Source organism: Zingiber officinale, chromosome 5B (assembly GCF_018446385.1).
Source record: "Zingiber officinale cultivar Zhangliang chromosome 5B, Zo_v1.1, whole genome shotgun sequence".
Lineage (NCBI taxonomy): Eukaryota > Viridiplantae > Streptophyta > Magnoliopsida > Zingiberales > Zingiberaceae > Zingiber > Zingiber officinale.
In genome coordinates this window covers 124,168,588-124,219,427 of record NC_055995.1, presented here as the reverse complement: position 1 = coordinate 124,219,427, position 50,840 = coordinate 124,168,588, and the positions used below count along the sequence as shown (strand labels likewise).

General features: G+C 36.6%; 2 protein-coding genes, 1 long non-coding RNA gene and 2 pseudogenes across 4 annotated transcripts; 2 read left to right on the top strand and 3 right to left on the bottom strand.

The window, feature by feature from the left end:
- Positions 1-3,929: 3,929 nt before the first annotated feature.
- LOC121985771 lies at positions 3,930-13,212 on the top strand. Its single transcript, XR_006113266.1, has 5 exons — positions 3,930-4,347; positions 4,440-4,599; positions 10,935-11,066; positions 11,148-11,207; positions 12,951-13,212. It is a non-coding gene; the product is annotated as an uncharacterized LOC121985771 (long non-coding RNA).
- Positions 13,213-13,974: 762 nt separating this feature from the next.
- On the bottom strand, positions 13,975-15,754 carry LOC121987013 (annotated as a pseudogene).
- Positions 15,755-24,002: 8,248 nt separating this feature from the next.
- On the bottom strand, positions 24,003-25,571 carry LOC121987011 (annotated as a pseudogene).
- An 11,509-nt stretch (positions 25,572-37,080) lies between these two features.
- On the top strand, positions 37,081-40,885 carry LOC121985766. The gene is made up of 6 exons (XM_042539394.1): positions 37,081-37,243; positions 37,806-38,013; positions 38,083-38,214; positions 38,295-38,354; positions 40,341-40,433; positions 40,523-40,885. The coding sequence occupies exons 2-6, from the start codon at positions 37,864-37,866 to the stop codon at positions 40,640-40,642; spliced, it is 555 nt and encodes a 184-aa protein (XP_042395328.1). The 5' UTR covers positions 37,081-37,243; positions 37,806-37,863; the 3' UTR covers positions 40,643-40,885.
- Positions 40,886-43,152: 2,267 nt separating this feature from the next.
- Positions 43,153-43,794, bottom strand: LOC121985770 (protein trichome birefringence-like 1). 2 transcript variants are annotated; one of them, XM_042539401.1, is made up of 2 exons: positions 43,485-43,794; positions 43,153-43,397 (listed from the first exon to the last, which is right to left on the bottom strand). In XM_042539401.1, the coding sequence occupies exons 1-2, from the start codon at positions 43,601-43,603 to the stop codon at positions 43,184-43,186; spliced, it is 333 nt and encodes a 110-aa protein (XP_042395335.1). In that variant the 5' UTR covers positions 43,604-43,794; the 3' UTR covers positions 43,153-43,183. The 2 variants fall into 2 exon arrangements, with proteins under 2 accessions (XP_042395335.1, XP_042395334.1); XM_042539400.1 differs by having other exon boundaries at positions 43,155-43,400.
- Positions 43,795-50,840: the final 7,046 nt, after the last annotated feature.

The following is a 50,840-nucleotide window of genomic DNA, read 5'->3' as shown; positions in this document are numbered from 1 at the left end:
CCTTGCTTGGGCACCAAGAAAGGATGTGGTCGGTCCCTCACTTGGGTAGAAAGGAAAATCAAAACGGGCGAATGCGAGACTTTATAGAGGCTACAACAGGGACTGAGAGGAGAAATTGATTTTGGCTTCCTGATGAGCTTGAGCTTCCTGTGTTCGACCCGAACACCCAACTCAAGTTCATCAATAATAACTCATACCACTAAAGAGTTATTATTGAACTACCACACCAATCCCATATTACATTATGAGCTGTTTCTTATAATCAACAACACACCATATAAATAATATTATTTCCTAACTTATCGGGTCTATTGATTTAACGAATAAATCTTATCATTTGATAAATTAAAGAAATAAATACTAAGTACACATGCTTGTTATTATATCGGGATTAAGAGTACACACATCCATAATAACAGAGGTTTTGTTTTTTTATACAGTCAGTATAAAAGGAACAACTTCAAATGGTCATGCTCAATACACACATAATGTACTAGTATAATTTTATAGTCAAGATAAACTAATATCAAATTATACTACAACCATTCCAATGGTTTGCCCCAATCTATCTTAATTGTGAGCTATTATTTATAATTTATAAGTAACTGATAATTTGATATTCTATGTGACACCACACACCATGTTATCTACAATATAAATTAAATGGACAACTGCATTTAACTAAATGCAGACATTTGACCAATTGATTCTCATTTCAAAATAAATGTTTATACAAAAAAATTAGACTTTTAGTATACATTCTAACAACCAATCCCTTGACTGACTTAGCTTTTTCAAAAATACTACTAGTTGTTGCTTCCACATCACCTTCTAGTCCTAATTAGTTGCTCACCCTGCAAATAAAGGATCGTCTTCTTTCATTTTACAAGAAACAAAGTCAGGCAGGATAGAGAGAGAGCACCTATCACCTACTTGGGCACGAGGAAGTATGGAACATGCTTGTTTGCGAAGGTGGGATGAGGTATCCCGGCAAGTTGCAACTAATGCGATTGATTCTGTTTGAAATCAAAGAAGATGGATCGCGAGTTAGATGACTTTGATGTTGACTAGGAGAAGACTTTGAGCTATAAGAAGATAACGTCAAATGATCCTGCATGTCAAAAAATAAAGTAGAGTGAGAAAAACATCCGAAATCAAGGGTCTCCGGCACAGACACTCCAATACACAGGGAGGGGGTCAAATAGATGATCGAGAGGGAAAAAAGATGAACAGTATAAAATGAACAATGACTCTGAGAGTGTAAATGTTGTATAGCGTAATGTAACATATCTGTGCCTTTCGGAGAAGACCCCTTATATATTATTATTTTTTCTTTGTGCACGAATATCAATTATTTTCAAAAAAGGACCAACCATTCTGACACCTTCCCAAAAATAGACTCATCATTTATATGCTTTGCAGGGTGGAAGCTTCTGTCATATAAACTGCACAGAGAATATTTCCTTGATTTTCTGACAACGGTTACGTAAAACGTCAAAAAAGAATATTAGGTCGTTGTATCGAGGAGCCCTTAACATGCTTTGATGGTAGGCCGACCGAGTCACCTCTATCGTTTGATCGAACCTCGTTCACAGACGGGGTCGGATTGACTAAGGATGACCCTCTTGAGAACTCGGCCGCCGCTCGGTCTAAGAGTCCTGTCGGGCTATACACCTAGCATATTCGATTAGGCCAAGAGAATGCGACTCTAAATGAAACCAATGTTGCTCAGGGTCCCATCGACCCTGAGGGACTCAAGATCTAATCGAACCAATGATCCGATCGGCTAGACCACTCGATCGAGACATGTGGCCATGCTAGCCCCAACTGTTGACTCCTCCTTAACTTTGACTAACACATCAGTCGATTCTCTTGATTTTGACCATAACTTCAGGGGCCACACCTTATTCGCCAAGTAGATCAAAGGTTGACCAAATATTTGGTGATGAAGCTCTGACATGTCAAGGTTGATCGAATACTAGGTAACGAGAAATCTCAGTAGGTCATGATTGAATGTTGGACAAAAGAAGTCATGGTAGTTGAGGTCAAGTGAATATCAAACAAGATACAAATTCATCTTGGAACGATTGAAATTAGGATTAGAAATCGATTATCAAGAAGTATAATCGTTTGACAAATTCTAAACTTGAAATTCTAAGTTTGCATGCTCGGATCGATTCATCTGATCGATTGAGCAGCTACTCAATTGAGGCAATGAATTAATATTTGTTTAACGAGAAAACAAATAGCTACTGAATTGATTGACATAATTGACTTAGCCTTGTTACTCAATTAGGCTAATAGGTTAACAATTGACAAAGCTTTATTGAGAAAATAAAAGTATGTCGAATCAATTGGTCTAATTAATTAAATTTTGCACATCAATCAGGCTAATGGGTTGAAGGTACCTTTGTGAGAGAACATAAGTCGCGGAATCAAACAGCTAATTTAAACATTTACACGGACATTGAGAACATTTTTCCACAATGCGTTCACTGCTGCGGCGGCAACAAACAGACTCACATCCTTATCCGACAACTGAGGAGGAACAAGCGGACCGAATGGTGGGTCACCGGGGCCGACCCGAAAGTAGCTAGGATCCCCATCTGGACGAACTTCAGAAGCAGAGTGAGCACCACTCCCCTCTTCTTGCTCTTGTTGAAGAGCTCTACCGACCAAGAGAGCATGGTTCATCGGAACGGTTGCGGTAATCATCGCGGACTCTGCCGTTCCAGTTCCAATATTATTTCATGGAATGATCGCGGCGCGGCGTGGCACGACGCGTATATGTATATATATAGAAAAATACAATTAAAACTTTGACTTAATTAAAAATTTTAATTTATGTTTAGATTATTAGTAATTTAAGAATTAAAAATAACACGTTTAATATTTAAGGAAATGATAAAACACTGGGAAAAAAATATAATAACAATAAATAATAAATCTGTTATATATATATATCTATTAATTTTTATTATATTTTAATAAAATAATCGGACGGGCTTAAAAAGTATAAAATATATTTATTAATTAAAATAAATTTTTTATTAAAAACTCGATCTTGCCCTAATTCCAGTATCGCCTGTCATTCGACGTTCGTCTTCTCGCGCCGCTTGTGTTTCCCACCACCATTGTGCCCACACCGATGAGCTACTTGATCCGGCCACGCCGAAGAGCACCTCCGTCGCCGCCCTTCACCCTCCATTTTGAATAGTAGTAACACCGTCAAGACTATAGACGTTGAGAAGCCGGAACGTTATTCACTGAAATTTTGGCATGACATAAGATGTTCCCGTGTCGGAACGTCCGTTCCATGTCCGTTCCGACGAACCATGCGTTTCACTCAACCAATGGCGGAGCTAGGCTTTAGGCTACCCGGGCTATAGCCCGGGGGACCTAGCTAAAGTTGTGTTAATTTTACCCTTTGATTGCATTGTTTTTTCCATTCCCAAATAGAGCAAGGGGGTCTCTAGCCCGGGTACCCATTTGGAGGACATTTGTAGCTCGGGTGGGCTACAAATCCTGACTCCGCCATTGCACAAAATGATTGGGGTCCGTATATATATATCACTTAATAAATTTTTAAATTTATGTTTAATTTATTAGTAATTCCTCGTACTAAATATTCAATGATATACTAATCATTTAAAGTTTTACCTAAAATACTCAACAATAATAATAAAAATAAATAATAAATATTATATATATATATATAATAGGATAATAATTAAAATTAATTAAAATTATTTAGAAAGTAATAATAATATAAATAATAGTTAATAAGAAAATAAGTTTATATGATTATATAGTTTTTTTTAGATTTTTTAAAAATTTAAAATGATTTTTTATTATATTATATATTAAAATGATTATATTTTTAGAAAATAAATTTTATTTATTAAATTCTCCGTCTCCTCCCTCTTGTGTCACTTCTCACGCGTAGCAACCCTAAATTGCCGCCGCCGCCTTCTTCGACAGCGCGCAAGCTTCCCGATCAGGCCACGCCGGAGCGCCTACGACGTCGTTATCCGATTCATCAGGAGATAATCATTTCCGATCCGTTCCGTTCCGACGTTCCGATCCGTTCTTTTACTATTATAACGTCCGAGAACGGCGTGAGGCGTTCCCGTGCCCGTTCCGGCCGTTCCACGCCCGTTCCGACGTGCGTCAACCCGTCAACCCGCAATCTGCTAGGGATCCGATTGTGGATTCCCTATATAACCCTCTCTATTTCACTGCGCCGCCACCACCATCCAAACCAAACCCTTTTGAGATTTGCGTCTATAGCAGGCCTGGGCAGATCGATTTAATTCTGAGCGACGATCCAAAAGAAACCGTCTGTTGGTATTCGTTCTGTCTCTTTCTCCTTTTTTGTGTGTGTTGCGATCCGGCTGTTGGAAATTGGAAGTTAAACACAGAGAGGTTATTTTTGACAGGTAGCAGATTTTCTTGCGGAGTGAAATGTTCCAGTTTGGCCGAAGAAATGAGGATAAGTTGAGAATAATTTGGCTTACCCATGGAACTGCAGGAAGAAGAAAAAAAAAACATTCTGATGTTTTTAGGTTTGGCATGGGAGGTATTGGAAAGATTTGTTTGGTAAGTAAAATATGTCTTCTATATCTCAATTATAATTTATTGGTGGTATTTTTAATATTAAAATTTTTAATTACATGAAACTTTATTTTTAGATCAGCCACCCTAAATTGAGCATATTAAAATCAGGCTTAATCATTTTTTTTCCATAATATTCCCATGCTGAAACAAACATATTGCACCATTATTTCTCAACGATTTTCTTAATAATGTTCTCTTGCTGCTTCACTGTTTTTGGCTATTACGGAGAAGGATTAATTAGAGCACAATGGATGAATATATGAGTCATGCGGTCAGCAGGCCCAATATTATCGAGTTAGTGCATTCCTTTAGTTTATGATCGCCTTGCTAATGGACTAAGTTAAAAGTGAATATATTTGATTCTGTATCCATCTATGCACGCTCTGTGTTTCATTGATGTCCATGTGATACTTCAACCTTACACAGCAATTAACAGCAACAAATGTTTTAATGACATATTCCAGGATCATATGGATGCCATATCATCTACAAGATATATGTTTGTGTTGTGTGATCTGAACACTTGATCTCATGCGATGTAGTTGTTTCTGCACACAAAATTCCCTAATACTTGTACTCAGCAATTGCCTTCTCATGGTGTCAATATAATTTGCAATAGGTTGCTGTGAATTGTCCTCTCATGACTTCCATTTGCTAAAAAAATAGGAGAAATTTCAATTTCCCTCTTAAGGTTTGCTACTTTTGGCAAAATATTCTATAATTCACACTTTGTTCATAATAAATACAATTTAATAAGAAATATATTAGGAGGGTGAAATTAGAGAATACTCTATGCTCCATCTTTTAGAATTCTTAGCTAATTAATAACTTTTACATATACAATTATCGTTTATAAAACATTTTTAAAACCATTGCATGATTGAGATACTCTAAGATATTTTTATTTCTTTACAATGTTTGTCAATAAGGAGCTCCTTATATAGATTCCCGATTCATAATGGTATTAAATGGCATGGTAAAGGTCATTCATAGTCTCTGGCTGCCCAAGTCATAATGCCAACAGCTGATGTTGTTACCACTTGGCCGGTTATGGATTCACTATTAACACCTTACCATTTTCAGGTTGATTATTAGTGCGTCTGTTACAAAAGTGAGTAGGCATGAAAAAATTGATCCAGTGGCAAAAACATTGGCTGATCTACTCAGGCAAACTTTGCCTCGATTGGTCTGCCATTTGATATGCGCAATTTGTGCGCACACACGAGTCACTAGATTTAGTATAGTCTGAATCCTGACACTCCCCATGTGAGTAAATGTTCACAACATCCAAATTTGTAATTCAATTTAAATCAGTCTTTATGTTATATAGCTTCTGGCGTGAGTGAGACTAAGCTCCCATACACATTAGAGTTTATTTTTTGTAATCTATTTTTAATTCATATTTTCAACAAAACCTTGCTTGTATGTGCGTAATGCACTGTCCTGGATGAGAAACCTTTCCCGAACTGATCGTGTTGCTGTAAACTTGGAATTGAATTTTCGTGCAAGTTTTGGGCAAGGTTTAGGCACTGGACTTGGATGTGGCCCCAAACTATATGAAGCATTTGGAAAATATTTGAAATGTTATCTGGTGTGGGCGAACTTGCAGAGGTTTGATCAGATGAGCTACAATATTAACCAATGACAGTGGCTCAGGTTAGAGAATTAGGAAAGGAGAAACAAAAGTGTTTTTGAATCTGTACACAGAAGATGGAGCTGACGACTGATGTAAAAAACATGGTAAGTTAAATTCTGAAACTTTTGTGACTGGTGAGTCACTTCGCCATGTTCCAAATTTCTAGGATGATTGAGATAAGACCGGATAAAATGTATAAGAAAGTTACCGTGTTGAACCAGTTAACACCAAACTTGGGGCGATCGGCCTTGTCCAATGGAAATTACCCACCAGCTGTCAGGGTAAATCAGAAAACGCTCGCAGTGTCTAGCATTTTGTGGTTGCGTGTCCCATTTGAAAGAAAAATATCTACAAATGAGCTGTAGTTAGGGATTGAACAACGGATATATGGGTAGCAATTTGACACCTCTCTGTTGCACTATAACCTCGGGGGTGTTTGATTTTATTATAAATAGATACGGTGGATAGTTATCATAATTTAATATACTAAAATTTAATTGTACTATTTGTATATTTTATTAAATTTCTTAAAAATTTATTTTTAATTAAATCAGGTGAATGGATGATCATGAAACATCCCTAAACATCTAACGGATGAAATAAAATAACATGCCGATCTAGGTTTCTCAGTCATGTCCGACCCCACGCCCCACGCTGTTGTTGCTCGCTCTCTTCCTTCCCCCTTGCCACTCGCTTTCTTCCCCTTGCCCTCACTTTCTTCTGTTTCCGATGTCACCCTTATTGCTCGCTTCTAAGAGAATGTCACTAATCCGACCCTCGTAGCGTCTCTACTATATTCTTCTTCGCCTTCTTCGAAAGTCACAGAGATCTATGGAAATAAGAGTTACCTTGTTGATACATCGACTCTGGTAGGTTCTATACACTAATATTGAATTTGTCTACTTATCAAATTGGTTTCTATTTCGACTCTGGTAGGTTCTATACATCAACTCCCGTGGGGGCTTCTTAATCAAAGATCGGAAAAACTCACTATCTGCAAGTCCTTGAGAGAAGACACTCACTAGAATCTTAGGAGTGACCGAAGGAACATCCATGGTCATCTAGTTGAAGTTTTTGATGTAGATCCTGAGAGTCTCCTTGGACCCCCATTTGAGGGAGATTATGCTCAGGTGGTTTTGTGTATCGACGACTGCTGGTGAAATGATGAAGGAAAGCCTGACATAAATCCTTGAAGCAGTAGATGGATTCGGTCGACAGTCGGTTTAACCACCTCTGTGCCGAGATAGAGAGTGTGGTGAGGAATACTCGGCACTTCACGCCATCTGTGTATTGATTAAGAATGATGGCATTTTCGAACTTGAGGAGGTGATCTTTTGGGTCGGTTGCCCCTTCATATTCTCCTATTGTCAGGGGTCGGAAGTGGCTTGGCAGTTTGCCCTCCAATATTTCATAGGAGAATGACATACTTAATTGCTTGGGAGAGCTGCTAGCCATTGGAGTCTTTCCTTTGTACAAATCTCATGCGGGCACGTTTCCTGAGGACGATACTTAGAGCCTCTCCGCTCGGCATGCGTCGTCGAATGGGGTATGAAACAGTTCCCGGTGGTATGCAACATGGCGGCACAGGTGGAAGGCTTACTAGTAGAGCAGGTGCTGGCATGAAACTAATAGTTGGTGGAGGGATTGGTTGGAACCCAGTTAGGCCTTCCACTCGGGTCCCTCGTTCAACGTTAGGGCTTTTCATAGATCGTTCGGCAACAGAATGCCAGCTGTTGCTTGTTGCTGCATCAATCTTTACGCTCGAGCTACTATTAACAACTTTAAATCTTCTGGAGATAGGGTGACGACAATGAGTCATCCAGCTTCTTCCATCTCTACGTTTCAGATTCAGGCGAAGATTCTCACCGATGGCGTCAAATTTGATCTTGTCTAAAATCAGGAAGATCACACACTAGGTATATGGTGCTGTTGTTGACCAGAAGAAGACTTCAAATTGGAGATTAAAAAAAAAGACTTCTGGTACCTCCTTCCTTTCTCCTTCCTCTCTGCACACACCAAAGAGAGAGCCAAGGCAACGTTAGAGTGAGAACCAGAGAGGAGGTCCCTAGCGCAGGCTCTCCAACGCTCAAGTCAATACGATAGCCGAGTCAAAAGTGGAGAAGATGAACAGTAGATGCGTATGTGCACGCAGCAAATCATACCTGGCCAATGGAGAGAACCCCCTCTTTTATACCGGCTCTTATAATCTCCGTAATAATGAGGTGGTAAAGAATGTTTGACGTAGAAGTTATCCCACAATGGAAGATATATAGCCAGGGAGATGTACAGTCACCCTCCTAGGAATCTTTCGTTACCTATATATGACTCGCTTTATATAAACTCCAGCATTAATGAGGTGGTTAAGAGAATATACTGTCAGAATATGTCGGACGATAGAAAGTGTATAGTCATCCTCCAAGGAAGGTTCCTTAGCATGTATACGTTATAATAGCAGAATATTCTTTGACAAATTGCTGTTATTTTTGGCGAGTTGTTGTGATTCCTGGAGGTATTCTGACCAGCCTTATATCCGAGCAACAGTATTATAGCAGATCAGTACACAAGAAGTAGGGTTCTAAGTCTCGTAAAATCGTCTGTCTTCTAGGCCGCTCGGCTATATGTGGTGTGACTTGCTACTGACAATCTGATAGTAAATCAACAGGGAACCGAGTCCCATGGGTCAGGCCGGTTCTATGACCGACCATCCATATGCTGGGGGACTTGCTTTTGAAGAATGAGGAACTGAGTCTCGAGAAATTCGATCGATATTTTGAGCCGATCATCCATATATTATGAGGCTTGCCCCTGAAATGATAACCTAAGATCTGGAAGTCTGGCTAGCTTGATGTTCGACCAAGTTTATATTGAGAACTACCTTATCCATTTACCTTGCATATTTAAGAGGTTAAGCTGATGGGCCCAGTAAACCCAACTGAAGTTGTGACCGACCAGCTGTCTACTGAGAATTGTATTGTGGGATTGACCGGTTGTATACTGAGTTTCTTGGCTCTATAAGCCTAATCGGATATTAGTCTGTTCGGCTATAGATTGGGAGATTGCTTCTGAAGGGTGGGGAGTTATCCCGTATACTCGCTTGGATACTTAAGACCGACTAGGTTTACTCTATGTATTTTTGTTGAGTGGAGCAATAAGTCCTATAAGTCTGATCGACTTTAAGTTTGATCGACGGTATGCTAAAAGACTTGTGCTTAAAGAATGAAAAATATGGTCTCCTAAATCCGACTGGCTATATGGTCAACCGACTCCATATTAGGTACCTTGATACTGAGAAATGAAGCACTAAACCTCTTAAGGCCGATCGACCCTTGAGTCGTCCAGCTGCATATTGGAGGCCTTAATGTGAGAAGGGCTAAACTTGGGTGAGAGTGACTCGTTTAGCTGCATATGTTCTGACTCTGATTGTCATGCCACCCTGACTTAACTATCACCTCATTTTAACTTTGACTATCACAACACTTCTATGCCCGATTTATAACATACCGTATCAATTGAGGTAAGACCGGATAAAATGTATAAAAAGGTTACATTATTATCATCAAGTATTTGGTGAATATCCGACCAAAACCAAACAAAATTTGGTGACTACAAATTTATTAGAAGGGTACCATCTTCTAATTTGGAAGATGCTATAGTTGAACTCTCATTATTTTGTATTAATACATGGAGTTAGTATTCAATTATAACAGGTGTTACAATTTTATTATCTAAGCATTATGATTTAGCTATTATCTTTCAAAATTTTATTAAAATATCATGATTTAATTTTATTATAATGTTGAATCAGTTAATGGTAAATTTGGGGCGACCATTTTAGTCACATATAAATTTTTCATCAACCATCAGGATAAATTAGTAAGGCCGAAAAACTTAACATCCCGTGGTTGCATGTCCTATTTAGAAAAAAAGTTCTTGTAAATGTGTTGTAATTGATGATCGAACTATGGATATCTAAGTGACAATTTGACGCTCTCCTAGACCATAACTCGGAGCGTTTGATTTTATAAAAAAATAGACCCGCTACCTTAGCGACCTCCTAGTGTCAGCCCCACGGATATGGAGGGAGATAAATGCAGGTGCATGTCATAAGCGCATGGTGGTGTAAATCTCAGGTCATCAGTTTCTAATAATCGATCCCTGTCTATTACGTTAGAGATGTCATACACCCACTGTTTGCGCTACGCCTTGGGACAATTTGATTTTATTGTAAATTGATACGGTGAGTAGTTATCATAGTTTAATTTACTTAAATTTAATTGTATTAGCAGTATATGTTATTATATCTATTTAAAAAATATATATTTTTAATTAAATCAGGTAAACGGACTGTCATGAAACATCCTTAACGATCTAATGGATGAAATAAAATAACCTGCCAATCTAGGTTTCGCCAGCTCGCTCTCTTCTTCCCCTTTCCCCTCGTCGCTTGCTCTCTTCGGTTTCGATGTCGCCCTTATCGTTTGTTTCCAAGAGAGTGTCACTGATCCGACCCTCTTTAGCGTCTCTGTGGTGTTATTCTTCGCCTTCTTTGTCTTCTTCGAAAGTCACATAGATATATGGAAATAATGCTTATCTTGTTGACACATCGGCTCTCGTATGTTCTGTACAATGACATTGAATTTGTCTACTAATGAAATTGAATTATGCTATAATCTTTTTGCAGGTTAGAAGATTAGAGGCTCAAGGCTTGCCTCCTAATTAAGCATACATAATCATATCAACATTGACGACATTTTTGAATCCTAATTTAGATCATTTGGCACAATCTGTTGTGTCAAAGTCGGCAATCAATGAGGTTTTGACATCTATTTAAGTATTCTTGAAATTTATTATGCTTTTTTTACAGAAGTTGATAATTTTTTTGGTGTTTTTATAGTTTAAGGCGGAACAAAATTCTGATCTATCCCAATTCAAGTTAGAAATGAAACACATGCAGGTAATATGAAGTGTAAATATATCTCATGTTTAGCTAATTGACAAATAATTTTGTCCATTTTTAAAATGACTATGCTATACTTAATTATCAATTTTTTATTTGTTTGATTCTTAATGCTCATATTTAGTTGATTCGAAAATATTTTTATTCATTAGTGTTGTGTATTAAAATATTGTAACTTATACAATTTTAGTAAATATTGAAATGCGTTGGAGTGTCAATAATTTTTTGACACCTTATCGTCAACATTCTTTGAAGGTACTTAATATGCTTATAAATGATTTCATTTTCTAAGTCAATTGATATGGTGGCTTGAATCAACTACCCAATAGTCTTACTATGTTCCGTTCAAAAGATATTCTAAATTTACTTTTCTCAATGTGAATTTGCATGCATGCATTTTGTCCTCCTTTTAAATTTTTTTGTATATTTTTATTTCATTTAGCATTTTATTGCATCCCCACTAACGTGGCCATCAAATACCATAACCACCAAAAGTGATATGTATCATCCATTTTTCCGAGTGAATGCCTCACATTTATTACCTACTATCATCGCCATTAACGTGGCTGCAGTTGCTTATTTCAATGGTCCTAGTTTTATGTACTACTGTCATTGACACTACATCAAAATTTGCTTTGTCAACAATCTATGGGATGAATGCAATACGACTTCATTTATTTATTTTCATTCTATTATCTTTTTACTCAATTTTTGAATACTCTTTGTAAGTTGACCCTCCTTTTAAATAGGAAATTTTAAGTTATTTTATATTGTAACTAATAAAGATGAATGTGCTAATCTAGTTTGATTGTTTAGTATGACAACTCCTATAAGGATATAGATAGGATCTTAAATAATGCATCATTTCTTGTCTCATCTTAAATTAAAGAGTACCTTATGTTGGAGAATATGTTTGGAATTTGGATGTTGTGTTGAAGATATCTACATGCAAAGTGTATCTATTTTGAGTTATAGTTACTTTATGATATAATCTTTATATCTGCAATTTATTTCTTCATCATAATTATTAAATTTTACAATGGACAATTTCTTTACCAAATAAACCCTTCATGTTATACACTTAGCAATTAATTTTTTTTAGCGAATGCAAGCCAATATAGTTGAATGTATGTACCTATTTATCCTTAGTCCAATGTGGACATTAGAATTTAATTTTGGAAAGGAGATGTAATCAAAAAATGCAAGTGTGATTTGGAGTTTGAACCTTGAAACCAAGCTTGAATTTGGGATTTGAATTTTTAGATATGTCTAACCTTGATATGATAGTTGTTACTTGATGCAAGTGTGATTTGGAGTTTGAACCTTGAAACCAAGCTTGAATTTTTAGATATGTCTAACCTTGATATGATAGTTACTTGCATAGTTTGTTGATTTCGCTCTATTATTTTAGAAAATAGAATAAAATTTAAACAAACAATAAAAAATTTCTTGAACAATGCAAATTAGGTTCTACGTATGTGTTAAGTATTTGATTTGGAAAATGAATCATACATCCCTCTATTATAAGTAATATTGAGATATTTAGACTATATTTTATTGTGCTAGTTTTTTTGATATCTATTACTTGAAAATTAAATTTAACTTTTTAACCTTGTCTCCAAAGAAGATTTAATTGGATTTACCGGGTAAAGTATTTTAGGTCATAGTGTTTTGTTAGTTTTGTATAAACTCTTATTTGCATTGGTAATTTGATTTTTTTTTTTTTGTTCTTGTTTATAGGAAATTATTGAAGTGGAAGCAGGACTGGAAGCTGGAAAATTTGAGCTTATGAAGTACTGACTTTGTTTGATGATAATAGTTGCTTTTGCAATTATGTGCTTTTAAATGTAGAAATTATTGAAGTGGAAGCAGGACTGGAAGTTGGAAAATTTGAACTTATGAAGTACTGTGTTGGTACTTTTGTTTCAGTAGGATCAATTTGTCTTGCATTTGTGCTATTTTGGAAGTAGAAATTAAAAGTAGACTTTGTTTGATGATAATAGTTGCTTTTGCAATTATGTGCTTTTAAATGTAGAAATTAAGACTACTTTATTTAGGGTTAACAATTATTAAATACATAGTTGGTACTTTTATCTTATTGACAACAGATGCTCAACTTGCTATTGGGCATTTTTTTGGAGTAGAAATTATGGGTCGATGCTGATTGGATTATAACTGAATATGATAATTATCTTTAGAAACATCCCATTTACTTGCTGCCTCAAGTTTTCTTTTGCTTGCAAAATTTATTTTCTATGGTTTGGTTAATTCTCTGTCTTAACTTGGTTTAAAGTGATATGTGTGTGTGTGTCTGTACATAGAAAGACTAAGGTAAAAGTGAATAAATTTGATTTTGTATCGATCCATCTATATGCATTGATGTCCATATGGTACTCCAACCTCATGCAGCAATTGACAGCAACAAATGTTTCAAGGACGTAGATATCTGTGTTGTGTGATCTGTGCACTTGATCTCATGCCATATAGGTGTTTCTGCTTACAAAATTACCTAATACTTGTACTCTCAAAATTTATAAAGGCATTGCATGATTGAGATAACTATGGCTTTTGGAACGAGGCAAGTTACGCCACCACATGTGTAATACATCTAAAGAGAACATTCTCTTGTTTGATCTTGTAATTCGACAAGAAAAGGCAGGTGATACTGGCCTCTACTTCGTTTCCAATAAGATGATTTATCTTTCTTTTTTTTCTTTTCTTTTTTGTTTTTTGAAAGAAAAAACTGTTGAATTCTGTGGTTGAGTGAGCACGTAACAAGGATATGATGCAGCATTCTGCTACGCCACAAATACACAGGTCACAGCTGCCTCTTCTTGCATGAAATCTACAAGAAGTCAATTTGCATACTTATGTCGACTGATATTCAACTATTGCTGCTAATTAGATTCAAAAATAATATATAAGCGCCATTTGAATCTTGAGTCACACCGTCGTGGATTGTGATCCACCAGCCTCTGTTCATGAAGCAGGGAAGCTGGTTTCCAGGAGGGAGGCAAAGAGGAGTTCATTCCAAGTGTCGGGCAATCCGGCCAAGCACCAGTGGCTGCAGTCAGCAAACCTCTTCGGTTCCTTCCTCTGCCCTGGCGTCAGGGACTTCCCCTGCTGTTTAGTGTACACGCCCGTGTGGGCCTCCCGCCTGAACTCTGACAGCTTCGTCACGTTGAGATAACGCGCTGGCGTCCTCATCCTAAGGAGGGTCCTCTCTACCAGCTTCACCATCGACTTGGGAAACAGCTGCAGATATCCCTCGTTGTCAGAGAAGGGTCGAGTTTGGTTGTAGCACCATTGTAAATTGTCCCTGCAGTTTAATCCGTCATTCACAATTTCACATTAACTGAAATCAAGTTTCGGTTCTGCATTTTGTGTTTCAAACTTTCCAAATTACCTCTTGTGCTCTGGCGAGATGCTGCGGAGGAAGAAGACGGCGGTCCGGCAAGGGTCGACGTTGCTGTCGACCCAGTGAGCTCAAGTTCTGAGGGCTCTGTTGAAAGCCTCGGCGGGTTCCATCTCCTCCGTGAATTCTTCCCTGAGCTGGAAGTAGTCCCAGGCCCTCATTTTGCCGTTGTGCGTCCACCAGTGGCCGGTGTTGAAGACCATGACGTCAGCGCCTCGCCAGAAGCGAGCGCTGGCGGAGAGATCGTCGAGATGCAGGATCTTGGCACGGTCTCCCCCCCTCTCCTTCAGCTCCACCAGGAACGGACTCCAAAAGAACTCCACCGTGCAATCGTGATCCTATCAATTCAACATAAAACAAGTTAAAAGAAAAGTAGACGGACAAACTTTAAATATGTACCAAGGCTCGGAAGAGCTTGTGCTCGGCGCTGCGGTTCTTGACGTAGACGCGCTTCCGGCGAGCTGCCGAGTAGAGCATGCAGATCATCAGACTCCCACATATTCCGGTTGAGTGAATCTCCCACCACCCGCTTCCCCCTCCACCTCTCCAGCATCTCTGACCCATTAAACCTTTAATTCATTTAAATTAGTCCGTAATTGTCTCTTAATTAGCCAACATTAATTCCTAATTAAATTTGGCGTTGCTACTTTACTAGTTAAGACCTCGGCAAGTCACAGCCGTTGGGCTGCCACCGCCACCGCTCGTAGTCAGAGTCCGGCCGGCTGCTTCTCTGGCAGCTCACTTGGTCGCTGAGGAAAGGACACCTTTGGGAGCGGTAGAGCGGGTACCGTCTCGGGTCATGGACCCACCTCCCCTCGAACAAGTTGCATTTCTCCTCCGCGCTCTCCTTGCCGGAGCCGTTGCCAGGAAAGTTGGCCGTCGGTGCCAAATGACTAACTTGAGGGGCCGGCGGTAACGGCGTCGAGTCGAGTTCTCCCTGGGGGCGAGGAAAGGACAAAGAAGCGATGGCTATAGCGTTCGGGGCCGGAAAGATGCGGTGGAGGGTGAAGCAGAGCAAGAGGTAGCCGAGGAGGGCGGTGAGGGAGGGAGAGGAGAAGCCATCTGCGGCTGAAGAGGGGAAGAGGAAGGGAGGAGAAGTAGTATTCCATGACGAAGCTGTATTTAGTATTTACTACGCCATGGATTGATTTAAAGAGCTGATGATCAAATCGATCGGACCGGGATCAGAGCCGGGTTAGCATTCGGCGCACCGGCGCACGGTGAGCGCCCCAATCTCTCGCGATTATTTAATTCTTCTATTGTTTAGGTTACTGGAAAAAGGGCCATTATTGCAATCACTCATCAGACCGACAAAAAAATGCCCAATGAAAACATTTATTTTTCATCTTTTTATTATAATTTCTTTTTAAATGTATAAATAAAATACAAGAGACGTTAAAACTTGATTGGGTGCACTTTCTCTTCAGGTATATATAATGTTGAATGTTCCATCACACGAGAGAGGTTGGACTTATATGGACAAGGCGATAAAAAGGAACAGAGAGGAATAAGCGAGAACGAGGGGCAGTCGCTTTGTGCATGAACTTGAATGATTGATTACAAGGCAAAAATCAGAATGCCACCTCGAGTTTTTTGTAATTACTTAAAGGGGGTCTCGCCCTTCGAATCCATTGCATCTCGGATATATTCTCGGACTCAGCTCCAGATGCTTCACTCTCCTGCCGATTGTCATTTCACTTATCGATCTGTTTGCATACAAATTTCAAAATTATAGAAAATCAACGTTATGGGAATTTAAGCGATTTATTGCAAGGTACCGTTAAAATTTTATAATATTTAAATTGAGTATCAAAATTTTAAATTATAAAAAAATACATAATTATTTTCTATTACATCTCAATTTTATCAACCAATCAACCATCTACCGTTCGTTCACCAACAAATTTAGCGTGTTGGATTTGTGATCAGCAATCAACTGCTCAACTCGATTATTAATTTGTTTTTTGTCTGATTTTATCATAGACTTAGATTGGATTAGCAATCCACTAATGTCATATTAAGATTTTAAAATTTTAGACATGCATGTATTATCAACAATGATTTTTTTCACAAAACAAGACCTTATAATAATTATAAAATTATAACTATTATTTATCTTATTCATACAACTAATTGATGAGACTGGATAATAAAAGATAAATCATATAACAATAATGTACTGGAAATATTATTGGGGAGGTTTGGTAGGATGGACGTCTAACTATATGGAATTTAGCAAATGGTATACTTAACGTCTTTAAATATCTTAAATATCTTGGAAAAAAAGGTAGACTGATGGTAGCATGCATACAAATTTGAAAATCATAGAAATTTGAGCAATTTATTGCAACGCTCAGTTAAAATTTTATAATATTTAAATTGAGTACTTTTATATTTATAATGTAGGAAAGGATTTCTGAAAGTTGACTTGGCTTAATTATTTTTTACTATAATATATTGAAGGATTTCTAATTTTTTTTTTTTTAACTAATATCGAATCTAAAACGATCGATTTTGTTTTATGAAAATTTTCTATTAAACGCTAGAGCAAATTGAGATGTACTCATGGTAGATGGTCTAAAAGCTTAGCATTATGTGATTACACGTTCTATTTGGACGAAAATTTTTTATAAATAAATCGTAACTTGAGATCGAATATCAAGTGTCAAGATTACTGTACATTTGAAAGATTTTTTTTACATTTGCAATGATTTTTCTTCTATATGAGACTCATAATAAAGAAATGTTACGCTTTTAGGTGGTCCATAATAAAGGTTTCTTAATTTTCCCTAAGTGGTATAAAATTTTTATGGAATCATATTGATGACTTCATATTCAGTATTTTCTGGTTTAAACATACTATGTTTGATTTGTGATCAACCATCGACTGCTTAACTCGATTATTAAAATTTTGTATGATTTATCCCGGGCCGAGAGTCGATTAGCAGTTGACTAATGTTAGATATTCAAATTCGAGATATTGCATAGTCAAATTTTGTTGAAAACTCCGTAATGGTCTTTGACAGATACGAACTCATTTTAATAATTACAAAATAATAACTACCATAACAGAGGTTTATCTTATTTATAAGAGTATCTACGCTCACTTTCTTATCAAAAATATATATAATTTAAGGTAACTTTTTTTTATTAAATTTAAATATCTATTTTTAACTAAACAATATATCAATTTTTCTATTTTTTTCTCTTTATGTAAGAAATAAAATCTATTTACTAAATTTTAAAAAATACGGGCCATAAATACAAATTTTAAGAAATGAATAAAGAAACTACTATTTTTTTACTATCCTATATAAAATTTAAAGTAAAATAAATTTTTAAATAAGATAACTGCCATGATTGATAGGACTAGACAGGACCTCTCAATCATTCTTGATGTCCTAGGCGAAAAAAAAAAATTAAGATTTAAAATTTCAACGAATGCTGAAGTTTTGGCCCTGGATCGGAATGATACGATTTTGGTAGCATATCGTGCCGTGCAGATATAATTTCGATATTTTTTAAATATAAAATATATTAATTAAAAACATAAATATTTTAAAAAAATATTAGTCGTGCGATCCCTCTGCAGTGACCGCAGGGTCGTATGATGTCTCCATGGCGGCAACAGAAGGGTTATGCGACCCCTCCGCTACTGTTGCAGGGTTGAGCGATCCCGCCGCTGTGACCACGGAGTCGCGCAACATGTCGCACCTATCGTGGGTCTGGTGTCGGGGTCGTGCCAGTACCGGTCGCCAAGCAAACGAGACGTTTCGCCCGTTTCGACCGTTTCGGCATGACACTTTAAACGATGAAAAAAATTAATAGTTTTTTAAATATATATTATTAGAAATATTTAATTTTATTAGTTATAGTAAAAAATAGAATTTGCCACCCTAACAGTCCAACATGACCGACCCTACAAGCATCTGTAAGGAGATAAATCGGAAAGCTACAGTTGGTCACTACGGGGAGAACATTTTTCTTTGTTTTTCCTAGATTAGACATCTTGCCCATTGTAATAATATCTATTACATATTAGTCAACTCAACTATGTCCCTGGGGTGATATTTATTTTTATTAGTAAAATTTAAAAGGATAATTTCAGATATTGCCAATGATTATTTATATAATTAGAAACAGTGGTAACTAAGAGGGATTCATTTATTTATTTTTACTCAATATTTGAATACTCTTCTTAATTTGACCCTCCTTTTAAATAGGAAGTTTTAAGTTATTTTATATTTAACTAATAAAGATGAATGAATGTATTGATATAGATAGATAGGATCTTAAATAATTCATCATTGGTTATCTCATCTCAAATTAGAGTCTTTTATTTTGGAGAATATGTTTGGATGTTGTGTTGAAGATATCTACATGCAAAGTGTATCTATTTTAAGTTATAGTTACTTGCTGATATAATCTTTATATCTGCTATTTATTTCTTCATCATAATTATTCCATTTTACAAAGAACAATTTCTTTACCAAATAAACCTTTCAGGCTATACACTTAGCAATTATTTTTTTTAGCAAAATCAACCAATTTAGTTGAATGTATGTAGTCATTTATCCTTAGTCCAATATGGGCATTATAATTTAATTTTGGAAATGAGATGTAATAAAAAAAATGCAAGTGTGATTTGGAGTTTGAACCTTGAACCAAGCTTGAATTTGGGCTTTGAAAATTTAGATGTCTAACCTTGACATGATAGTGGCTTGCATGGTTTGTTGATTTTGCTTTATTATTTTAGAAAATAGAATAAAATTTTATCAAACGATAAATAATTTCCTGGACAATGCAAATTAGGTTTACGTATGTCTTTTAAGTATTTGATTGGGAAAATAAATCATATATCCCTCTATTATAAGTAATATTGAAATATTTAGACTATGTTTTATCATGCTAGTTATTGCGATGTTTATTACTTGAGATGATAAACTTTTAGATAGTATACAATTTTTATCATAATAATATTTCAGATTTAAGTGACATTCAATTGCGCGCTTTTAGTTTTTTTAATCTTTACTATCTAGTTTGACTTGAAAATTAGATTTCACTCTTTAACTTTATTTTAATTTTATTCGTCGTACATTTTTATTATTAGAATTTGATAAATATTTTCGAAATATTAAAATAATGAATCAAAGACACTAAAAAAGACATAATTGGTGGAATCTTAATTCTATTTTTATTAAATAACAAGACAATATTAAATTTTCATTTATTTTGTTATTTTGTTGAAATATTGACTATCAAATAGCTATCAATTAATCAAATTATTTTGTTAAGAATACTTTTATGACATTTCCTAAAGTTATTAAAAAAAGCATTCAATCTACCAACGATGTAAGTCTATTTCTTTTCATTCAACTTCTATTATTGTCTTATCGTTATGAATTCTATTTATAAGTTTATCTTTTGATTTCAGAACATGTAGATTTACTTCATGCAACAAAAGATTGAAAATATTCAAGGAGATATCAAGAAAATGGATGCTAAATTCACAACCAGATTTGATTGATAAAGTATTTTAGGTCATAGTATTTTAATAGTCTTATATAAACTCTTTTTATTTGGCACTAGTGATTTGATTTCTTATTATTATTTTTAAAGTAGACTTAGAAGTATTATTGTGTGACAACAAATGATGTAATTCTATTTCTTTTCATTCAACTTCTATTGTCTTACCGTTGTGAATTCTATTTATAAGTTTATCTTTTGATTTCAAGACAATGGTTTACTTCGATGCAACAAAAGTTTGGAAATATTCAAGGAGATATCGAGAAAATGGATGCTAAATTCACGACCAAATTTGATCGGATAAAGTATTTTAGGTCATAGTATTTTAATAGTTTTGTATAAACTCATTTATTTGACATTAGTGATTTGATTTCTTATTATTATTTATAGGAAATGTCCGCATTGAGAGCACAGCTAGAAGCTAGAAAGTTCGAAATCATAAAATACTGTGTTGGGTGTTTTGGTTCACAAGCAATAGTTTAATCATGCCATATTAGGTGTAGAAATTAAAAGTAGTTTTTGTTTGGTGACAACATTTACTCTTACAATTATAGACTTAAAAAAATAGACTTAGTGACAACAATTATTAAAATACTGTGTTAGTACTTTTGTTTCAATGACAGATGCTCAACTTTTGCTATTGGGTATTTTTTGGAGTAGAAATTATTGGAGCAATTTCTTTAGATCAAGTTTGATCAGTTTGATTAATTTTGAGTTGAGTCAAGTTTGAATCAGGATTTGAGTTTTGATATTTGATAATATAAGGAGATTGTTGGAGCAATCGTTCGGTTGTGAAGATGGTTAAAAGATTGACCAGGTTGATAAGAATACAAGTTAAGTAGGTCAAGGTTGATAGTAGACTTGACTGGGAAAGTCCTTACTGAAGGTTAGGCATTTGGAAAGTCCTAACTGAATGTTAGGTATTTGGAAAGCCCTAGTGAGGAGCTAGGCAGGAAAAAGTCCAAGTATGATCTTGGCAAAAGAAAAGTCCTGGTGAGGAGCCAGGCAATGAGAAAGTCCTAGTGTGGAGCTAGGCAGGAGAAAATTCAAGTGTGATATTGGCAAAGGAGAAAGTCCTGGTGAGGAGCCAGGCAATTGGAAAGTCCAAGTGTGATCTTGACAAAGGGTGTAAGTCCAAGTATGTGGTCTTGGAAAGGTAAGTCCTGGTATGATTTGGCAAGGAAGACCCGACAACTAGGATGAGGCCGAAGGAAGTTCCTGAAGGCAAGACGTGAAGGATGGGGAGATATCCGAGGGGCGCGAGGCTGATGGAGGAGGCTAGAAGACTAGTTCGAGGTTTGTCGGGTGTGGCCAAATGCTAGGCATGGAGATCCAACAGGTCACGGTTGACCGGGAGTTGAGTTGGAGACTTTGGACTTTAGATTGAGTCAAGTCCAGGATGGTCAATCGATTGAACCAGAGTCCAATCAATCAGCCGATCGATTGGAATGTGCTGCAAAGGAAGAAATGACCCAATCGATTGGTCGATCGATTGGGAGCATGAGTCACGAGCACAGAGGTCTTCCCAATCGATCGGGCAATCGATTGGGAATCTCCAATCGATCGGTCGATCGATTGGAGCTGGGAGTTCTCGCACAATCGCGAGAACATAGAAAACATCTGAATCGATCGGTGGATCGATTCAGACTGTTCCAATCGATTGGCTGATCAATTGGGATTCGACCGTTGCGCAGGATGCAGGTGATGGACGGCTGCGATGGAGCGGTGCTGACGTGACAATCGATTGGGGTTGATTTCAATCGATTGGAGGCACTGTATATAGCCCAGAACTTTGCGTTCTTCTCCTACGATCTTCACCGATTTTCACGCGAGCTTCTTCCGATCTTCACCGCCAGTTCTTGAAGGCGCTTGGGTGCATTCCCAAGCTTCAAGAGGTAACAACAAGCAACAAGTAAGTAAGAAGAATGGTGCATTTCATTTATATCTTGTATTTTCTTCTTTTGTGAGTTGTGTTGTTGTGTGTGAGTTTGTACGAGGCTTCTCCGCCTTCGGCTGCGATCAAGAATGAGTTGTTATTAGTGGAGATAGTGTGTCGTATGTGGATCCTTGGATTAGTCACCTATTCTTGAGGTGAATACCAACTAAATCCTAGCTGTTAGCATTGTGAGTGTTTGTCTTCGAGTATTCCGCTGCACAACAACAAGACGAAGCAAATCGACGTAAGCGCGACGAAACACTATTCACACCCCCTCTAGCGGGCACATCGGTCCCAACAGAAATAATGTGTTGATGATCACTGGATTTTAACTTAGCCTGTATATGACAGTTATATTTTGAAACATCCCATTTGCTTGTTGGATGCCCCAAGTCTTCTTTTTCTTGCAAAGTTCATTTTCTATACTTTAGTTAATTCTTTGCAATCTCATAACATTAGGGCATGACATATTTACCTTAACTTGGTTTAAAGTGATGGTGAAGATCACATGAGGTCATTTCATCTATTTTGAAGTCTTTCTAGAGCCGTTTGAAGTTGTAATTTACATTTCAATAATGCATTTTGATCTATTCTTTGATAGGGAATACTAAGATGGATGGATGAGATTAGTAAAGCACGTTAAGTCTGTGTGTCAGTGGATACAAAATTATCATCTAGGAGTAATTTGGTGGCGTGGATACAAAATCTAATAGATGAAAAAATGTTAGAAAATAAATATAGGAACTATAGACAATTCTAATTAATGAAATGCACTATTTAATGGATTTGAATACTACTTATATCATATAGTCTTAGTTAGAGTTCAATGGATGAATACGATTCAACACTGTTGAGTTAGCTGCATTCCTTTGGTACTTCAGCCTAGCTAATGGACTAAGGTAAAAGTGAATATATTTGATTTTGTACCCATCTATCCGCGCTGTGTTTCATTGATGTCGATGTGGTACTTCAACCTCATGCAGCAATCGACAGCAACAAATGTTTTAAGGACATATTCAAGGATCACTTGGATGCCATAACATCTACAAGATATCTATGTGTCTTGTGTGATCTGAACACTTGATCTCATACGATGTAAGATGTTTCTGCATACAAAATGTTTGTCAATTCAAACAACTCTATTATTGGTAAGTTGATGATGATTAAAACAATGAATTCAAATGTCGATTTTATTGAGAATGATTTTAATAATAATGTTTTTACTAATAAGTAATATAGATTCCAAGAAATGTTGTTAGATTGAGCTACTCATCTAACAGAAACTACTTTTTTTGGTTTACAAATCAAATCATTTCTAAGTTGAACTAGGACATTATTTCACGTCTTCTCTTAGAGAGATTGAAAATGGGAAAGTAGCAGAGAAAACGAGTGGCCCTAAAATGTCATGAATAATTGTGAAAGTGTAAATTTTAAGAAAAAAAGAGTCTATATTAAAAATACCTTAAGGCATAAATCACGGTTATGATAGTTATTAATTTCTTAAGGAATCATGTTTTCAGAATACTTCCACCCTGTTATTTTCTTGCAGTTCTAAGTATTTCTTTTTCAAACATATAACAATTTCTGAACCAGAGGGTTTAAATTAATCTATTATATAAACCTAAATCACAAAGCATAATTCGATTAGGATAGAAAGTGAATATGAATTGAATTGGTACGCCAAATTGTTGACCTGACAACATTGTCTATACGGCTTGTCTATACCCAGAAACTGAAAGTTCACTTACCTAAAGAGAACATTCTCTTGTTTGATCTTGTTGTAACGTTTCGTGTTCAACTAAGATAAGATGCAAGTGATTCTGACCACTGCTTCGTCGACTGATATTCAACTAATGCTGCTAATTAGATTCAAAAAAGAATATAGAAGAGCCGTTAAAATCTTTAATCACGCCGTCGAGGATTGTGATCCACTAGCCTCTGTTCACGAAGTAGTTAAGCTGGTATCCAGGAGGGAGGCAAAGAGGAGTTCGTTCCAAGTGTCGGGCAATCCAGGCAAGCACCAGTGGCTACAGTCGGCGAACCTCTCCGGTTCCTTCCTCTGCTCCGGCGTCAGGAGCTTCCCCTGCCTCGAAGTGTACACGCCCGTGTGGGCGTCCCGTCTGAACCCCGACAGCCGCGTCACGTTGAGATAACGCACTGGCATCCTCATCCTCAGGAGGGTCCTCTCTACCAGCGTCACCATCGACTTGGGAAACTGCCACACATACCTCTCGTTGTCGGAGACGGGTCGAGTTTGGTTGTAGCACCATTGTAAATTCTCCCTGCAGTTTAATCCACCATTCACATTAATTCAAATCAAATTTCGGTTCTGCATTTTGTGTTTCATACTTTCCGAATTACCTCTTGTGCTCCGGCGAGATGCTGCGGAAGAAGACGGAGGTCTGGCGAGGGTCGACGTTGCTGTCGACCCAGCGAGCCCAAGTTCTGAGGGCTCTGTTGAAAGCCTCGGCGGGTTCCATCTCCTCCGTGAGTTCTTCTCTGAGCTGGAAGTAGTCCTAGGCCCTCATTTTGCCGTGGTGCGTCCACCAGTGGCCGGTGTTGAAGACCATGACGTCGGCGCCTCGCCAGAAGCGAGCGCTGGCGGGGAGATTGTCGAGATGCAGGATCTTGGCACGGTCTCCCTCCCTCTCCTTCAGCTCCACCAGGAACGGACTCCAAAAGAACTCCACCGTGCAATCGTGATCCTATAATTCAACATTAAACAAGTTAATTTGTTAAAAGAAAAGTAGACGGACAAACTTTAAATATGTACCAGGGCACGGAAGAGCTTGTGCTCGGCGCTGCGGTTCTTGACGTAGACGCGCTTCCGGCGAGCCGCCGAGTAGAGCATGCAGATCATCGACTCCCACATATTCCGGTTGAGTGAATCGCCCACCACCACCACCCGCTTCCCCCTCCACCTCTCCAGCGTCTCTGACCCATTAAACCTTTAATTCATTTAAATGAGTCCGTAATTGTCTCTAAATTAGCCTGCATTAATTCCTAATTAAATTTGGCGTTGCTACTGTACTAGTTAAGACCTCGGCAAGTCACAGCCGTTGGGCTGCCACCGCCACCGCTCGTAGTCGGAGTCCGGCCGGCCGCTTCTCTGGCAGCTCACTTGGTCGCTGAGGAAAGGACACCTTTGGGAGCGGTAGAGCGGGTACCGTCTCGGGTCATGGACCCACCTCCCCTCGAACAAGTTGCATTTCTCCTCCGCGCTCTCCTTGCTGGAGCCGTTGCCAGGAAAGTTGGCCGTCGGTGCCAAATGACTAACTTGAGGGGCCGGCGGTAACGGCGTCGAGTCGAGTTCTCCCTGGGGGCGAGGAAAGGACAAAGAAGCGATGGCTATAGCGTTCGGGGCCGGAAAGATGCGGTGGAGGGTGAAGCAGAGCAAGAGGTAGCCGAGGAGGGCGGCGAGGGAGAGGAGAAGCCATCTCCGGCTGAAGAGGGGAGGAGGAAGGGAGGAGAAGTAGTATTCCATGACGAAGCTGTACTGAAGCATGCAGCACTATTTAGTATATATTTACTACGCCATGGATTTGATTTAAAGAGCCGATGATGAAATTGATCGGAGCCGGGTTAGCATTGGCCGGACCGGCACACGGTGAGCGTCCGAGATCTCTCGCGATCATTTAATTCTCCTACTGTTTAGGTTACTGGAAAAAGGGTCATTATTGCAATCACTCATGAGACCGACCAAAAAAGGCCAATGAAAACATTTATTTTTCATCTTTTTATTGTAATTTCTTTTTAAATGTAAAAATAAAATGCAAGAGACGTTAAAACTCGATTGGGTGCGCTTTCTCTTCAGGTACATGTACTGTTGAATGTTCCACCACACAAGAGAAGAATGCTAGGTTGAACTTATATGGACAAGACGACAAAAAGGAAGAGAGAGGAATAAGTGAGAACGAAGGACAGTCGCTTCGGCATGAACTTGAATGATCGATTATAAGGCAAAAATCAGAATGCCACTTCGAGTTTTTTATAATTACTGAAAGGGTGGCTCACCCTTCGAATCCATTCCATCTCGGATATATATTCTCGGCCTCATCTCCAGACGCTTCACTCAACCTGCGTGCATACAAATTTGAAAATGATTGAAAATCAAAGTTATGGAAATTTAAGCAATTTATTGAAAGGTGCGGTTAAAATTTTATAATATTTTAATTGAGTGTCAAAATTTTAAATTTAAAAAAAATACATAATTATTTTCTATTATATCTCAAATTTATCAACATGCTATTGCTCGTTCACCAACAAATTTAGGAGAACAGATCTTCTAATCCCTGTTTTTTTGGATAAGGAGATAAATCATTCATAATTATGATCGGATCTTGATCACGATTCGATCGTAATAGTTGCGATGTTTTCCTGGATTCACCGTCCCCTTCAGGTTATACTTTAGTTCAAAGAGGACTGTCAAAGGCCGTCCAGACGCCACCCCCACTCAACATCAGCAACCTAGCCACTTGTCCATCATCGGTGACCTCTAGGTGGCCTCTGACCGCTCTCTCCGAATCAGACTATAACATAGAGGGAATGGTGAATCCAGGAAGAGATCGCAACCAATCGCGGTCACGATCTGATCATAATTATAACTTATGAGTGGTCCATTCTCTCTCTCCGATCCAAAAAAAAATCAGGAAATCTGCTCTCCAAATTTAGCGTGATGGATTTTTGATCAACAATCAACTGCTCAACTGGATTATTAATTTTTTTTTGTCCGATTTTATTGTAGACTTAGATTGGATTAGCAATCCACTAATGTCATATTAAGATTTTAAAATTTTAAACATGTATTATCAATAATTATTTTTTTTTTCAAAACAAAACTTATAATAATTATAAAATTATAACTATTAATTATCTTATTCATACAACTAATTGATAATTGATGAGACTGGATAATAAAAGATAAATAATATAACAATAATGTACTGGAAATATTATAGGGGAGGTATGGTAGGATGGACGTCTAACTATATGGAATTTAGCAAATGATATACTTAACTTCTTTAAATATCTTTAAAAAAAAAGTAGACTGATGCTGGCATGACATACAAATTTGTAAATCATAGAAATTTGAGCAATTTATTGCAACGTGCAGTTAAAATTTTATAATATTTAAATTAAGTACTTTTATATTTATAATGTAGGGAAGGATTTCTGGATAGTGTACTGGCTTAATTATTTTTTATTATAATATATTAAAGAATTTCTAAATTTATTATTATTTTTACTAATATAGAATAATTTTATGAAATTTTTTTATTAGCCGCTAGCATTATGTGATTCCATGTTTTATTTAAAGGAAAATTTTCTACGAAGAATCGAATCTCAAGTGTCAGGATTACTGTACATTTGAAAGTCTTTTTTTATAGTTACAATGATTTTTAATGTTCAGGTTTTCAAATTCGAGATATTGTATAGTCAAATTTTGTTGAAAACTGCATAATGGTATTTGACAGATACGAACTCATCTTAATAATTAAGAAATAATAACTACGATAACAGAGGTTTATCTTATCTACGCCCACTTTCTTATAAAAATATATATAATTTAGGATATTTTTTTTTATTCAATATAGATATCTGATCCCGTCCGGAAGCTGAGTCAGATGGAGGCGGACCTCGATGTACTGGAAGTTGACGGAAAGTCATTGCAACGTCGGATCTATCTGACACCCTCCCGAAAGGTTCGTACGAGCGGCTGACGAAGGAAGGTGGTCAGGATGATGACACTGCGGTTCTGCGCACACTCAGACGAGCCCACGAGTCGTTAGAGACAATAAACCAGGGAAAAAGTCCCCGGGTCAGGCCCTCCGACGCTCAAGTCAGGTACTTTTTCCCCAAAAAACACATAGAAAAGGACGAAAAGTAAAGACTAGCGAGAAATGACGAGTGAGCGTACCTGCATAAGAGACAAAGTATCCCTTTTTATACTACAACAGATGTTTCTGGGACCTGGCTAGTGTCAGGGAATGTCAGCTGTCAGATTTTGTCTGGCGGTGATTAACACGTGGCTCTTCTTAAGGCTGGCGGCAAAACCAAAGGCGTAGCGAGCCCCGACTGTTAGCATATTCCCTGACACATTGATTGTTCTCTGACACTCTCTGACAAGTGGTTACGATTCCTTGACTTGTTTGTCCTGTAGTGCCTGGACGCTGGGTCTGTATTCCGAGATCTGTACTCCGACTTGCTTCTATATGTTATTATCCGTGATTCGTATGTCCCGATCTGTGCGTTAGGCTTGTATCCCGACCTACCTTTGTCATCTGTTATCCATGGTCTGTACGTCCTGACCTGCTTCTGTCTACTGTTATCCATGACCTGTACGTTCCGACCTGTACGCCAGAGCTGTGTCCCGACCTGCTTCTGTTTACTGTTATCCATGGCTTCTACGTCCCGACCTGTACGCTAGGTCTGTGTCTCGACCTGCTTCTGTTTACTGTTATCCATGGCTTGTACGTCTCGACCTGTACGCTAGGTCTATGTCCCCACCTACTTTTGTTTACTGTTATCCATGGCTTGTACGTCCAGACCTGTACGCTAGGTCTGTGTCTCGACCTGCTTCTGCCTACTATTATCCATGGCTTGTACGTCCCGACCTGTACGCTAGGTCTGTGTCCCGACCTGCTTCTGTTTACTGTTATCCTTGGCCTGTACGTCTCGACCTGTACGCTAGGTCTGTGTCCCGACCTGCTTCTGTTTACTATTATCCTTGGCTTGTACGCCCCGACCTGTACGCTAGGTTTGTGTCCCGACCTGTTTCTGTTTACTATTATCCTTGTCTTGTACGTCCTGACCTGTACGCTAGGTCTGTGTCCCGACCCGTTTCTGTTTACTGTTATCCATGGTTTCTACGTCCCGACCTGTACGCTAGGTCTGTGTCCCGACCTGATTTTTTTTACTGTTATCCATGGCTTGTACGCCCCGACTTGTACGTTAGGTCTGTATCCCGACCTGCTTTTGCCTACTGCTATCCATGGCTTGTACGTCCCGACCTGTACGCTAGGTCTGTATCCCGACCTACTTCTGCCTACTGCTATCTATGACTTGTACCTCCCGACCTGTATGCCCGATCTGTATCCCGACCTGCGTTCTCCTACTGTTATCCATGGCTTGTACATTCCGACCTGTACGCCAGGTCTGTTTCCTGACCTACGCTCACATATTGTTATCCATGACTTGTACGTCACGACCTGTACGCCAGTCTATTTCCCGACCTGCGCTCACCTATTGTTATCCATGGCTTGTACGTCTCAACCAGTACATCAGGTCTGTTTCCCGACCTGCGCTCACCTATTGTTATCCATGGTTTGTACGTCCCGACCTGTATGCCCGATCTGTATCCCGACCTGCATCTGTCCGCTATTATCCACGGCCTGTACGTTCTGGCCTGTACAACCAGTTTGTTCTGCGCCAAGGGCCTTCTTTCCTTTACCTTTACTTGGCTTGTGGGCTCAGTCCTCAGCTGTACCTGGCCTGTGGGCCCTGTCCTTGACCGCTATCAGGGCTGGCCCTTGTCCGACTTATACTCCTATCCTTTGACCGCCCTATCAGCTGAGACTTGGACCCTGGCCATGTAAGCTTGACTTCTGATCAGCCACGGAGGCTGGACTTCTGACCTCCACGTAAGCATGACTTCTGACCAGCCACGGAGGTTGGACTTTTGACCTCCACGTAAGCATGACTTCTGACCAGCCACGGAGGCTGGACTTCTGACCAGCCACGGAGGCTGGACTTCTGACCTCCACGTAAGCTTGACTTCTGACCAGCCACGGAGGCTGGACTTCTGACCCGCTACGGAGGTTGGACTTCTGACCATCCTGTGATTTTGACTCCTAATCATATCATCTTACTGACCCACGAACATGCGCTGTATCAATATCTATTTTTTATTTTTATTTTCTCTTTTCACTATCCTATTCCAGAAATGAATATTTTTAAAATTTAAAGAAATATTATTTATAAATATTAAATTTAAAAAATAATAAAGTAACTGATATTTTTGAACCATCCTAAATAAAATTTAGAGTAAAATACATTTTTAGATAAGACAGCTGCAGTGATGCTCTAACTGATTGATAGGGCTAGATGATGAAAAATAATAATATAGGAATAATATTTTAGAGAATAATAACATCATTTAAGAGGAGACGGAAGAATGGAGTTTGTTTTTATTAAAAATAAAAAAAGGACGCTCCTGTTTATTCTGGTAAAATGAAAAGCTTTTATTTTGATTTAGCAATATGGTATACTTAACCTTTTACAATATGTAAAAAAGTACACTTAACTTTTATATTTAATAAAGGCCTCGTTTATAAAACTATTAAAGAAATTATTTTCCAATGTCACCGCCGGGACTCCTGCAAAATTATGGGTGGTTGCAATTATCAGCCGTCACAATCAGTTCGACTACTTGCAACAATTGTCAGTTGTGATGAGGTCGCAAAATCACAATCATTGGTTATGACCTCCTTCGCAGTTAGTTAATTAGTAATTTCTCACCCTCCTTGTACAGCCTGAACTCGACCGTAAAATCACAGTTAGATTCAAGTCATGACCATCGAGAGGTCGAAAAATTACAATTAGGTCACAATGAACAACCGACAACGATAATTTTATGACATATATATAATTTTATTATCTGACACATTTTATCTTATACCTTCTGTGTACATTTAATTATTTACAATTTAATTATTTTATAATTGATACTATAATTCAATTTTTAAATCCTAAAGATAATTTTTTTTTAACATAACTGAAATTAAAAAAATAAATAAATAAATTGATTGAGATGTCTTGGATTATCCAAGTGTCTCGATTTGTAAAAAGCATCCACACTCTTAGATGCCCACAATTATCATTATATAGATATATAGACAAACAACATCCCGATATGATCCATAGATTAAACTCCATAAAATACACAACTTCAAATTTGAAGCTTCATTAGAATAGTCATTGTCTCTTACCATTATACCGTATCATATAGGACCACATTTTAAGTATTTTGTTATTATAATTTTTTAATTTGCATTATCTATCATTAGAATCATCATTATCTTTTACCACCATACCGTATCAGTATCATATAGGACCATATTTTTAGTATTTTGTTATTATAACTTTTTAGTACAATTAGCACTTATAACTTTCTATTTTTTCAAAAGATCTATGAATTAATATGATCAATAATGAATGGAAATACCTAGCTCAACTATGCAAAGCAGAGCATCTTACTTGTGAAGCATTGTCTCTGGCTGGTGGTAGAGCTGATTGTAATTGCTGCTAATATATCTGAAGTTGTCGTATTTGGATCTCAAGATTATTATGTGCATTTATTCTAAATTTATTTATTTATGTATTGTTTTGATATGTAGTGATACAAATAACCTTTGCTGTCAACATCATATTCTAGTTTGGGCATTTGACTGGGCTGAGCACTAGGGGTCGTATATCGTGCCAAAATTTTTTATACGATATCATATACTATACCAAAAATTTTGGTATAATAAAAATATATACTAATATCATACTAAAAATCTGATATACCAGAACTTCAGTATATTGAATTTTTGAATGGTATAAATTTATACCATTTATACTAAACTTTTGGTATCAGTATGGTATATACCATATCAAAATCTTAAATCTCATATCAATTCCAATACTGGTTGTACCAAAATTTTTGGCATATATGTTCGGTATATGTTAGTATAGTATGTGTTGTATATCAAAATTTTTGTTATTTTATTTACCTCTACTGAGCACTTTGACACCATGTGGATTACAGAGATATTTGTCATAGATTTACCACTTTTTGTCCTTTCTTCTTCTTTTAGCAACTTGACTCAAAGAAGACTGTGAAAAATGGTAGCCACTAGGGTGGAAAAGGTTCCTTGCTTATGTTGGCCTTGATTTCTTTGTCTCATTGGCCAACCTTGATCCTGGAAACTATAACATCTTTCTCATTCTCTAAACTTTTTTATATTTGTTTTTGAAATGTATCAATTAATTTGCTTTGTTTTAAGATAGTGGAGACTGATTTGCAAGCTAGAGCAAAACACAAATACGAGCTATTGTGGGTGATACTAATCGACACTTGTAACTTTTTTTTTCACAAAACCTATGGATTAACATGATAGATAAATGAAGGGAACAACCCGGTTGAACTATGCAAAGCAGAGTACCCTACATTTGTAAAGTTTAACCTCAGGTTGGTGATAGAGCTAGCAGTGATCGCTACTCCTGTAGCTGTTGTGTTGGGATCTCAAGATTATTATGTGCATTTGTTCTATATTTATTTATTTATGTATTGTTTTGATGTGTAGTGATAGAAACAATCTTTGCTCTCAACATCAAATTTCAGTTTGGGTGAGAGTGAATTTGATATGGCTAAGCACTAGGGGTTGTATAATGTACCAAATTTTTTTTATATGATATCGTATGTTATATCTAATATTTTAATATAAGAAAAATATCTATTGATACCATACATAAAATTCGGTATACCAAAACTTCAAAATACTGAATATTTGATATGGTATAAATTTCATATCATTTATACTCAACTTTCAATATTGATACAGTATATACCGTACTGAAATCTTAAATCTCATATCAATTTAAATACCAATTTTATCAAAAATTTTGGTATATGGTTATATCGATATATCTAAATCAACCGTTATTGAAGATGTATTTTTTGACGACCATATCTACTATACAAGGCAAAAAAACAAACAACATCATGCGAACTTCTAAATCTATCGCCATTTGTTTCATTGTATCATAAGTTGAATTTTATCTAAAACCATTTTTATATTGATTCTAACTAATTCTAGTGGCGTAAGCTGATTTAAAACAACGTCTATCTAAAATAAATAAACTAGACAGCAATTTGATTTGACTTTGCCTCATTACTGATTACTCACTCTCATTTTCTCACTGCAATTGTAATTTCCAGTAGATCAGAAAGTTTGAGTTGTTGATCTCAGTTCTAGTGTTTTTGATGGTCTCCTGTTACTTTAGGGAGGTGATCTATGTGAAGTCACCTGCAGCAGAGGTGATGAAGGGCAATACTACAGGGAGACGTCGTTTCCCTCCTGCGTGCGCTTGTCACGCCGTAAGCAAACAGATTCAATCAAACACTTGCACCTCACAGTTCATAATCCTCACAACAAATCTATTTTTAGGCATAATTTGTTTCTACATTCAACACTGGTGCTCTCAAGGAAGACGCTACCTTCTACCAAAGGAAAATTTTAATTTGGGCATGAGTGTTTTTGACAGGGCTAAGCAATAAGTGATATACCGTACCAAATTTTTTTATACAATATTGTATACTGTACCGGAAATTTTGATATAAGAAAAATATATACTGATACCGTACTAAAAATTTGATATACCGAAACTTCGATATACCAAATTTTTTATATGATATAAATTTCATATAGTTTATACTCAACTTTCAATATTGATACAGTGTATACCATACCAAAATCTTAAATCTCATATCGATACTGACCATACTAAATTTTTTGATATACTATTAATATAGATATATATCTATATCAACCGTTATTGAAGATCTATTTTTTTGACAATCGAATCCACTGTATAGGGCATAAAAAAAATAAAAGCATGCAAACTTCTAAATATATCGTCATTTGTTTCATTGTATCGCAAGTTGAATTTGTATCTCGGAATCATTTTATATTGATTTTGACTAATTCTGGTGATGTAAGCTAATTTAAAACAATCTAAAATAAATAAACTTGACATCAATTTGATTTGACTTTGCCTCATTACTCATTACTTTCTGTCATTTTCTCATTACAATTGTAATTTCCTGCATATCAGAAAACTTTAACTGTTGATCTCAGTCTTAGTATTTTTCGATGACAACCTGTTACTCTGGGGAGGTGAGTTACGGTGATGAAGGGTCTGTTTGTCCCAAGACTGCAAGGTAACAACACCACGAGAGACTCTATTACCATCCAAGGAGCCCTTGTCATGCCACAGTCAAACGGACTCAGCCAGACACTTGCGCCTCACAATTCATAATGTTGTTACTATCTCGACACTCGGCACGTCCAAGTATGTCTTCCCCCATGCCTTGGCAACTTGCACTAATGGATAGTAGTCATCCGTGATTTAACTCCTCCATGTTGGCTTAGGGACAGATTGGTGAGGCCGCTAGGGGCGAGTGAATCGCCTTTTGCCACATAATCTCATTAATGTCACACTTGGTCATTTCCCTCCTGAGACTTTTATCTCATTGTTAATTTGGGATCCTTGTCTTTGTTTTAGCTACTTGACTTAGAGAAGACTGTGAAAAATGGTAGACACCAAGGTGGAAAAGGTTTCTTGCTTATGTTGGCCCTAATTTCCTTGGCCTGAAAAGGTTCCTTGCTCAAGTTATGTACTGTTTTGATGTGTAGTGATAGAAACAACCTTTGCTCTACATCAAATTCCAGTTTGGACAAGATTGTTTTTATCAAGGCTGAACAATAAGGATGGTATACCGTACCAAATTTTTTTTATATGATATTGTATACTATACCAAAAATTTTGATATAAAACAAATATATATCGATACCATACCAAAAATTCAATATACCGAAACTTTGATATATCGAATTTTCAATATGGTATAAATTTCATATTGTTTATACTCAACTTTCAGTATCGATACAGTATATATCGTATCAAAATCTTAAACTCAATATTGACCATACTAAAATTTTCAATATACCGTTAATATCGATATATCTATATCAACCGTTATTAAAGATGTATTTTTTTTTTTTTACAATTGTATCCACTGTATAGGGCAGAAAAAAAAACATGTGAACTTCTAAATATATCGCCATTTGTTTTATTGTATCGCAAGTTGAATTTTATCTCGAAACTATTTTCTATTGATTTTGAGTAATTCCAGTGGCGTAAGCTGATTTAAAACAAATTAAAATAAATAAACTTGACAGTAATTTGATTTGACTTTGCCTTATTATTGATTACTCTCATTTTCTCAATGCAATTGTAACTTCCTGCATATCAGAAAGTTTGAGCTATTGATCTCAACCCTAGTGTTTTTTATGACCGCCTGTTACTTTAGAGGGGTGAGCTACGGTGATGAAGGACATGTTTGTCCCAAGACTGTAGGGCGACAGTGCCACTGGAGACACCATTACCCTCCTAGGTGCATTTGTCATGTCGCAATCAAACAGACTCAACCAAACACGTGCACCTCACAGGTCATAATCTCATAAATGTCTTCCTCCAAGCCTTGGTATCAGTAATAGCTAGTAGTTATTTATAATTTATTTTCTCTGCCACTGGAGACACCATTACTCTCCTAGGCGCCTTTGTCATGTCGCAATCAAACAGACTCAACCAAACACGTGCACCTCACAGTTTATAATCTTATAAATGTCTTCCTCCATGCCTTGGTATCAGTAATAGCTAATAGTTATTCATAATTTATTTTCTTTGTGTTAATCTAAGAATAGATCAGCGGGATGCCACATAATCTCATTAATGTCACGCTTGGCCATTTTCCTCCTGTGACTTTTATCTTATTGTCAACTTCTAGTGTTTATTCCATATATCTCAACAAATGAAATGCTTCGAACACAACTAACATGACTACCCTGCAATGTTTTGAATCTTTTGGTACCATGATGTATATTGTACCCGTTTAGGCAAGGAAAGTTTTGCAGATAATTTCTGCCTGGGAAAATTGCAATTTGCTCTTGGATGTTCAAGATTTTTCATCACTTCTGAGAATCTAATAAATTCGTTTCACCTTGCCTCTGTAGTCAGATAATAAAGTGCGACTCTTATTTCAAGCCTTAACTTTGCTTGCAATTTGGGATCCCTTGCCGTTTGGGTATTTCTGATCTACAATTTCTTAATGTGCGCAATTCCTTCGATTGGGCTTTATTATAATTATAAAATTAGTGAATGAGGTTAATATTATTAATTCAGGGTTTTAAAGCGACAGCTTGAGGTCGTCGATGGTGCGCTGCAGGCTGTTGATGTACTCCCACCACTGCTGCTCCACGAGGCTCATCGATCGCCATTATCATCTCCGGCTTCAGCCACTGTCAGCTGCCAACGTTGACGACCATGCAGCAGCACCCACACAACGAAGCACCTCCATCGCCATCCGCCGCTGCAACTCCTGGCTACTCAGAATTAGCGACACCAGGTTCGGAATAATCGTCTGCTTCACCACCACGTCTGTCGTTGCTTCTTCTCAGCTTCCTCGGCTCCTGTTTCCTCCTGAGCTTGACCATCATGTTTGGCCTCTGTTTGGGTTCACCTTTGCGGCTGCGTCCTTCTTGTGGTCGTCGTTTTCTCCATGGCTCGTTTCGGGTGGGTATATCTCCATTTCTAGAGATTCCTCGTTAATGTTGGACTTCTTATTATTCGATCCAAATCTCTCATATCCGGTATCTCCATTTATTTTATTACCTTTTTATGTCAATAATATTTTTATTTTTTATCTATGACAATAATACTTTTATTATTAGAAAGAATCATCACCAGTAAATAAATCTCGCAAGTCTCCAGCGTTATTATTCGATCCAAATCTCTATTTATTTTATTACCTTTTTATGTCAATAATATTTTTATTTTTTTATCTATGACAATAACACTTTTATTATTAGAAAGATCCATCACCACTCCAGATCGATCGACTTTGTCATCTAAATAAACCTCTCAAATCTCAAGCATTATTATTCGATCCAAATCTCATTGACCCGGAATCTCTCATACTTGGGCTTGAATGAAAAGCCCATATTACTCCACTTCCTATTAGATTTGAATCAAGAAAACCATTTATAGTACATTTTTATTATTTTAAATTTTATAAATCCTAATCAGAGAAATTGAATTTAGATTAAATATACAAATATATATATATTTTCTATAAATATATATATTTTCTACAAATATATATATTTTCTATAAATTCTCTCGCCGCGACGAGCTCTCCGTCCAAACTAGGGTTTCCCCGCCGCGAGATCTCTCTCTCGCCGCGACCAGCTCTGTTCCCTGCTGCGCCTTCCTCTCTCGCCGACGAGGTCCTTTCCCTTCTTTTATCAAGCCGCCAGATTCTTTCTGCACGAGGTCCTTTCCCTGCTCTTATAGTCTTAACCTTCTCTTTTAGCTTGATTTCTTTGATAATTTTTACTTCCATTCTTTTATTTGAGGGGAAAAAAAGCAGAATGGCATATTGAATCCTTAGAAAATATAAATGGTTGATAAGTGAGGTAAGAACTGAAAGATCAGAAATTTGGAAATAAAAATTCAATGGGTCTGCCGTAGGTGTTCTTGAAGGCAGGAGATAAGCTTGATATAATTTGTTAAGTATTTGATATGGCCTTTAAATTTCAATATGTCCTGCTTTAGATTGTTTGTAATTTTGCTCTAGAAAACTGTTAGTTTTCTTCTGTTATTTTGCTTTAGAAATTGCATGATTTGTGTTGCTTTAGAAATTGCATGATTTGTTCAATCAAGTTTAGAGTTTAGTGTCTCTGTCAAGTTAATTGGAAAATTTGAGTTTGTTGTTTATTCTAAAATAAGATGTAGTATTTATTTTATTATATCTCTTTAAAAAAAATATTTTTAATTAACGGACGGTCATGAAACATCCTTAACGATCTAACGGATGAAATACAATAACCTGCAGGTTTCTAGGTTTCGGCAGCTCGCTCTCTTCCCCTTGCCGCTCACTCTCTTCGTTTCCAATGTCGCTCTTATCGATCGTTTCCAAGAGAGTGTCACTGATCCGACCCTCTTTAGCGTCTCTGCAGTATTATTCTTCGCCTTCTTCGTCTTCTTCGAAAGTTACAGAGATATACGGAAATAATACTTATCTTGTTGACACATCGACTCTGGTAGGCTCTATACAACGAAATTGAATTTGTTTACTAGTGAAATTGAATTCTGCTATAATCTTTTTGCAGGTTAGAAGATTAGAGGCTCAAGGTTTGCCTCCTAATCAAGCGTACATAATCATATCAACATTGACAACATTTTTGAATACTAGTTTAGATCATTTGGCACAATCTGTTGTGTCAAAGTCGGCAATCAATGAGGTTTTGACATCCATTTAAGTATTCTTGAAATTTATTATGCTTTTTTACAGAAGTTGATAATTTATTTGATGTTTTTATAGTTTATGGCGAAACAAAATTCTGACCTATCTCAATTCAAGTTAGAAATGAAACACATGCAGGTAATATGAAGTGCAAATATATCTCATGTTTAGCTAATTGACAAATAATTTTGTCCATTTTTAAAATTACTATGCTATATGTAATTATCAATTTTTTATTTGTTTGATTCTTAATGCTTATATTTAGTTGATTCGAAAAGATTTTTATTCATTAGTGTTGTGTATTAAAATATTGTAACTTATACGATTTTAGTGAATATTGAAATGCGTTGGAGTGTCAATAATTTTTTGACACCTTATCGTTAACATTCTTTGAAGGTACTTAATATGCTTATAAATGATTTCATTTTCTAAGTCAATTGATATGGTCGCTTGAATCAACTACCCAATAGTCTTACTATGTTCTGTTCAAAAGATATTCTAAATTTACTTTTCTCAATGTGAATTTGCATGCATGCATTTTGTCCTCCTTTTAAATTTTTTTTGTACTTTTTTATTTCATTTAGCATTTTATTGCATCCCCACATGACATCATCATTATCGTCACCATCAAATACTATAACCACCAAAAGTGATATGTATCATCCATTTTTCCGAGTGAATGCCACACATTTATTACCTACTATCATCACCACTAACGTGGCTGCAGTTGCTTATTTCAATCGTCCTAGTTTTATGTACTACTGTCATTGACACTATATCAAAATTTGCTTTGTCAACACTCAATGGGATGAATGCAATACGACTTCATTTATTTATTTTCATTCTATTATCTTTTTACTCAATTTTTGAATACTCTTTGTAATTTGACCCTCCTTTTAAATAGGAAATTTTAAGTTATTTTATATTCTAACTAATAAAGATGAATGTGCTAATTTAGTTTGATTGTTTAGTATGACAACTCCTAAGGATATAGATAGGATCTTAAATAATGCATCATTTCTTGTCTCATCTTAAATTAGAGAGTACCTTATGTTGGAGAATATGTTTGGAATTTGGATATTGTGTTGAAGATATCTACATGCAAAGTGTATCTATTTTGAGTTATAGTTACTTTATGATATAATCTTTATATCTGCAATTTATTTCTTCATCATAATTATTAAATTTTACAATGGACAATTTCTTTACCAAATTAACCCTTCATGTTATACACTTAGCAATTATTTTTTTTTAGCGAATGCAAGCCAATATAGTTGAATGTATGTACCTATTTATCCTTAGTCCAATGTGGACATTAGAATTTAATTTTGGAAAGGAGATGTAATCAAAAAATGCAAGTGTGATTTGGAGTTTGAACCTTGAAACCAAGTTTGAATTTGGGATTTGAATTTTTAGATATGTCTAACCTTGATATGATAGTTACTTGCATAGTTTGTTGATTTTGCTCTATTATTTTAGAAAATAGAATAAGATTTAATCAAACAATAAAAAATTTCTTGAACAATGCAAATTAGGTTCTACGTATGTCTTAAGTATTTGATTTGGAAAATGAATCATACATCCCTCTATTATAAGTAATATTGAGATATTTAGACTATATTTTATTGTGCTAGTTATTGTGATATCTATTACTTGAGATGAACTTTTAGATAGTATAAAATATTATCATGATAATATTTCTGATTTAAGTGGCATTGAATGGCATTTAGGTTTTTATCTTTATGACCTAGTTTGACTTGAAAATTAGATTTAACTTTTTAACCTTATCTTTGCAATGATCATACCTATTATTCGATGTACGTTTCTATTATTATAATTTGATAAATATTTACTAAATATAAACTAGTGATCAATGTCTCCAAAGAAGATTTAATTGGTGGAATCTTGATTTTATTTATATCACATAACTAGAAATTCTATGTATATTGTTATTTTATTGAAATATTGATTAACAAATACCTATCAGTTAATCAAATTATTTTGTTATGAATACTTTTATGATATTTCATAAAGTTATTAAAAGCTTTCTATCTACTAATGATGTTTTTTTTTTTCATCTTATTATTTGCTAATTCCATTTATAAGTTTATCTTTTGATTTCAGGATGGTCATTTTAATTCGGTGGTACGAAAAAATGAAAAATTGGAGAGAGATTTTAAGAAATTGGTTATTAAATTAACAAACAAATTTAACCGGGTAAAGTGTTTTAGGTCATAGTGTTTTGATAGTTTTGTATAAACTCTTATTTGCATTGGTAATTTGATTTTTTTTGTTCTTGTTTATAGGAAATTATTGAAGTGGAAGCAGGACTTGAAGCAGTAAAATTTGAGATTATGAAGTACTGTGCTGGTACTTTTGTTTCAGCAGGATCAATTTGTCTTGCATTCGTGCTATTTTGGAAGTAGAAATTAAAAGTAGGCTTTGTTTGATGACAATAGTTGCTTTTGCAATTATGTGCTTTTAAATGTAGAAATTATGACTACTTTTAGGGTTAACAATTATTAAATACTGTGTTGGTACTTTTATCTTAGTGACAACAGATGCTCAACTTGCTATTGGGCATTTTTTTGGAGTAGAAATTATGGGTCGATGATGGCTGGATTATAACTGAATATGATAATTATCTTTAGAAACATCCCATTTACTTATTGCCTCAAGTCTTCTTTTGCTTGCAAAATTTATTTTCTATGGTTTGGTTAATTCTCTGCCTTAACTTGGTTTAAAGTGATGGTGAAGATCACATGAGGTTATTTTGTCTATTTTATAATCTTTTTGCAGCCATCTGAAGTTGTAATTTGCATTTTATTCTTGCATTTTGATATATTCTTTGATAGTAAATACTGAGATGGATAGATGAGATAAGTAGAACATATGTGTAAGTGTGTGTGTGTCTGTACATATAATGAACATTATTATCCATAGTAATTTGATGGTGTTGGTACAAAATCTAATAGATGAAAAAAAAAATGTTAGAAAATAAATAGAGAGAATATTGACAAAATTCTACTTAATGAAATGTAATATTCTGTTTAATGGATTTGAATGCCACTTATCATATATTCTCAGTTAGAGTTCAATGGATTAATATGATTCCTTCGGCCAACACTATTGAGTTAGCTGCATGCCTTTTGTTTGTGATCACCTAGCTAATGGACTAAGGTAAAAGTGAATGAATTTGATTTTGTATCGATCCATCTATATGCATTGATGTCCATATGGTACTCCAACCTCATGCAGCAATTGACAGCAACAAATGTTTCAACGACGTAGATATCTGTGTTGTGTGATCTGAGCACTTGATCTCATGCCATATAGGTGTTTCTGCATACAAAATTACCTAATACTTGTACTCTCAAAATTTATAAAGCCATTGCTTGATTGGGATATTCTAAGACGCTTTTATTTCTTTACAATGTTTGTCAATCCAAACAACTCTATTATTGGTAAGTAGATGATGATTAAAACCATGAATTCAAATGTCTATTTTATAGAGAGTGATTTTAATGATCATTTCTTCTCTTAGAGAGATTGAAAATGGGAAATAGCATAGAAAACGAATGCCCTAAAATATCTTGAATAATTGTCAAAGTATAAATTTTAAGAAAAAAGAGTCTATATTAAAAATTTATTAAGGCATAAATCACGGTTATGATAGTTATTAATTGGTCAAGGGATCGGGCTTTTCGGAGTACTTCAACTCTGTTCTTTTCTTGCAGTTCAAGTATTTCTTTTTCATACATATAACAAGTCCTTAATTAGGTGGTTTAAATTAATCTACTACAATAAACCTAAATTACAAAGCATAATTCGATTAGGAGAAAGTGAATATGCTGGCAAGATTGTCTATCCCCAGAAAATGAAGTGTAATACATCTAAAGAGAACATTCTCTCGTTTGATCTTGTAATTCGACAAGAAAAGATGCAGGTGATACTGGTCTCTACTTCGTTTCCAATAACATGATTTATCTTTCTTTTTTCTTTTTTCTTTTTGTTTTTTGAAAGAAAAACTGTTGAATTCTGTGGTTGAGTGAGCACGTAACAAGGATATGATGCAGCATTCTGCTACGCCACAAATACACAGGTCACAGCTGCCTCTTCTTGCATGAAATCTACAAGAAGTCAATTTGCATACCTACGTCGACTGATATTCAACTATTGCTGCTAATTAGATTCAAAAATAATGTATAAGCGCCATAAGAATCTTGAGTCACACCGTCGAGGATTGTGATCCACCAGCCTCTGTTCATGAAGCAGGGAAGCTGGTTTACAGGAGGGAGGCAAAGAGGAGTTCGTTCCAAGTGTCGGGCAATCCGGGCAAGCACCAGTGGCTACAGTCGGCAAACCTCTTCGGTTCCTTTGCTCTGGCGTCAGGAACTTCCCCTGCCGTTTAGGCTGCGTTTGGTAGGGCGTAATCTGCCTTGTAATGTAATCCTGATTACATTACAAGGCAGATTATTTTGTTTGTTTCACTTTTAAACTTGTAATGTAATGTAATCTGGATTACAAAATGTAGTGAAGTTTTGTAATCTGGATTACAAAGTAAATGCTATGTAATCCGATTACATTACGAGGTCACCGTCCCACCAAAATTTAAATATCGAATATACCCTTAGTCCACCGTCGGCCCCCGGCCGCCGCCGACCGCCGCCGGCCGCCGCCCGCCGCCCGCCGCCGCCCGCCGCCCGCCGCCGACCGCCGGTGCCGACCGCCGCCCGCCGCCGCCCACCGCCGGATAGAAGTGCAGCGACCGTCAGTAGAGGTCGTAGGACATTTTTGTCATTTTATAATAATACAAATTACAAATCCTGATAAAAAATAATATATACCAAACAAAAGAATGTAATCATCCATGTAATCAAATATTATATACATTACATTTCCAAACGTAGTAATGTAATCAAGATTACATTACATTATAAATTTGATTACATATAAGCTAGATTACATTACATCCAACTAAACGTAGCCTTAGTGTAGACGCCCGTGTGGGCATTCCGCCTGAACTCTGACAGCTTCGTCACGTTGAGATAACGCACTGGCGTCCTCATCCTCAGGAGGGTCCTCTCTACCAGCTTCACCATCGACTTGGGAAACAGCTGCAGATATCCCTCGTTGTCGTAGAAGGGTCGAGTTTGGTTGTAGCACCATTGTAAATTCTCCCTGCTGTTTAATCCGCCATTCACAATTTCACATTAACTGAAATCAAATTTCGGTTCTGCATTTTGTGTTTCAAACTTTCCGAATTACCTCTTGTGCTCTGGCGAGATGCTGCGGAAGAAGACGGCGGTCCGGCGAGGGTCGATGTTGCGGTCGACCCAGTGAGCCCAAGTTCTGAGGGCTCTGTTGAAAGTCTCGGCGGGTTCCATCTCCTCCGTGAGTTCTTCTCTGAGCTGGAAGTAGTCTCAGGCCCTCATTTTGCCATGGTGCGTCCACCAGTGGCCGGTGTTGAAGACCATGACGTCGGCGCCTCGCCAGAAGCGAGCGCTGGTGGAGAGATTGTCGAGATGCAGGATCTTGGCACGGTCTCCCTCCCTCTCCTTCAGCTCCGCCAGGATCGGACTCCAAAAGAAAGCCCCTTTTATTTTAATTTAGCAATATGTATACTTAACTTTTTAAAATATGTAAAAACAGTACACTTAACTTTTATATTTAATAAAGTGTGCGTTTATTTTTTAAAATATATATAAAACAGTTAAAGAAATTATTTTCCAATGTCACCGCCGGGACTCCCGCAAAATTGGGGGTGGTTGTCATGACCAGCCGTTACAATCAGTTCGACTAGTGCGACGAATTGCCACAATTGTCCGTTGTGATGAGGTCGCAAAATCACAGTCACTGGTTTATGACCTACTTAATTCGCAGTTAGTTAATTAGCAATTTGTGCACTTCGCTTGTAATTTCTCACCCTCCTTGTGCGGCCTGAACTCGACTGTAAAATCGCAGTTAGATTCAAGTCATGACGTCATGACCACCGAGAGGCCGCAAAAATTACAAGTAGGTCACAGGGCATGACCGACGACGGCAATTTTATGACCTACTATAGACTCGGCCTAAACTCGATCGCAAAATCACATCCACGTCCAAGGCACGATCGCCCAGGCCAAGAGGCCGACAATCAGATTGCATCCCACAACACAGGTGATTGGAGCAGCTGTCAATTATGTCGGTTGCTGCAATTGACCATAGTTATGATCGATTCCAGTAAGAAAAGAGTTTGCTCTCTGTGATTATTGATTCGTCTGAATCAGGAAAGATAGTACATTAGACAGATGATTTCAATGTTGACTATAAAAAGGTTTTGAGCTAGATGTAGAGGACACCGAGTTATTATGCGTATTTAAAAAAAGAGTAAAGAAAAGAAAACGTCAACAATCAGATCAGGAAAGGATCTCTGCAGAAGCACTCCGACATTTAAATCAGACAAGTAGTGGTGGAGAAGATGAAGAACAATAACTACGAATGATGCACTATGATACTGAAGACTCGCGAATCAGCGCATATAGATAGAAACTCTTTTATATAGTGTTGCTTTTTCTCTATGTACGAATCTCGGTGCATTATTAAAATAGGATCGACTCTTCTGGCATTCTAACACCTTCCGAAAATAGGCCCACCACCTCTGCGATTCACAAAGTAGAAACCTCTATCGTACTGCTTGTATAGGAAATATTCCCTTGGTTCTCTGACAACTGTTACACAAAATGCCAAAAAAAAAACATTAGGTCGTTGGGTTAGTGGACCCTTAATGTGCTTTGCTGGCGGGCCGACTGAGTTCCCCGGTCATGACCTCATTTGTAGACAGGGTCGGGTCAGGTCGAATTAAGGAACGATATCACTCCCAAAGGCTCGGTCTAAAGACTCGGTCTTTGCTCGGCCAAAGAACCCAGTTGGGCTACATGTCTAGCTTCTCTGGTACTATAGGTTCGGTCGATTGGAACACTCGGCAGAGACATGTGACAAAGTTAACTCCGAGTGTGACTGTGTTAACTCCGAGTGGATAAGAAGACTTGGCTTTTGGGTGGCACTGATATAACTTGGGATTTCATTATTTTTGAGGAACTCAAGATCGGATCGGACCAGAGGTCCGACGGCCAAACCATTTGGCCGCGACATGTGACCATACCAACCGATTGTTAACTCCTCCTTAACTATGATCGCAACACCATCAGTCTTTCTTAACCTTAATCCCGACTTTAAGAGCCCCACGTTACTTACCTTATCATTGTCATATGTTATTTAGACACTTTGTCAATGCATCATTGCCCTGGGGTTTAGAAATCGGAGCAGGTGGTAATATAAAACACCCCAACGTCATATGTTGTTTAGATACTTTGTCAATGCATCATTGCCGGGGCCGGGGTTTAGAAAGCGGAGCAGGTGGTAAATAGCCCATCAAACTATTTTAAAAAGTGGAGCAGGTGGTAAATAGCCCATAAAACTAATCTAGTAGCTCACCAGCTGTATCCTCACAAGTCAAGCCATTAATTAAATTGCTGCTATCAATTATTCCTCCGATTTAATGTGTCGATCATGAAAGTAGAATAGCGTCCTCTACAATAAAGGTGCAAATGCCGAATACAAGTCTTCGTCGTCATAACTTTTCGTGGCTTAGTTCAACCCTAGCGAACGAGATGCACTTTTGATGGATGCATTAACTGACCCTTCATTCATCGACTCGGCAAAAAGGTAAAAGGAGGATACGATGCATGCCGTCCATTTGCATTAATTAAAGTGGATTTGGCAACCGAGATGAGATGTTATTAATGTGCTTCAAAAACTTGCTAGCGATGAGTGAGGGTGTGGCAAAGTGTAATTAATGTGCTCTAATAATGAGGCATCGTTTTGATCCAATCAAGCTAAGGGTATGCGAACCTCTCGTACTAGGAGAGTAGGAGGGGCTTTAAATTACGGTTGAAATATGACTTCACAAATTAAGAACAATTGCATGTTATATTTCTTTAACTTTTCCCATGAATGCCACTTTCATAATTCTTACCAGTTAGATCCGAGTAAATTTAACAATTATAAAAAGTAACCTTGATGATGGAAAAGATCGGTGGAGGATCTTGATCATAATCTTATTCTCTCACGTGCCTCATGTCTCAAGTAAAAAAAAAAATGGGGAAAAGTTGCCCTCGTCTTAGAAGGTAGAGTACAGATCAGTAGGATATCCGTACCCTTGTCATTGTTCTGTTTTCTGTTAAACCCATGAACCATCAATCCATCATGTTTCCTATCAAGGGCTTTTTAAATGGCCTTTGCGAAGCTTTTTTCAGTTCACGGATTTTGGTCTTTTGTTTTGAAATCCGGGTGACAAAGTACTTGGGAAGATTATGTTCTCACTAATGTAGCCTGTCAATCCACTGCATGCCTAAAGATAAATTAGATTGTCCTACCGAAGTAGGAGTGTAGGACCATTTGATTGGGCAATAACCTTTAAGAAGCTTCTAAAATATACTGCTAGGTTTTGTTCGATTAGCGTCATATATATATTTTTTAAAATTACCCTTAGCTTAGATAGATTTTCCATTAAAAAAAATAAAAAATGTGGTGCGTGCACGTTATTTTTAGTTAGGAACAGTTTAAATCCTTTGTGCAAGTTAAAATAACAATATAGTATATTAATTCTTAAAAATCACAAGAGTTCTAAATAATAATAAAATGCATCATATTTTTTTCTTCCAATTTTTAGATGTTCTACTGCTTAAATGATAACAAAAATATCATATATATCACCTTTTTTACTAACTTTTTTAGGGCTCTTCTAAATTTTAGATAAAAGTTGATTGAGTAGCAAAAAATATTATATAATTTTTAAAAATCGTATTATTAGAACTTAATAACCTTTTTAATTTTTTAATATTTTTATAGCATTTAAACAAATATTACTAGAACTTTATTTTTTAACACTCAATTAAATTTTTTTTTTATTTTTTTTTAAAATAAAATAAATAAATAAAATTGTATTATAACTTTAATAATTAATCAAATAAATTTACAAAGTAAAAATTCCAACAATCAAATAAACTCAAATTAAAAGTTCAATAGAATCTACACCAATTTGAAGCAAACTCAAGCTAATAGAAAATTTTAAATTAAATTTGAATAATTATTTTAATTCATTTTAGATTTGATTTAATTTAGATTGATTACCTTCTTTACCATCTTATGCCTTGCAGAAGCACTTAAATGGGCTCACGATGGATTCACTTCGCTGCTGAAGCCCATGTGATCCGCATGTCAAATGTTTGATTAAATTTAATTAATTTAACATTTCCGAAAGAAAGTAAAATATAATTTAGTCGAAATAAAAAAAAAATAAAAATTGTTGCCAATATATATATTTCGTCGTAATTTGGGTAGAAGTTAAGTCTTGAAAATAAAAGCAAAATTATGTGTCCTTTCCGTCAACGTCGTTTCTAATCAAAACAACTTAATAATTTAATAACAAATATGTTATACATGTGAAAGGCGAGAAAATAGAGAATATTCTACTACCCTTCATCTTTTTGGATTCTTGCCTAATCATTATCTTTTATCTATGCAATTATCATTTCTAAAAAAATATATAGTAAAACAATTGCATGATTCTAAGATATCTTTGTTTCTTCACACTGTTGGTCAATACGAACAACTCCATTATAGATAGGAGACGATTAGAACAATGAATTCAAATATCTATCTTATGGAGATTAATTTTAACTAATAATTCTTTTAGCAATAATATAGCTAGATTTTATCATTAAATGTTGTTAGGTTGAGCTTATTCATCCAACAGAAAGTACTTACAAATCTACAATATCAAATCATTTCTGAACTGAACTAGTGTATTATATTATTTCATGTCTCGATCGTCTTAGATAGCTTGAGAATGATCCTAAAAAAAGTTCAGTCACATAGCAAAGAAAAGAGGAAAAATTCCTTGTCAACTCTTACAATGTCGTTTTTCTACTGTCATGTGTTCGGAGGGCGAGTGTTTGCAAATGAGGATCTTGATCCCCATTCCAAAAGCTCTTTGCTTGTATCCTCTTTGTGCACGTTCAGTTGCTTTGATAAAACCGAAGCAAATAGGCAATCCTTATTTTCTCCAGTGGCTGTAGTTATCGTCTCTTCTAATTCCTCCTCAGCTTCTGAGACAATGCAGTCAAGAATTTCGCCATGAAAACCCAACCAAATGAGGGTACATTTCCAACAGTGACTCTATTGAGCAGTGCCACCATAGCTTTTTCCTTCTTGATCAGAACTCAGGAGTGAATACCCCACAGAGCTACACTCATTGAAGAGCTTGCTAGCCAGCGAGCACATATATAAGCATCAGCTGATTCTACTATCTCCTTACAGAAGTTGGTGCTTACGGCAACCCAGGAAGTTTCGATGAATTGAGAATGGTGCTCTGGTACTAGTGTTGGCGCTACTCAGAATTCCGTTCTGTTTCCCCTGTATAAAAATTTGTATAAGTACAGAACTTTTCCTAACAACCCATGTGTTCTTCAAAAGTTAAACTTGGATTGCAAACGAAACTTAACATTATTAATCTAAGTTCAATTCATGTGTTCTTCAGAAGTTAAACCATATTACAGAAGTTAATTAAATATCTATTTCGAGGATTGGTTTCCAGATCGTTGGCGAGTCACTCGGCCTTCTTGGTTATGGGAGCATCCACCACTTCCTAGACAAAACCTTTCAAAGAAATTAAATATTTAAACTCCTTACAGTAAACCTTTGGTTAACTAAAGAGAACTCAATTGAAGCACAAAATCGATAGTCTCTTATGTTGGTATTTCAGGATCCATTCAAAGAAAAACTAAACTAGTTTCGTTGCGAAATAAAGAACTAGTTGTACCTTTCTTCGCAGACAAAGACCTCTTGATCTTCTGCTGATTCCTCTCCTCCTCTTGGACGTCGTGTGGGCGACGATCTACCAAGACAAAGCACCCGAACTTTTTCTTATTCTCCTCCAAGCACCACTGGCCATAAAGATTAAAGCAAGGTGTCGCCGACCTCAAGAGAAAGAAAACAATAGAAGAGGGCCGACTACACAAGAGAATAAAAGAGAGAGGACTTAGGTTATGTTTTTGGGCACCACCCTCCTCCTCTTTTATATTCTTTCCTAGCGGCTAAAAAGGAAAGTTTTAACAAAATTTTCCTTTTATTTGTTATTGTGGATGGTTACAAAAAAAAAAAAGGAAAGATTTTAATAAAATTAAAATATATCTTTTAAACCATTGTAAATATCTATAAAAGGAAAGATTATAACAAAACTTTGTGCCCCATGCTTGGGCACCAAGCATGGCTTGCCCAACCCACATCTTGGGCACCAAGCAAGGCTTGGCCACCCCCTTGCTTGGGCACCAAGCAAGGATGTGGTCGCCCCCTCACTTGGATAGGAAGGAAAATCAAAACGGGCGAATGCGAGACTTTATAGAGGCTACAGCAGGGACTGAGAGGAGGAATTGATTTTGGCTTCATGATGAGCTTGAGCTTCTTGCGTTCGACCCGAACACCCAACTCAAGTTCATCAATAATAACTCATACCACTAAAGAGTTATTATTGAACTACACACCAATCCCATATTACATTATGAGCTCTTTCTTATAATCAACAACACACCATATAAATAATATTATTTCCCAACTTATCGGGTCTATTGATTTAACGAATAAATATCACCCTTTGATAAATTAAAGAAATAAATACTAAGTACACGTGCTTGTTATTATATCGGGATTAAGAGTACGCACATCCATAATAACAGAGGTTTTGTTTTTTTATACAGTTAGTATAAAAGGAACAACTTCAAATGGTCCTGCTCAATACAAACATAGTGTACTAGTGTAATTTTATAGTCAAGATAAACTAATATCAAGTTATACTACAACCATTCCAATGGTTTGTCCCAATCTATCTTAATTGTGAGCTATTATTTATAATTTATAAGTAACTGATAATATGATCTTCTGTGTGACACCACACACCATGTTAACTACAATATAAATTAAAAGGACAACTGCATTTAACTAAATGCAGACATTTGACCAATGTGATTCTCATTTCAAAATAAATGTTTATACAAAAAACTAAGCTTTTAGTATATATTCTAACAACCAATCCCTTGACTGACTTAGCTTGTTCAAAAATACTACTAGTTGTTGCTTCCAAAACACCTTCTAGTCCTAATTAGTTGCTCACCCTATAAATAAAGGATCATCTTCTTTCATTTTACAAGAAACAAAGTCAGGCAGGATAGAGAGAGAGCACCCATCACCTACTTGGGCACGAGGAAGTATGGAACATGCTTGTTTGTGAAGGTGGGATGAGGTATCCCGGCAAGTTGCAACTAATGCGATTGATTCTATTTGAAATCAAAGAAGATGGATCGTGAGTTAGATGACTTTGATGCTGACTAGGAGAAAACTCTGAGCTAGAAAAAGATAACGTCAAATGATCCTGCATGTCAAAAAAGAAAGTAGAGTGAGAAAAACATCCGAAATCAAGGGTCTCCTGCACAGACACTCCAATGCACAGGGAGGGGGTCAAATAGATGATCGAGAGGGAAAAAAGATGAACAGTATAAAATGAACAATGACTCTGAGAGTGTAAAT

Coding starts and splice junctions, on each gene's coding strand:
- LOC121985770 (XM_042539400.1), bottom strand. CDS start 43,603: ATGGAACCCGCCGAGACTTTCAACAGAGCCCTCAGAACTTGGGCTCAC. Junction 43,401..43,484: donor ATCTCGCCAGAGCACAAGAG/GTAATTCGGAAA, acceptor CGGATTAAACAG/CAGGGAGAATTTACAATGGT.
- LOC121985766 (XM_042539394.1), top strand. CDS start 37,864: ATGTCGCTCTTATCGATCGTTTCCAAGAGAGTGTCACTGATCCGACCC. Junction 38,215..38,294: donor CAAAGTCGGCAATCAATGAG/GTTTTGACATCC, acceptor ATGTTTTTATAG/TTTATGGCGAAACAAAATTC. Junction 40,434..40,522: donor TAACAAACAAATTTAACCGG/GTAAAGTGTTTT, acceptor TCTTGTTTATAG/GAAATTATTGAAGTGGAAGC.